The sequence below is a fragment of the Dromiciops gliroides genome, chromosome 1, assembly GCF_019393635.1.
Source record: "Dromiciops gliroides isolate mDroGli1 chromosome 1, mDroGli1.pri, whole genome shotgun sequence".
Taxonomy (NCBI): Eukaryota; Metazoa; Chordata; class Mammalia; order Microbiotheria; family Microbiotheriidae; genus Dromiciops; species Dromiciops gliroides.
In genome coordinates this window covers 90,256,847-90,328,935 of record NC_057861.1, presented here as the reverse complement: position 1 = coordinate 90,328,935, position 72,089 = coordinate 90,256,847, and the positions used below count along the sequence as shown (strand labels likewise).

General features: G+C 37.0%; 2 protein-coding genes across 2 annotated transcripts; one reads left to right on the top strand and one right to left on the bottom strand.

Moving 5' to 3' along the window:
- Nucleotides 1-21,812: 21,812 nt before the first annotated feature.
- On the bottom strand, nucleotides 21,813-22,310 carry LOC122736877 (40S ribosomal protein S10-like). Its single transcript, XM_043979285.1, has one exon. The coding sequence runs from the start codon at nucleotides 22,308-22,310 to the stop codon at nucleotides 21,813-21,815; it is 498 nt and encodes a 165-aa protein (XP_043835220.1).
- A 7,140-nt stretch (nucleotides 22,311-29,450) lies between these two features.
- Nucleotides 29,451-30,443, top strand: LOC122736582 (WD repeat-containing protein 5-like). Its single transcript, XM_043978910.1, has one exon. It carries the CDS (start codon nucleotides 29,451-29,453, stop codon nucleotides 30,441-30,443), a length of 993 nt encoding a protein of 330 aa, XP_043834845.1.
- The last annotated feature ends 41,646 nt before the right edge of the window (nucleotides 30,444-72,089 follow it).

Here is a 72,089-nt window from a genome sequence, read left to right as displayed (position 1 = left end):
GGTAGTTTCTGCTCTGGGAGAGTGAATGAGAGTAGTAGGTTAGTGTGTAGGGACAGGTATAAAAAAGAGAAGCATCAATTTATCATTATTAGTTTTTAAGAAGAAAAAAGTATAGAAAGTAACAAATATAAAGAGTTTTGATACTTTTCAAACTATATATAATTATATATGTATGTGTATTTATGTACATATTCTGTTTTATATATATATTTCTTATATCATAAAAAACAGAAGCTCACCATTTCCTATGCAAGTCTCTTTATTTTTCCTTTAAAAAAATAAATGAACATGTTTTTGTTTCTTGATGGCTGCAAATTCATAATACAATATGAAATACATGTGCATTTATCAATACAAAATGCAATTATTATTAAATATGTTTAATGTATACATGTATAGATATATGTGGTTATATACACATGTACATAAAGATATATGGTGTTCAGTTATTTTAGTCATTCCAGCTGTATCTGACACTTTGTGATCCCATTTTATATTTTCTTGGCAAAAATGCTGAAATGCTTTGCCATTTTTTTTCCTCTGGTTCATTTTAAAGATGAGGAACCTGAGGCAAATAAGGTTAAGTGACTTCCTCAGGGTTACACAGCCAGTAAGTACCTGAAGCCATATTTGAACTCAGGAAGATGAGTCTTCCTGACCCCAGGTAAAAAACTATAGCCAAAACACCACCTATCTGCCTATATATGTCTGTTTGTCTGAATGTGTATATGTCTATCTCTCTGTGTGTGTTTTTCTGTGTCTGTGTGCCAATGTAACTGTGTGTCTATGTATACACATACATATATTCCCATTCTGGTGTGCTTTCAACAATTGACACTAAACAAAGAACTGGGAATCAGGGGGATGACCATCAATTGGGAAATCATTGAACAAGCTGTGGTCTATGAATGTAATGGAATATTATTGTGCTATAAGAAATAATGAGCAGGCAGATTTCAGAAAAACCTGGAAAGACTCAAGTGGACTGATGCTGAGTAAAGTGAGCAGAACAAGGAGAAGATTGTACACAGTAACGCCAATACTGTGAGATGACCAATTGTGATACTTAGCTCCTCTCAATAATACAATGATCCAAGACAATTCCAAAGGACTCATGATGAAAAATGCTCTCCACATCCAGAAAAAAGGACTGTGGAATCTGAATGCAGATTGAATCATGCTATTTCTACTTTTTTTTTTGAGGTTTTTTTCCCTTGTGTTCTGATTCTTTTTTTCACAACATTACTAATGCAGAAATATGTTTAATGTGATTTTACATATATAACCTATATCAGATGGCTTTCTGTCTTTGGGAGGGGGGAGGGAAAGGATGGAGGGAAGAAGAAAAATTCGGAACTCAAAATCTTATAAAAGCAAATGTTGAAAACAATCTTTACATGTAATAGGAAAAATAAAATACTATTAAGATAGAAAAAAACAAACAATTGCCACTCAATTTGACTGGCTAAGTTTCCAGAAAGGCAATAATACTTTCCTGCTCAGAGTCCTAGGGCTAGTCCTGAGAAACTGGGGGTATTAATATTGTTGCTTATGAGCCCCAACTGGTGTGCTCTCTAATGATTATCAGTAAAACCTAATTAGCTTTCTACTGGGGTATTTACTAAGCAAGTGTACCAAGAATAGTTTTTACTGAAATAGTCTTCCTCAAACCACTTTTTCTTTATATATAAAAGGTGCTTGGTGAGAAGGGACTCAAATTTAGAGAGTAGATGTTCCCAAATTGTAACAGAACTCCTGCTTAATGGTAGTCCTTTTTTTCTTCATAGAGGTCTTATGACATTCCCTTAGATGCAGTTCTGGGTTCCTATGATATATGCCCTTGTAGAGTCCTGAAGTTGCCTTTCCTAGATGTACCTCATTTGTTTTCAGTGTTCTCTCAGTTAATGATGCAAATCTTCAATCAATCAATGATGTTCTGGGAAAAGTTCTAGCCCCAGTGGATAATCCTGAACTTTAGACTTTCAAAAGTTTACAAGGTCATCACTTGGTCAATTAGGATGTATCAAGAAGAGAAACATATTCCCTCCAAGGGCAATTTCTACTAAGAACCCTAACCCTCTCTTTTGACCCATTCTTCTTTTAAACTGTTATTTCTATGGATGGCAACTCCAGTTATCTTTCAAGATTGATTTTTTCAAGCTAGAAGTAATCACTGACTCTTCATTCTCCTTGACCTTCTACCCCCAAGCAATTAGTTGCTATGTTTTGCCATTAACTCATGTTTACATCCTATTCATATATGGTAAAATACAGTCCGTACTTTTAAGGAACATTCAGTCTAATGAGAGAGACATCATGCAAATAACTATGTACATTCAAGATAAACTGAAGATAATCAACAGAGATGGCACTAGCATTAAGGGGTCAGAAAAGAATTGTTAAAGAAGGTGAGATTTTAAATGGAACTTAAAGGAAGCCAGGGGAGGAGATATAGCTTCTGGGGAGATCAGAATAGGAGTTTAGATTTGATCCCAGAGGAAAGGTCATTCATTGGACTTTTTTAATAGGAGATTAATATAGTCAGACCTTTGTTTAAAAAATTCAGTTGGGGGATGGGTTGAAAAGGCAAGAAATCAATTAAGGAGCTATTCAGGAGGTGATAAGAACTTCGACGAAAGTAGTAGCAGCATGAGTAGATTAAAGCGGACAAAATTGTGAGAAAGAGTGGAGATAGAATAGCAAGATTTGGTTATTCTGTGGTGACAGAATGATACGTTGAGGATGACACCTAAGTTGCATAGCTGGGTAACTGGAAGGGTAGGGGAGAAAATAGAATGTGGTAAACAGGGTAGCTAGGTGGAGTAGTGGATAAAGCACCAGCCCTTGATTCAGGAGGACCTGAGTTCAAATCCAGCCTCAGACATTTGACATGTACTAGCTGTGTGAACCTAGGCAAGTTACTTAGCCCTTATTGCCCCACAAAAACAAAACCAAAAACAACAACAACAACAACAATGTCATGCTAGGGAGAGGTTCAAAAGCATAAGAACTGAAACTTTGTTTTGCCAGACTACAAGGATTTTCTTATTATATTTATATCTTTATATCTATATATATTTATATATAGATATAGATATAAGAAACATACATTATATATGTTTCTTAGCAGGGAGGAGGTTCAAGAGAGAAAAAAATTTTCAAAATTTAAAGTATTAAAAAATAAAAATAAGAATTTTTAATTTTAGATTACTTTTAATTTTGCAGAGAAATATTTCAGTTAAGTGATAAAGTCAGAATTCAGCTTTTAAAAGATTGAGAAATTAGTGAAGGAAAATAATTGCAATGGATGTTAAACAGCTTTTTACCCACTTACATTTATACTTTTTATGAGATATTTTGCATTGACATTATTTCTTCAAATTTTATCACCTTATTTGACTGTATTGTGTTTAATCTTTGTGTGTCTAGTACAACAACACTGGTTAATAAATGTTCAACAAATGAATGTGTGAATAAGTGTTGTACTCTTCGCAAACCTCATTTGTTATTTCAACACTACTCTGAGTTGAGTAGTACAGGGAGTAATTACCCATTTTTATAGATGAAGAAACTGAGGCTCATGGAAGGGGGGCCACAAGATTTGCTACGTAGTTAAAAGGATCAAACGCAAATTTTCTTCAAAGAGATCATATAGGGAATTGGCCTCATGGAAGATGAGGCAAGATTTTACTATTTGGTTGTGCTTGGAGTTTTAAGTAAGTGTTTATTGTGTTTGTTTCTCTTTCCTCTGGACTGTATGTATCCCCACCAAACAGAGAAGAGCAGGCAATGGGAGTAAGTTGTGGCTGCTACTGTCTGATTGTGCAGAGGTTTTCATGTCTCAGAATCATTAAGCCTGTTGTGCGACTGAATGTATTTTAATGTCCAGGCTGAATGGGATTTGACTGGTTGATGATATTGAAAATTACATCCACTGAGAGATGAGCACAAATCTAATTGCTGAAACCTGCACTGCCTCAGAGTGTGGATGTTTGAGTGTGTGTGTGTGTTTAAAAAGAAAGGAAAAAAGGTGTGTGTGTGTAGGGGGGGTGGATATAATGGGACAGAGGAGGAACCTAACTATATTTTTCAGATGACAGATGCATGAAAGCTTGAAACTCCAATGAATTAGAAAAGCATTGTTCTTAATGGTACCCTGCCAGCCCCTAAAAGCATTTAAAGCAATCATTCCATTTCAGCAGTTGAACGAAAAGTAATTTCTAGTTCTTAAGCAACTTAAATTAAAATTTAACATTTGAAATAATCCCTGGATTAGCAAAACTTCATAATTCAGCCCTGTTGGAGAAGATTGTCTATGCCAGAGCTCAAAAACGAGATCCATCCCAGCTCTGAGCCTTTACTTTTAAACACACATATTAAGAATGTAGAAACCTCTTCAACTTTTTAAAAAGCTCCTTTGGTTTCTTCTTTGTGTCTTTTCCTCTTCATTATCCTCCTCTTATTTTTTTCTTCTTCAGCCTACCCTTCTCTCTCTTTCTCTCTCTCTCTCTCTCTCTCTCTCTCTCTCTCTCTCTCTCTCTCTCTCTCTCTCTCTCTCTCTCTCTCTCCTCCTTTCCTCCCTCTTGCTCCCTTTATTTCTTCCTTCTCTTCACTCTTTTCTGCCTTCATATATCTTGCTTCTATATCTTGAAACTTACTCATTTTAGAAATGTACTCAAAAGATTTAAAAATTATGCTGTGCTGGGGGCAGCTAGGTGGTACATTGGATAAAGCACCAGCTCTGAATTCAGGAGAACCTGAGTTCAAATCCAGCCTCAGACACTTGACACTTACTAGCTATGTGGCCCTGGGGAAGTCATTTAGCCCTTATTGTCTCACCAAAAAATTATGCGGTGTTTTCTTTGATAGTAGAATTACTTTTTTACAACCAAGTAGTTAATGCTTTATCAATTGGATTGTTGGGATAATCTGAAAGGAACCATAAAGACACTCAAACTCAACCCCTTCATTTTATAGATAAGAATACTGAAGTTCAGAGAAATTATTTTTTCCCTGGATCACACAGTTGGTAAACATTTGAGGCAAGATCTGAACCTAGGTCTTCTGTTACAAGATTTAAGCTTCAGGTTCCTTGCTTTGTCTGCTGCATATTTCCTAGGTTCTTTAAACCAGTGACAGATAATGTATTCTCCTTTATATTGTGAAAACAAAATTTAGACAGTCTTCCTCCAAGACACACACAAACACACACAGTCCTTCCCCTGGGTATCTTTCTGAGATATTCCTTAAGGGAAATCAAATGGACACATCTGGCCATTTTTGAAGCATTTACCCTTTACCCAAGTGTGACCAAATGCACCTGCATGGAGTGAAATCTATTTTCATGAGAGTGCTCATCAGTTCAAAGTGTGTCCAATTAAGGACTCATTTGAAGGAAACTAATCATAGTTTCCAGCAAATTGGAGGAAATGGAGTTCCAATCAAAGGCATAATTCTCCTTCCCTTCTGATTCTCAGTTTCCTGGTGTTCAGTGACATTTACTAGATGACTTTGCCCTCAAAATCAGCCTGTTTTGTAAGGAATTTATACATTGAGAGCAAAGCTCAGCTGAGTATCTGACCTCCACAGAACTATTCATGTCCTTGGCAAACTCCGGCAGCTGCATGTTCATTTTCAGAACAAATCATGGATATTGGACAACTTTTTAGTCAGATTACTAATAAGGCGGCTAGAAAACAGTACTAGAAGTATGATTTCCTTGCTATAGAGAACTACCTGATGAAGAAACTCTTTCTACCCATGCTGTTCAGCATTTTCTCTGCAACATAAAGAGTTGCCTAAAATATTTAGCAAGCAATTACTTACCCAGGGTCACTTAGTCTGTCAGAGGAAAGATTTGATTGTGAGTCATCCAGCCTCCAAGATATGCTCTTTGTTAAAACCAACTGCTTCTCTATTCTAGTAATTACTTACATTTATTAAGTTCATTAACAAAAAAACAAAAAACAAAAAAAAAACATTGGTCCAGCAACTACTAGTGGGAAATTTCCTTCCTTTGATGAAGATGAGCAATTTTCATCTAATATATGGTCTTAAGTTGACTGAGGCACTCATGAATTAAGTGACTTGAATAAGGTCAGATTATATTATTTATATTATTTATATATATATATATATATATATGTATATATATGTATATATATGAAATATGCCACACTCTTTCTCATATAATATTTTAAGCTTTAGCAAGCCCTTTGCTCACAGGTAGTGGAAGTATTATCATGTTCCCTATTTCACAGAAGAGAACACTTTTCATTATAGTGAAATGAAGTGACTTACCTTTGGTCACAAAGATGGAAGTTATTAGATGTAAGTTTGTGCCTCTTACCCTTATACAACACTAGCTCTGATGTGAAGCAATGAATTTGGGTGCTACCTGTTTGGTCAAATGACTGATTAAAATGATTAGACTGACCATTTGGGATCTCATTGCTCTATGTGTGATGACAAACTTGCAAATCTCAGGAAATACCCTGAACCTTTGGGATTATTAAATGAAGTCACCTCTGATGAAACCTAACTCCAGATGGGTTAGGTCAAGCTCGGCCTATGAATGTACCTTTGAAGTGGTTCTCTTTTCTATTTTTGTCAGTCAAACCTGGGTGGGTCCAATACTAATGCAATAAAAAAGATAGGAGAATGACCTGTAGGTCAACATGAGACAGTAACAAAATTGGGGGATGAGTGATACAGACAGATTAACTGGGGCATTGCAAAAAAGATAAGACTATGGGGAATGGCTTTTGAGGAATGTTTGGAAGCTTCATTGGGGAGTGAGTAGTAAACATACACCTAATCTTTCTTGCAATCAGAAATCAGATTACCTAATGTTGTATTATTTTCTTTTGATTAATTGGCCTTTTTTGATTAATTGTGTTTGGTGTATAAAAGTGTGTTTCTTCCTGTATTTGGGGTTTAGCCCTAAGCTGAGGAAGGGGTTTGTGCTGATTTGTTGGGCAATTGGCATGCATTGCTTAATGAACAGATATGCTTCCTCAGTCACTTCCTCTGTCACCTGCCATAGGGGTCACAAAGAGTCATACATAAATGAACTGACAAAAGAACAAGGAAACAAGGAATTGTTGATTAAAGGAGAGTATAGAGTTAAATGGGTTAACTATAGGATCAAAAGTGGGAAGGAGGGGCAGCTAGGTGGCACAGTGGATAGAGCACTGGCCCTGGATTCAGGAGGCCTGAGTTCAAATCCGACCTCAGACACTTGACACTTACTAGCTGTGTGACCCTGGGCAAGTCACTTAACCTTCATTGCCCTGAAAAAAAAAAAGGGGGAAGGAAAGGCAGTGAAGTTAAAGCATAAATGATGGATAAGGACAATATTTAGGCTAGAAAGATTTGTGGACTAAGTGAGGCAGAATAAAAATAGAGAGGATTTATACAATGATTTAAGGTTTGCAAATTGCCATAGAAATATAATTTTGCTTGATACTTTCAACAATCCTGAGAGATAGGATATAGACATAAACATATATATATATCCTACTTATCTCCTACATATATCTCCTACATACACATACATACATATAATATATATACACGCATACATACACATACATTTATGCATATATACATACTTATATATAAACAAATATTTATCATTCTTTATTTAAATTTTAAGTTCCAACTTCTTGATTTCCCTCCTGCCCCTCCCCCACTGACTCAGAAGAAAAGCAATATATCAATTATACAAGTGAAATTATGTAAAAAATATTTCCATATAAGCCATAACACAGAAAAGCAAGAAGAATAAAGAAATGAGAAAATTATACTTCAATTTTCACTCAGTTAATCAGATCTCTCTCTGGAAGTGGATAGCATTTTTCACTGAGTCCTTGAGAGTTGTCTTTGATTATTGTATTGCTCAAATTAGCTGTCTTATTTTTTTTCATATTGTTTGGTATTTTGTTTTTTTCTCCCAAAAACAATTTTTAACATTTAATTTTAAACTTGGAGTCTGTAGGAGCTATTATTAACTCCATTTTACCAATAAAGAAACCAAATTACAAGTTAAGTAACTTGTCCCAGATCAGATACCCAAGTAAGTGCCTGAGACTAGATTTGAACTCAGATCTTTTACACTTCAGAGTCAGCAGTCTATACACTGTACCACCTAGTTAGAATAAGTTTAGTAGATGTAACATTTGGGGGGGGTTGTGGAAAAATAATAAGCTATAATTTGATAAAGGTTAGTTTTTGTGGAATGTAACAGTTATGGATGATTTTTTTAAAATGTGAATTGTTACCATTCCTACAAGGTGACAATTTAGGGTTAGGAGAAGAAGTACAGGAAAGAGAAAGAGATTAAGCAAGAGTATTCTAGGGGACATAAATCTGTCAGTTGAAATATCAGCATAAGAACAAAAATTTGGATGGAAAGGAAGACAGTGAGAAACTAAAAGTCTTGAGCAAAGAAAAAGAAGACTTGGATAGAGGTTTATTGCTCCCACAAGGATCTGGGTTAATTGGGAAAATGAGCCTCAAAAGAGGAAAATCCTGGTGTCAAAAAAAAAAAAAAGACTCTTAGACCCGCCTATTGCTGAGAAAGTGGTCCTGTAAATTATTATGAGAAGAGGCCTTTGAAAAAAGTATAACACTGAAGAAACATAAACTATTTGGAGCTTTATCATTTTAACATATGTGCTTATTACTCAACCAATTTATGTGTCCATTAAATCGAGGCATTTTTTTTTCCCAGAGCCAAAGCAGATGTATAGAAACATAATAGAAAAAGAACAATTGACCTCTGAGAGCTATTTAATCATGACATGCTCATTCATTCTTTTATTTCACAAGCATTTATGATGAGCCTATTCTACAAATGGCGAGAAGCAGTATGACAAAATGAAGATGAAACCTTGGAATCAGGAAGAATTTAGATCACATTGTTCCACTGACACGTACTAGCTGATCAACCATGGGCAAATGACTCAGGATTTTTCTAAAATTAAAATATGCATACCAGTTACAGTTTCTGCATCAATGGATTGAGTTTACACATTGGGTATTTCTCTTAATAAATAAATCACCAATATGGAACTCTCTCAAATAATATGCTAGGCTCTGGGATAGTTATAAAAATGAAAAAGTCTTGATCCCTGCACTAAAGTAGCTAGCATTCTAAAAAGGAAAATGAGACATGGGCATAAGTATATTCTAAAATAGAATAACATGGGAGGCAAAACTAAAAATGCTATTAGAAGAAGAGACCTGACTAACATGGAGCTAGGCTATCCATTTTCCTTTAGTTTAGCTGTGAGGGAAAATGGCTATTGAGACTTAGACCATGTTAAAAGAAAGAAAGAAAGAAAGAAAGAAAGAAAGAAAGAAAGAAAGAAAGAAAGAAAGAAAGAAAGAAAGAAAGAAAGAAAGGAAGGAAGGAAGGAAGGAAGGAAGGAAGGAAGGAAGGAAGGAAGGAAGGAAGGAAGGAAGGAAGGAAGGAAGGAAGGAAGGAAGGAAGGAAGGAAGGAAGGAAGGAAGGAAGGAAGGAAGGAAGAAAGAGAGAGAGAGAGAAAGAGAGGGAGAGAGAGAGAAAGGAAGAGAGAAAATAGAGACAAAGAGAAACAAAGAGAGAGAGAAAGACAAAGAAAGATCCTTGTATCACATAAGTGCAGTCAAGCAAAGCATACTCTCATATTGGTCAATTACCTCTGTCATGTTGTGGGCAGCATTATGCTCTATCTGTTCTCTGGAATGATTTTAGCTCATTGAAGTTCTTAAGTCTTTCAAAATTGTTCATTCTTATAATGTTGATACTATATCACAAATTGTTCCCCTGCTTCTGCTCACTTAACTCTGTATCAGTTCATAGACATCTTTCCATGTGGATTTGAAAGTCTTTTTGCTCATTTCATAAAGCACAATAGTGCTCCATTTCATTCATCTACCATGTGTTCAGCCATTCATCAATTGATGGGTACCCTCTTAGTTTTGTTTTATTTTTGATACCATAAACAGAACTGCTATAAAGGTCAAATAATAAGGAAAGAGAAGAGAAGGAAATAAGCATTTCTGAAGTGCCTACTATGTTTTAGCAAATGGGCTAAGGGATTTTTATAAATTTGGTCCTCACAACAACCCTGCTATGTAGGTACTATTATTGTGCTCATGTTACAGTTAAGGAAATTACAGCAAACGATATTTGAGTGACTTGCCCAGGGTCCTATAGCTAATATGTTTCTGAGGCCAGATCTGAACAAAGGTCTTCCTTGCTCTAGGCCCAGTGTTTGTCACACTATGCCATCATCATATAAACAAATTAGAGAAACAAGCAAGAAATTACTAATAAGATCTTAAGTTTGGGGAATAGTTTTTGACAAAACCAATTATAGAGAGGAACACAGAAGACAAAATGTAGAATTTTCTTTATATACAATCTAAAAAAATATATTTGCAGGAACAAATTCAGAACAGCTAAGGTAAAAAGGGATACAAGTAACTTATTTGTTAAAAATCATTCAGTTGGGTGGGTGATGTTATCCATAGACACATAAACACTATTCCTACCTGAATCAAGTTTCTGTAGTACAACTTGGCATTTTGAGAGTTGAAAAAATTTTTTCCCCTTCAACGTAAAGATTCCTTATTTGGATATTTTATTCTTTTTATACACTTTTCATGTTCATTGGGAATTTAAATAAATGTACTTTCATTTTTGCCACATTCTGAGACCACCAGGGAAAGAACGTTGCAAGTCAGCCACAAAAGCCCGATGTGTTGCCAAAGATAACACTTGCTCAGAATAAAGATCATCTTAGCAATAAAATTTTCCTAATTATGATAGCAATGGAATTTTATCATTGGAGATTTCCAAACACATATTTTCACCATGTCATAGACATGCTGAACAGGTAATATGTTTTTGTTTTTGTTTTGTTTTGTTTTTTTTTCCTGTGAGGCAATTGGGGTTAAGTGACTTGCCCGGGGTCACACAGCTAGTAAGTGTTAAGTGTCTGAGGCCAGATTTGAACTCTGGTACTCCTGAATCCAGGGCTGGTGTTCTATCCACTGTGCCATCTAGCTGTCCCTGGTAATATATGTTTAATCTTGGAAAATGACTAATGGGTTCACAGTGGCTCAGATATCACCCCCACAGTCTTATCTATTTATAGGTAGACATTTTTGACATAGGTAGACATTTTAGCATGTTTATTTATAGGTAGACATTTTAGCATGTTCAGCCTTGGGTATTTTTTGGCCTTAAATAAGTAGGTGAGGATCCCACTTCTCACTGCTTTGACTCATTAAAATGCAACCTAAGTACACTAGGGACAATGTTAATTATAACGTAGGTCATGGCTGATGTGTAGGATTTCTCCCAAAAGGGTAAGTAAGAAGTCATTAAATATAAATCAGATATTGGACAGTTATTTTATTCTTATGCAGATGAAATTTTAACCCAAAATATTGAGTCTGCATTACCAGAATGATTAAAAACAAGATTCAGTAACTAAATTTATAACTATTGTTACATTCAGTTGAGAGGCTGCTTAAACCTCATTAGAACACAAACCATCTTTCAGAACTACTAATTAGGCTTTAACATTTGACTTACAATACCCAAACTATTCCTAGTATATGTTTGCTGGTAAAACACCCAGGCTTAGGTTTGCCTCCTTGTGGCCATCTTCCCTCTTCAAGAATGTTAGGGTAAAAGCTGGACAGTCTTCATCTGCCTCCATTCAGTTCCAACCTGATAGGACACAGGACTTTTGACCTCTTGAAATGAGAACTATGTTTTAAAGTCTGGATATGTCCATCTCAGGTCAGATACTTTTCCCCCTAAGAAGAGGAAAGAACCAACAGCAATGAAATGGCTCAAATACATCCCCAGGCTTAAATAAGCAAATTATGTGTTGGATGTCATGTGCTCATGGTTGTATGAAGACTAAGGTAGAAATTAGAGCAACCTGCTTTCTCTTCTCTCAGAAAACAGACTGAATTCATGGTTAGGAAGAGAAAGGCTAAGAGTGCAGTCACTCCCCTTTAAACATCTAAATGGCCTCTGAAATATGCCCCTCCTCCCTTTGAGATTCTAGGATTATGAAGTCCTTATGAAGTCCTGGGTTCAGTTTGTAGCTTGACCACTTTTCTTCTAATCTTTTTTATGGACCTATTGTGTACAGACCTCAGTGTTCACAGCTCTGCCATAGATGATGGAGACAATACAAATATTTTATTTTGCTTCAACACTTCAGTGAAACTGTGATCTCTTCCACAATTCATCTATGCCATATCAATCTATGATCCATAAATCCTGCACAAGGTATTCTTTCAATAAGTTTAGGGACTACAAATGATCTCAATATCATATGCATAAAAAAGAAACTTGTCATCTGATCATTCATTATTCTTTGCTCTTGCTGAGACCAACAAAACTACTTATCAGATCAAATCTCTCTTTTTTTAGTGCTTCAATATTTTTTATATCTGTGATAACTTTAACATAATTCAGTTTCCTTGCTTATCTCTTTTTATCATGTTTTACTGCTACCTTACCTAAGATCAGGATTGTCATTCTTTTGGGGGGGATTCACTGGAAGTAAGTATACAAGATTCTACTCCATTTCTGCTTTCTAAATCCCTGAGTCTTTAAGTTTCTGGGATATTTCTTGCAAACATCATACTGTTGGTTTCTATTTTCTTAATCAGTGGTTGTCGGACTTGTGATTTCTGATGAAGAAATAGAAAGAGTGAAGTCTCCAAGCCATAGAAAATAGGTTTGTTGGGGGCAGCTTGGTGGCGCAGTAGATAAAGCACTGGCCTTAGATTCAGGAGTACCTGAATTCAAATCTGGCCTCAGATACTTACTAGCTACCTGTGTGACCCTGGGCAAGTCACTTAACCCTCATTGCCCTGCAAAAAATAAATAAATAAAAATAAATTTTAAATTTTAAATAAAAAAAAAAGAAAATAGGTTTGTTGAGAGAGCCTATCTCACAGTAAAGCAGGTCTCTGGCAGAGACCGGAGCAGTACCAGTCTCAGACTTTTATACCCCATGAGGCTTAAATGCTTATAGACCTTACTATTTCAAGCCATAACTCCTCCCATTGCATCTACATAACAAAGTCAAATGGTACAATTTATGAATTCATTAGATGTTGCTGGGACTCCTACAGATGTTCCTACAGCTGTTAATGGACAGAGAAAACATCAACTCTACGTACAAAGGTCATGTCCTTTCAGCTGATTAGTTGACCATCTAGGACATCAGTTTATGGAGTAAGTGTTCATGTATATGACAAGGTGTTGTGGTTGGTCATGATCTCTAATGCTGATTGGTTTCTTCAGTTTAGAAAATATTATCTTTAGGGCCTTGGTTAACCACAATGTACAACAATGAACATAGTAAAAGGGATTTAGTTATTCCAGACCAAGAGCAAGTTTACAATTCACTGATACCTGAAAACAAATTACTTCATTGGCTTAAGCCACTAAGGAATATATTAGAGTACATAAAGAATAATTACATAATATCTATGCTCTGTGCTATAGTATTATTAACTTAAGAGACTATAGAACACTTGATTTTGAGTAAATCATTTGTAGTCTATAATACTGATTTCTATCATAATTAAATCTCATATATTTAAGGGGTGGGGAAAATCTCACTAACAAATTCAAATAGAAATGAGGGCCACTAAACTGTACATAAGAATCCCTGACAATCCATATTTATTTAGAAAAACCACATATTGACATAATCTATTGGATTATGGGGTTTTTTTGTGTAATTTATTGTCAAATATCTCTTTGATGAGAACTTTTACAATGTTTCTTGGGGACAGCTTGTCACAAGAAACACACTGTAGAAAGCCAAGATGCTTCAGTGCATAAAGAATTGTCCTTGAGTTCAAATTAGTCTTTTGATATATGATTGTATGACCATAATCAAGTCACTTAAACTTTAGTGCCAGAAGTAACTCACTAAGATTATAAAGTACACAATTATTATGTAACTATAGTTATATAGTTTTGTTGATATAGATATAGATATAGATATAGATATAGATATAGATATAGATATAGATATAGATATAGATATAGATATAGATATAGATATAGATTATAGATATAGATATAGATATAGATATAGATATAGATATGGGTAGTTTCCAGATCTAGAGTCCCCTATTCCAATGAAATCACAGGTGTAGACTATATATCTATCTATATCTATCTATATCTGTGTGTGTATACATACATATACAATTATGCATGCATGTATGTATGTATAGATGTATTTATGTATGTCTTATTTGGATTAAGTGACTTACCTGAGGTCACCGCATAGTAAGTGTCTGAGGCCAGGTCTGACCTTATTTGAAGAGATTTGAACTTTGGTCCTCCTGACTCCAGGGCCAATGCTCTATACACTGCAGGACCTAGCTGACCCTCAGACTATAATTTTAATGCACACATCAACATAATACACACTCATTGAAGTATATTTAACTATACAAGTTATGATCCTTCCCTCCCTCTCCAACCTCACCTACTCCATGCAGAAAAAAAGAAAAGAAAAGAAAAAAGAGAAAATAAATAGAAAATAAGCTCCTTGAGAATAGGGACCCATTTTCTGTGTATTTTTTGAAATTGTGTGTGTGTGTGTGTGTGTGTGTGTGTGTGTGTGTGTGTGTGTGTGTGTGTGTATCCAGTGCTAGGACAATTTGACAATGTCTAGCACAAGTAGGCAATTAATAAAGTTTGTTGAATTCAATTGAATTGAATTGAAAAAATTGTGTTACATGTAGGGAGAGAGTGTAGATTCTAGAAAGGAAAGATCAAAAAAAGAAAATGGAGAGTAATCCAGGTTTAAAGGAAATGTAGAATGTTTGAAGAGGAGTGGTATGGGATAAGATTATAAGTAAATTAGGCTACCTCTATGACTCAATCTACTTAACTGTAAAATGAGATTAAAAGTATTGTTATCTTTCTCACAAGGCTATAATGAGGATCTATGGAATGGTGTATGTCAAATTCTCTGTGACTGATAACACTATAGGAATTAATATCAAAATTAATGATGATGATAATAGCAAATAGCAGATGACTTTTGAAAATGTAGTTTTGATTCTGATTGAGGAAGAGGTGGAGTAGGATGGGGTGAGAGCTATCAAAATAAGGGGAAGTTAAAGGGATAATTAAAGGGGCAAAATTAGAATAGACCTACTGTTGACATTTAGCTATCTCGAGAATTATCTCAAAGGCTAATTTATGGTGATTGCTTCCACAAAAAGACTAATGTTGTTTTTTTCCCCTTTCTTTTAGTGGGCCATGAGAAGGAAAAACCTATGCATCTTATATGTATGCACCTGCAAGACCTTGTGCCAGAACTGAGTGGGAAAGAGAGAATTGGCTGAATTAGATTTGGGATTCTCTGCCACCCCCCTTCACCCTAAAGAACTGCTGAAAGTCATTTGTCTAGTTTCTATTCAGTCTTTTGGTAACAGGAAACTCACTATACCTTTAAACAATCCATTCCATTTTTAAGAAGTTCAGTTATTAGGAAATTCTTGCTAATGCTGAACCTAAACATCACTTCCTTTAAATACTACTGTAACTCCTACTGAAAAAATAGAAAAATAGAAAAAGTCTTGTTCTTTTTCTCCAAATTACTTTAGGCAAAATATCTTTAGTTTTTCCACATGGTTGTCCCTACTTAACATCCTTTCAGTTACCCTCATCATTCAGTTCTTGATCTAGATATGCTCTTTGTTTTTATAAGACATGATGCCTTAACTAAAAAAAAATAAACCAAAGATGTCATGATGGACTTCTAATCATCACTGATGGTTGGAGGATGAGAGTATTTTGAGGAGGAAACTGCCCAGACTACATACAGTGCTCTGTACCTATTTCATTTATACATGAGGTCAGCATGGGTCCTCAGTTCTTTGGTATTTCTAGGTGAACACATTGCAAGACCAAGGGGTAAAACAAACAAAAACAAAAACAAAAAAAGAGGGAGGAATAAATATGAGTAATACCTCTTTCATCCAGCATCCATGACATCAGGGCTCTTTCAACAAGCAGAATTATACTAGTGATATACTCGGTAGGACTAGGACACTGTCCTTAGTTCTTACTGAATGACAGGTATTCTCAACCTTAATCAATAGTAATAAAAACTATTGGGAAACGACAACAACAACAACAAGAACAAAAAAAAAAAACAAAGGAAGGGAAAATGGTCAAATGGGCCAGTCATATACCAAGTTATTTTCAGAGTGGGAACTAGAAGGAGTGTTTTCTGTCTCCAAAATAAGTGATCTTTATGATGGGACTTAAATATGAGGAAAGACTTAGAGACAATATCATAGTTGCCAGGAATCTAGTAGTTTTACATACATGGGAGAAGTCTACACCTTGACTAGAGGAGCAATAATCTCATAATAAAATAAGAGAATCATAAAATCTCAGAGACACAAAGACCTCAGAAGCTATCCAGTTAAAATTCTACCTGTAAATGAATATCCTTTGTTTCAACCAATTCAAATGATAATTTGTCCTTTGCTTTTGTTTTTAACTCTAGCATTTTTTCAAATAATCACTACTACCTCTCTATGATATCCATATAGTTTACATAAATTACAGCCAAGCTCTTGACAACATTTCTCATGATTCACTGTGTACACAAATTCCTTGACTGCTCAGATAGACTTCCTTCAACATTGACATTGAACCATTAATAACTACATTGTGTGTCCTGCTATTGAATTGGGCATAAAGTCATCAAAATAAACTAGCCCTCATTTTTTTTTCCTGAGAATATCCCAAGGAGCCTGTCAAGTGTCTTTCTATGATATGAGGAAACAAAATTAAGAGCTAATAGGGAGTTGATACCCCAGAGAATTATGGTAATATTAAGAGAGAAATTAGCAATCTAGTTTGGATTCAAGTCACCTGTCCCAGAAGGAATTTATATTCTCTGAGAAAGAAAGAATTGAAAGACCTGGCTACTAAGCCACTTGGGAGGACTACTATAGAACTGCTGAAGAATATAAGAAAGGCCATTTTTTTGTTATTTTGGTGAGGCAATTGGGGTTAAGTGACTTGCCTAGGGTCACACAGCCAGTAATTGTTAAGTGTCTGAGACCAGATTTAAACTCGGGTCCTCCTGAATCCAGGGCTGGTGCTCTATCCACTGTGCCACCTAGCTGCCCCAAAGTCCATATTTTTTAAGTAAAGAGAATGGAGATTGTAAACAGTAGTCCAGTGAACTTGACTTTAATTCGAGGTAAAATTCTGGAATATATTAAAAGGATAGTTAGCGAATGTTTAGAAAGAGAACCTTAAATCCCAAAATTCAAGATGGTTGTATCAATTGAAAAATAAATCCTACTTCACCTATTTTCATTTTTGACAATGTTATTAACCAGTAAATCGGGTTATATGTAGATATAGATGATATAGATATGAATATGGATATAGATATAGATATAGTCATAGATTGTATACACACATATACACACATATTAGCAAGTTGTAAAACATAAAAGGCTTTAATATTAATATTTCGGAAAAGATGGAAAGATATGGGCTAGATAATAAAAAATAAATATTTTGGAAATTTGTTAAGTAAGAGGGTCCAAAGACTACTCATTCATTACCAGTTTATTATCAAATTGACATGATGTTTTTAGTGACATAGCCCAAAGATCTATGCATCATCCTATGCCACTTAACATTGTTATCAATTATTTGCAAAAAAGAAATAGACAGTAAATTTATCAAATCTAAAAATGATACAAATCAAGGAAAGATAGCTAACAGACTGTTATGATAGAATAAAAATTCAAAAAGCCTTTTGCAGGCTAGATCATTTGGGTCAAATAAAATTTAATGAGAATAAATGTAAAGGAAATTTTTATTGTATTAAAAGTACACTCTACTTGTAATGGGGCAGAGAGATGACTCAGGAGATAAGAGTGCTGGATCTGAATTCAAGAAGATCTGAGTTCAAATCTGACATCAGACTCTTACTAGCTATGTGATCCTGGGCAAGTCATTTAACCCTGTTTGTCTCAGTTTTCTCATCTCTAAAATGACTTGGAGAAGGAAAGGGCAAACCCTTTTAGTATCTTTGTCAAGAAAACTCCAAATGGGTCATGAAGAGTTGGACATGACTGAATAACAATAACAGTGTTTCATTAGGCACACAACTTTCTGGAATAGAAAAATTATTATCTCACTGTGCTCTACCCTTGAACGACCTCATGTGGGTACCATACTATATATTGATGATCTGGAGAGGGTCCAGATGAAGGCAACAAGGTTGCTGAAGGGATTTGCATCTGTGTTATGTGTTCTGAGTCTATATTATGTGTTCCTAGTTGAAGAAATTAAGCATGTGCAGCCTGAAAAATAAAAAAAGAAAAGACTTGAGGGCTGTCTTCAAATATTTGTTTTTTGTAATTTTTTTTTTGGTGAGGCAATTGGGGTTAAGTGACTTGCCCAGGGTTACACAGCTAGTAAGTGTCAAGTGTCTGAGGCCAGATTTGAACTCAGGTCCTCTTGACTACAGGACCAGGGCTCTCTATCCACTGTGCCACCTAGCTGTCCCATGTCTTCAAATATTTGAAGACTTGTTTTATGTGAAAGAGGGAATAGATATATTTTCTTTGGTACTTGACAGACTTTATGCTAGACATCATTTAAAAATAAACAAACAAAAAACCATACACATGCATGTGCATGCTCATGTGTGAGCACGCATAAACACACACACACACACACACACACTTTCTAAAAGAGTCGTCCAAAAGCAGAATGTGCCTCTTCAGGAGGGAAAGTGTTCTCCCTCTTTGGTTCTCTTTTAGGATAGACTGGACAACGAAGTGTCTGGTATGGGATAACTGTGATTATCTTTTTTTTTTTTTTAGTGAGGTAATTGGGGTTAAGTGACTTGCCCAGGGTCACACAGCTAGTAAGTGTGTGCTAAGTATCTGAGGCTGGATTTGAACTCAGGTACTCCTTGACTCCAGGGCCGGTGCTCTATCCACTGCGCCACCTAGTTGCCCCTACTGTGATTATCTTTAAGTATCTATTGACTTATAAGGCAAATGTGGTCCTTCTTAACATTCATATTTTATCATTTTGTGAACAAAACAAATATAACTGAATGTTGAAAAATTATAATGACCAAATGTGGGACCAAGAAGAGATATGAGAAGTCATTTTCCTATTTTTTAAAAAATATTTTTGCAGAGGAACAGAATTCTTTGTTGTATTGGTTAAGTTTGATGCCTTTTTTTTTAAATATTCTTTGTTATCTAATGAATAATTCTCTAGGATTGGGGAGAATGATACCTAGGGAACTTCAGGATATATATATATATATATATATATATATATATATATATATATATATATATATATATGTATATATATATATATATATATGTGTGTATATACACACATATATGCATATATACATAAAAGATCTTATATATATGTGTGTGTATGTGTATATATATATATATATATATATATATATATATAAGCTATCAGTAACAATATTTGGTGAATGAGTGCCTTGTTCATCCACATTAGTGTCTAATGTAACTCCCCATTGTCAACCTCCTCAGATATTCCTTTAAATTACAACTCTATCACATATTTAGTAGTCCTAGAACCATGGGTGAAAAGAACTACTCTACCTCTTTGTGTCTCCATTTCCTCATGAGTATAATGAAGATGGGGCACCTAGGTGGAACAATGGATAGAGCACTGGGCTTTAGGTCAGTAAGGCCCGAGTTCAAATCTGACCTCAGACTCTTACTAGTTGGGTGACCCTGGGCAAGTCACTTAACCCCTATTTGCCTCAATTCTACATCTATAAAATGTGGACGCACTGGAGAAGGAAATGGCAAACTTCTCCAATATCTTTACCAAGAAAAGCTGATGGACAAACGCCATGGTGTTAAGTAGAGTCAGATAAACAACAAAAGTGGAAATAATAGCACTCATGCTATGGATCTCATCTCCAAAAGGAAGAAGGTGTTAGACTCTAATTATCTTTCTACCCAGAGCCATACCTAACATTTTTTCACACAATATACCCAGTCAAGAATTATTGGGGCAGCTAAGTGGCACAGTGTTTGATAAAGCAATGGCCCTGGATTCAGGAGGACCTATGTTCAAATGTGGCCTCAGACACTTGACACTTACTAGCTGTTTGACCCTGGGTAAGTCACTTAACCCTCACTGCCCCGCAAAAAAAGGAAAAGCAAAACAAAGACAATTATTGATGGTGAGTAGCAATCACTTTTTGAAAACAAATATAAATAACGGGGAAGGCAGAGCATGATCCTGTGGTTGAATGTACCACCATGGGATAGAGGAGGGTGCTGGAAAACATGTAATGAAGCAGCTTGGGGAAAAGGGGAGTAGTAAGAATGAAACCTATGCCATTTGGTAGCTTCCTATTTTACTAATCATTCTTGCTCACCCACTAGCTGCTAAGTTCAGTTGTTCCTATGCTTTTGGAGAGTAAGTTGTATCAATGCCTCTAAACAATGGCATCCTGGTGCAATGCCATTATTGCCCCCCTTAGTCATAGTGGAGGGAGAGGAAGTTTGCCATGTGATATCTATTGCTATACATACTGGTAAGCCACACTTCCTTCAGAATTCTCATGACTAACAGAGCTTTCAGGGAAGTCGCTCTCTCCCCAAACACCTCCTGTATATTGAGAACTAACAACTCAGTCAAGCCTTCCCCAGACCCCCTCCACAGCAAAGATAGAACTGGCACTGCCTTCTGGCAGAGGCCTCCACAATGAGGTTGATTAGTGTGGAACAAATCTCACTGTTGTGAAGGAGCTGAGGCTGAACAGTTCTCTGGTCCAATGTCAAGTCTTGCCCTCAGCTCTGCCTCAGCAGCTGTAAAGGCCCAGAGCAGGGAGAGGACTTGGCAATGAGTCCAGAGCTCATTCAATCAGCTCACACTTCATATCACAATAGCATAGAAGCCTGATTGACAGCCAGTTAGCGAGCAAAGCAGAAACCAAACAGACAATTCTTTCTAACCCAATGGTGCCTTAAAGCCTGGTTTGGACTCTGGGGATCAGCTTTCCCAAGCCAGCCTCCCAGGAGGAGGATAATATATGTGCATATTTTTATTATGCTCCCCTCACTTTTCCTCAGTTTGTAACCATTGATTCTAGCAGCTATTTAACTTGTCCTTCATAACCTTTCTTTGCCCAGTGCTGATCTGCTCAAAGGAGGCTGAGAATGAAGGCGGCTGTTCAAACTTTAATGCTCAAAGTTTTCTGGGCTAAGACACATCTAACAAGAGAGAACAAGACAAGAAGGGAACATGAGATGCGACCAAATAGGCAATTGTGGTCAGGGCTTAAAGACATAAATGATCTCAGATTTCATCTTAGATAAGTTTTTTTTTTTTTTTTTTTGGCAGGGCAATGAGGGTTAAAGTGACTTGCCCAGGGTCACACAGCTAGTAAGTGTCAATTGTCTGAGGCTGGATCTGAACTCAGGCCCTCCTGAATCCAGGGCTGGTGCTTTATCCACTGTACCACATAGCTGCCCCTATCCTTTTTATTCTTTTTTTTTTTTTTTGTGAGGCAATTGGGGTTAAGTGACTTGCGCAGAGTCACACAGCTAGTGTTAAGTATCTGAGGCCAGATTTGAACTCAGATCCTCCTGAATCCAGGGCTGGTGCTCTACCCACTGCGCCACCTAGCTGCCCCTATCCTTTTTATTCTTTTTTTTTTTTCCCAAATTTTATTCAATATGAAACATCTCTACACTTTTTATTGAGGAGGTTGACCACATCCATAACCAAATCCACCTCTAAACTGGAATTCTGTTGCTGACCCAGCACCAGCCTCAGCCTTCTTGTCAGCACCAGGGGGAGCAGCACTTCGTCTGTATGTGTCTCTGTCAGCTTCACCACGACTAAGCCGGGCAGGTCGCTCACCCTCCAGGCCTTTAGGCCTTGGCCTTCCTGTCTCAGGACGACTTCTTCGGAGTGTGGCAGGCACAATCTCAGGGGGCAGGTGAAGGTAATCCCAGAGATACTGAATGCCCTCATTGGTGAGATACCAGTAGAAATGCCTCCATGCAAACCGCTCCTTAACGTAGCCACGAGACTTTAGAGACTGCATAGCCTTCATCACATGGAGATTGGGCACATTCTTGTCTGCCAGCTCAGGATGCTTTGGCATGTGGACATCTTTCTTGGCTACCATTACTCCCTCCTTAAAAAGGAGTTTGTAGATAGCAATTCGGTTCTTCTTGGGCATCAACATCTCGGCAGTGGTGACAAAGGGTTCTGCTCTAGATGGAGCCCTGGATAGAAAAGGCTCCTTTTTATTCTTAATAGGCATAGGAGAAAATGTTGCTTTGTTCTCTGTTTTTCTCTCCCTGGTAATAAGGAGAGCCAAGACTCCTTGGACCTAATCTGTGTCTGTTTCCTGTTCAAGAGAGCAGAGGACTCTTTTTTCCCCCTTTTTCTTCCCAGTAAGAAAAGGAAAACAACTTTTTTCTTCTATCTCCTAGTGGCTTTGTGAGAGGCTCCATTGGGCACAGAGCTAGGACAAATCCATAATCCATTACTATCTTCCAGTCAGTAACAATCACATATCATACAAAGTCAACATGAACAATTACATTTTTAATATATGTCATTTTTGATAAATATGTATTTTTCAACTAGGCAAAGAATTGCCTTAGTCATTCATTGACTTTCTAGTCCCCATGAAATAACTACCTTCAGCATAACAGCCATTTTAATGGTTTTAGACAATTTTTATCTTTGGTTTGTTTTGTTTTTTAAGTAGTGGTGCTTAGCCTACCAAAATGATACATTCACCATTGGTTTAAAAAAAAAAAAAAGAAACATTCCCTGGTAGCCCAAGGACTGCCTTTTAATAGACTTAATGTGTTGCAGTCTCATTAAAAGACTATTGAGGGGGCAGCTAGATGGTGCAGTGGTTAAAGCACCGGCCCTGGATTCAGTAGTACCTGAGTTCAAATCCAGCCTCAGACACTTGACACTTACTAGCTGTGTGACCCTGGGCAAGTCACTTGACCCCATTGCCTGCCCAAAAAAAAAAAAAGACTATTGAGGGGGCAGCTAGGTGGCTCAGTGGATAAAGCACCAGCCTTGGATTCAGGAAGACCTGAGTTCAAATCCTGCTTCAGACACTTTACACTTACTAGCTGTGTGAACCTGGGCAAGCCACTTAATTCTCATTCCCCTGCAAAAACAAACAAACAAACAAACAAACAAATAAATAAATAAGCAAATAAATAAATAAGCAAATAAATAAATAAATAGACAAATAAGCAAATGAATGAATGAGTGAATAAATAAATAAAATAAAAATAAAAAAGCAAACCAAAAAACAAACAAACAAAAAGACTATTGATAGGAAAAAAAACTAGGTAAAAACATCTTTTATAAATAATATTGGCAGAGGAATACAGTATGGATCTCCCACAAAAGTCTATGTGTTCTAAAGTTGGCAAAAATGCTCTGCTTTCCTGACTCTGATCCTATGTTCCTTATGTCTGGAATTCCCACCCCCCTCTATCTTTGTTAAATTCTTACCTGTTATTGAAAGCCCCAAACACTTCACCTATATGAATCCTTTCCCAATATTCCCAGTGGATAAAGTTATCATAAAACTTTGTTTTGCGCTACTATTCATTTTGTATATATCATTTTGTATCAGAAAGTGGCACCATGAATTGAGAGCTAGAGTCAAGAAAACCTGAGTTCAAATCCAGCCTTATGCAATAAATAAGTAACTGTGTGGACTCAGGCAAGTCATTTAATATCTGTTTGTTTCAGTCTCCTCATCTCTAAAATTGGAGTTAATTATAGTACCTACTCCCTTATTATAAAGATAAATAAATGAATATTTGTAAAGCACTTTGTAAACCTTAAAAAGGTATATAAATGTAAGCTATTATTATAATTAGTGATCTCAGTTTCTTAAGACTGTGATCTCGGGGGCAGCTAAGTGGCACAGTGGATAAAGCACTGGCCCTGGATTCAGGAGGACCTGAGTTCAAATCTCGCCTCAGACACTTAACACTTACTAGCTGTGTGACCCTGAGCAAGTCACTTAACCCCAATTGCCTCACAAAAAAAAAAAAAAAGACTGCGATCTCTACAAAGTCAGCAGTCATGTCCCATTGAAATGTTGTTTGTTATATTGAATGTAATATTTATTTGAAGGACCACAGACTACAAATATCTTTACTCCCTTAAAGTATGTATTGTAACCTAGGAATAGGGAATGATCTAAGGTGGATGTGACTCAGTGAGTATCTTTTTTTTTTTTTAACTTTTTTTTTGTGAGGCAATTGGGCTTAAGTGACTTTTCCAGGGTCACACAGCTAGTAAGTGTTAAGTGTCTGAGGCTGGATTTGAACTTGGGTCCTCCTGACTCCAGGGCTGGTGTTCTATCCACTTCGCCACCTAGCTGCCCCTAACTCAGTAAGTATCTTGCTGAAATTTTCCCGAGAGGAGGGGAACATAATGTAGGGGACAATAACATGCACAGAGTGCTATGGTGTCTCTCCCAATGGAAATATACTGGGAAATCTACTTCCAAGAGAGTCCTAGTGAATCATAAAACTGGCAAAATTGTGCAGTATATGTACACTTTCCATAAATACTTCCAGTATCTTAAATATGTGATTAGGAGAAGCAATAGCCCCCTTTGTCCAAATGATCTATGGGAGTCTCAAGTGACTTTTTCTTTTTTGCTCACAGTTCAATTTGAGGCCTTGTTCTCTCTCAGTCTATGTAGACCTCTGAAAGGATCTTGGTGGTTGGCTTCTCTATTTGTTCATTTCTTATTTAGCTGAAAGGATTAGACTCTATTGTCTTGTGTTTCTAGATTCTGAATTTTGTAGTCATGTAGTATTAGTGACCAGAACAGCAAGGAGGGATATTCAGGATACAAGGATTAATTGAACAGAAGTCTAGACATTAAGTTGGTGGGAGTGATATTCCCAGTTAGAAACTATATTGAGTTTCCAGTCTATGCCCCCCAGAGATGGATTTTAAACTTTGTCCTTATATGTTGGGGAAAATGCATATAAATTTGTTTTCCCTATTTCTACAAAGTAAATATTCCTTGGAAAAACTAGAAGAGTAGATGGAGCATTTATTGAGTACCTACTATGTGCAAAGCTCTTCAATAAACACTGGGGTTACAAATAGAAATGACAATACCTGGGGGCAGCTAGGTGGAACAGTGGATAAAGCACAGACCTTGGATTCAGGAGGACCTGAGTTCAAATCCGGCCTCAGACACTTGACACTTACTGGCTGTGTGACCCTGATCAAGTCACTTAACCCCCATTGCCCCACAAAAAAATAATTTAAAGAAAAAGAAATTACAATCCCTGTTCTGAAGGCTCACATTCTACAAAAACATGTATGAAAGTTTTTGGCTATAAGCTGGATGCGAAAATCCTATGGTCCTTGGGGTACAGAGGCAAAGCAAAAGATGATTCTTCTTTAATATAATTTTCTATGATAAAGTTCTCTTATATGGAATTATTGAACAGTGCTGAGTATTCTGTTGACATTTTCTTTCTTTTCTAGGTCTTCATGACTATAGCATCTTCAGAAATAGTTTTCAGGTTTTATTTATATACTGACAACATTTTCACTTTATAAGATGATGACTGAGTTCACTGAGATGGGAACACTGCTGTTCAGAAGGTTCTCATGTTCAGGTTCCTGAGTTGTTTTCCATTGTTTCACTTGGACCCCAGGGGCAGAGAATATGTCATTTATGTTTACCCTGATCCTCTTATTCTTCTCTAGGGGCACAATGGGGCAGTACCAGCCCCTGATATGTAGAAATTCTGTGATAACACAGTAAGCTCTTACAGCATTTGGGGTACAATATTTTCATTTCTTTCATGTAAATACTTAAGCAATAGACTTGATTCTGGCATTTATTATGATCTCAGGACATTAATTTGACTTCTCTGAGATTCAGATTCTTCATCTGTCAAATGGATAGGCTAATATTTGTCCTGGATAACTCCAAGGGTCACTGTGATGTAAGGGCTTTAAAAATAAATATTAAGGGGCAGATAGATGGCACAGTGGATAGAGCACCGGCCCTGGAGTCAGGAGGACCTGAGTTCAAATCTGGCCTCAGACACTTAACACTTACTAGCTGTGTGACCCTGGGCAAGTCACTTAACCCCAATTGCCTCACTAAAAAAAAACAAAAACAAAAATAAAATAAATATTAAGTAAGTATAAACAATAACTAGCCTTAAAATATCAAGAGAAGCTAATGATGGGGCTATAGATGGCTAGACAATGTTCTTTTGTTATAGCTGTAAATGGCATCACCAAATTCCACATTTCCTCTTTGAAGAAAAACATCTGGAGGAATGAGATGGTATCTCTCCCACCTTGATGTCATATCAATCCTTTTGTTGTTGTGTTTGTGCTATTCAATTATGAAAACTATATGTGATTCACACTAGCCTTTCAAAACTCCATTCAGTCTCCTGAATATTAATTAACATTGTTTCAAAGAAACCATTGCTGTTTATCATTGATTTAAATTAAATATTGGGACGGAAATTAAAGGGTTTTTTATTTCATTTATTCAGCAGCAACATTACAATTTATACAAATGAAGGCATAATTAAGCAGCCTGTCATTAAATTAAAATCTGCATTCCATGTAAGCAAACATATTAAAATGGAAACACTTGTCATGAATATAAAAACAGCCTGCCAGCAAGATTTCCCATATAGTGTGTTTATATGTTTCCCAATTTTTTCCTTTTCTCCCTTCATAATGCACCTATGATGCTATACTTACAGTTTGTAATATATCAAATTGATTTGCTTGTACATGAATAACCAAGGAGTAGATGATTATCTGCAATGAGGATGATGAATATTTCATAATCTCTGGTATGATACCTAATGTAAAGTACGATAGAAATGGGGATGTCCTACCACTTCATTTTATAGACAGCTATCATGCTTAATTGGAAATAAATAGAAAACCTAGGATTTTCACCCAGCTTTCCAAAGGCAAACCCAAATCTGCTTCCATGACAACAGAGATCATGATAGCACTTACAGTAGTTGTCTTATTGGTGGACAAAGAGAAAACATTATACAGTGTATAGAATGTTAAATGTGTAGTAAGGAAGTCATGTTTCCAGTCTTGCCCTCAGATACACATTAACTGTGGATCAATGGAACCTTAAAGACCTTGGCCTCTCCTAGTTTCATTTTCCTTATCTGCCCCTGGACTCTTCCTTGAGGACAACCTTCTGATCTTAGATATGAGCTTTCCACTTTATCTTGATGGGAAACAGGCTTCAAAGTCTTTTTCTCATCATTTACATACCATGCTTCTTTACTTCCAACATTACCCTCATCCTCCTAAAGTCCATCAACATATCCATTATGTGAACATGTATACTATCTATATGTACATGTAACTGTACATGAGTATCTACATCTATCTATCTATCTATCTATCTATCTATCTATCTATCTATCTATCTATCTATCTATCTATCATCTATCTTTCTATCTACAAACACATGTTATTGTTGTTCAATTGTGTTTCAGTCATGTCCCTATTTGGAGTTTTATTGGCAAAGATACAAGAGTGATTTGCCATCCTTTTTCAGATTATTTTACAGATGAGGAAACTGAGGTAAACAGGGTTAAGTAATTTGTCCAAGATCACACAGCTATTAAATATCTGCAACCAGATTTGAACTCAGAAAGATGAGTCTTCCTGACTCCAGGAATATCACTCTATTCTCTGTGCCATATAGCACCTAGATGCCTACATGTACACATACAAATACATCTATGGATATGTATGTGCCTATATATATATATATACAGATATATAATACAGATATTCATATATCATATAAACATATGGGTACATGTACATGTATATGTTTGCACATATATACCCAAATATATACCTATTTGCATGTATATACTTATACATATATACATAAAGATACAGTATATATATAGACACATATAAGCATTTCATTTTTCCATTCAATCTATTTTATTATCATTATCTCTATCACTTTTTAAAGTCCAGACAACCAACAAAACAATAAATCAAGCCCTGCTCTGCAGCTTTAGCTGCTTTCTGTGGTGCAAAGGATCTCTCTGAACATTTAACATTTAATTCTTGGTAATCTGCAGGAGCTGGCTCTGGCATCCCTCTACCTTCAGTTCATTTGTGTCAGTGACCCCTAATCCATACTGCCAACCTGCAAAATTCTCCATAGCCTGTTTTTGTTCGTTTAGTTTTGTTTTTTGTTTTTTGGGTTTTTCTTGTTTTTTTACCAAGAGAAAGCCTTGTTGGAATAAATGACACTGCCATCTTGTATCATTTGCCAAACTTTTTGCCAGAGATATTCAAAGTGTAGGGGCCTATTTGAGGTTCTAGATTAAATGAGTGAATTATCCAAAAGGCTTATAGTTTATTGGTGGGAAAGTTAGAAGCCTAGAATGTCAGAGCTGGAAAAGGCCCTAGAAACCATATAAATCCATATCCTCATTTGTCAATGGGGGGAATTCAGTGCCAGAGAAATTCTCAAGGTAACAGTGAGTAGCAGAGCCACAAGAATCTAGTTTTCCCGGCTCCCTTTTATCCAGGGATTTTATCAGTATCCCTACTGTTGCTAGCTCTTGAAGATCAATAACAATAATAAAAACTAACATTTGTTTAGTACTTTGACATTTACTTACCCCTTTCCTCCAAACAATGCTGTGGTACATAGGGCATGTTCTCATCTTCTCAATGACAAAACTAGCACTCAGTCCAAAGTTCCTTGCTCATAGCCACATAACTGGCAAGAACCCATTTCTAGATTCCTCTATTATCTCTGGATCCACACACCTCATACAATTTAAGGCTGGCACAAATCTCAGAGATCATTCAGTTCTCTACTGTTATAGATGAGGAAATTAAGTTCCCAAGAAGTATGACAACTTGCCCAAGGTTACAAAGGTGAGAAGGAATCAGGATGAGGAGTCAAGCTCCCTGCTTCCAAGTCCTGGGCACATCCCATGGCAACCCAGTGATTCAACACAGCAGAGTGTACCTGATGATCTGTTGATCTTGCCATTCTGGCTTCTCTGGTCTGGTAAGATTCTGATCACAGCCCAGCCCCCTGAATACCTTTTGATGCTGTCACAATGGGGCCTGGAAGGCAGCAATGGGTAATGATTATGCAGTGAAAGCAGTAGGAAGTCAAGGCAAAAAGGAGGATGAGAGGCTGTGGCCACCACGGTCCCCTTCAATGCTTGATCATGGTTTCTCTCCAGGGGATGCTGCCTTCTTTATGAGCAGCAGAGGCTTTAGCCATTGTCCTGGATGAGTAGAGGTAATTTTCAGAACTATGGCAACAGGAGAGAAGAAAGTGGAGACAAGAGTCAGTACAGCACTTGCTACCAATGAGAACAAACGGTTTGAGCTTGAAAAACCCAACTATCAGCTACAATTCACTCTAGAAGGGCACACTAAAGCAGTATCTGCAGTCAAATATAGTCCCAATGGAGAATGGTTAGCAAGTTCTTCTGCTGACAAACAAATTAAAATTTGGGGAGCATATGATGGGAAATACCTGAAAAAACTAATTGGTCACAAACTGGGAATATCAGACATTGCTTGGTCATCAGATTCCCAACTTCTTGTGTCTGCTTCAGATGACAAAACTCTTAAAATATGGCACTGTTTTACAGGGAAATGCAGAAAAACCCTAAAGGGACACAGTAATTATGTCTTTTGCTGTAACTTCAGTCCCCAATCCAATCTCGTCTACTCGGGCTCTTTCGATCAAAGTGTGAGGATATGGGATGTGAAAACCGGAAGATGCCTCAAGTGTTTCACTGCTCATTCAGATCCAGTAACAGCTGTTCATCCTAACTGGAATGGATCTTTGTTGGTGTCGAGCAGTTATGATGGTCTCTGCCGAATATGGGATATAGAAGCATGTAAATATATTAGAACAATTAATTCTGATAAGAACCCTCCAGTTTCTTTTGTGAGATTCACTCCAAATGGAGAGTACATTCTTGCTGCAACTCTGGACAATACACTTAAACTGTGGGACTATGGAAAAGGAAAGTGCCTGAAGACATATACTGGCCATAAGAATGAAAAGTACTGTATTTTTGCTAACTTTCCTGAGACTAACCCAGAACTAATTGTGTCAGGGTCAGAGGACAATCTGGTTTACATTTGGAATATTGATACAGAAGAGATTGTGCAGAAGATACAAGGACACACAGATATAGTGATCTCAACAGCTTGTCACCCAAAAGAAAACACCATCGCATCAGCTGCCCTAGAAAAAGATAAGACAATAAAACTGTGGAAGAGTGTCTACTAATATGTTTCCTTACATTATCAATGACCTTCTCAAGATCCTGAGAAACAGGAAAAAGGAACATTGAGAATGAGGTTTCTTAGCCCTCCCCTCCCCACCATTTCCCCACCATGGTATAGATTAACCAGCGAATTAAATTCATGTCTTTTTGATTTGACAACTGGACCCCTCTTTAGTTTTCTGTCTTGAGGATGGGAAACATTTGATTCTCTCATTAGAAGGCTTCCAGAGACTTTGGTGATATTTCTTTCCAACTTTCCTGATGTTGTCAAAAGACAATTTTTCATTTTTGTCATCTATTTATAAATCAGTTCCTTCCTTCCAACAGTTATAAATTAAGTCAACAAGAAGAGTGGATTTATACTTTTTTTTTAATTGTGGAAGGATAAATTTCATTTCAGTATGAGTTGTATTTCCTTAAAACAATGTTCTGTATCTTTAAAAATGTTTATTACTCTCACTTCAACTTCATGACCAAATACAACTATGTAAATTCCCACACTTCTTTCCTCAAAATTTACTGACCTCATAGTGAAATATATTTTAGCCTTCTAAGAAGATGATTGCTACTTGTCTTTTGTATGGTGGAGGGAGAGAGAACTGTGATTTTATTGGTGTAGGGAACTAAAAAAAAAAAAAACCTGAAACACGTAAGTCATCTACTAGAGCAGACTGGATACTTCTCAGCAACTTACCTTCTTAAAGAATTGCAAAGGAAGACTGAAAGATTAACTTGCATAATTTGCATAATTGGTATAACTTGCCCATACTTACCCAGTATGTACTGAGATAGGATTTAAACTCAGGCCCTTCTGGATCCAGGGTCAAATCTCTGTTTCTCCGTATCAAAATCCCACTAATTCTTTTTGGAATGCTTAAAAAAAAGTTGTAATACTGTAAATGTTATAATTCAATTTTTTTCCTTAGATAATATTTTACTGATTATAGTGGTTTGTAGCATAATTTTAGGTGTTTTTTTTTCTAGAAAGAAGTTATTTCTAGAATTAAGAAAAAGAACACTTTTTTGCCCTCTTCTTTTCCTCACATCTCCTTCCCAGGTATATATCCCTTTTATTGCAGTCTAGGAAATAGGGTGGATCCCCTACCGCCATCTCCATCAGATGTCTAGAAGAGCTTCTGTGTCAGGGATATAGGTGAGCCTTCTTCTCAGCCCCACTGGACCATGAGCTACTGGCAGGATCTGAAGGGTTGGAGACAGGTACTGGATGGGCGGCCACCTTGGCGGTTACTAAAAGACTACAGGTTGACATAGTGCTGCTGCTCTGGGAAGAGCTCTATCACTTGGCCAGCTTCTCTAACTAGTCTTCAATCTCAGTCTCTTTTAATTCCATGATGTTCTGCTCCCTGGACCATCTCTCCTCATGTGCCTGGGCAGCCAGCTGTTCCAGGTTCCCCAAGGTCAAGTGCCAGAATCAACAGTTGGAGTCAAAGTCACACCGATCTGTCTCCACAAAGTCCCTGCAGGACTTTTTGTTCTGTTTCTCCACCAGAATGGCTACAGCATGTCAATACCAAACCTCTTGTCTTTCAGATGCTGTACTCCATTCAGATGCTTCTTCCCATTGTAGAGGTGGTATTGGTAGAAACAATCACAATAATGGGAGAAGTATCTCTTCCCCATTGTGCTCCTCCCATAGTATACTCTCAGGGAATGCAGTCCATCTCTTGCCTTGAGCCTGGGACTGAGCTGTGTGGCTCTCAGACATCTTTGGGGCCTGGATCATTTGTTGTTTTGTTTTTTTGTGCTCCCTCTCCCTCTCTCTCTCTCTCTCTCTCTCTCTCTCTCTCTCTCTCTCTCTCTCTCTCTCTATTTCTGTGTGTGTGTGTGTTTAATGTAAAGATAGTCTTCTAAAATTTATGGTATAGGACTTATAATGATTTAACTATACACTTCAGCCTCCACATTTTCCTACTTCTTTTAATGCTATAGAAGTTAGAGCATTAACTGGTATGGAAGTTAGGAATTGGAATAAGAAAAGTAGAATTTAACTCCTGTATCAGATGCCTACTAGTTGTGAGAGAGTCATTTCATCTCTGTTTGCCTGCCTCAGTTTCCTAATCTGTAAAATGAACATAATAATTGCATCTTCCTCATAGATTGTTGTGAGGTTCAATTAGACATATAAGTGTACTGTAAACCTAAAAACATCAAACTAATATTAGCTAATATTTCTACACGTTAAACAGTAACCTATGCTATGGTTCTTTGAAGGGAGGAAGGAAAAAAAAGAAAGAGTGAAGGAGAGAAGGAAGAAAGGAAGGAAGGAATGGAGGAAGGATTGAGGGAGGGTGGGAAGGAAGGAAGGGGGGAAGGTGGGAAAGATGGAAGGGAAAAAAATTACATCTTTTAGGGCAGGCATATCAGGTGTTCCTATACATTGATGGAGAACTACATGCACAATTTATAGTGAAGGCCTATACAAAGAACCAAAGTAAGAAAAAACTACTGGTCAGTAAGAAAGGAAACAAAAAATCACAGAATATTAGAGTTGAAAGACTGTTCAAAGAACATTTAATTCAAGTCTTGTTTAAATAAAATGTCTACTAATATAACTCCCACAAGTAATAAAACAGACTTCACATGAAGGCCAACCATTTAGATAAATGTTTACCTCTTTAGTTTTTCTTCCTTTTAGGAGAACTGTAATTCTTAGGAAGTTTTGTTGTTTTTACCGTTGCGGTCATAGTTGTGTCTTTTCTTCCTTTCATAGAGTGTAAACTGCTTTATTACAACAACCGCCTTTTGTTATTAGTAATACTTAAGGTCACGAGGAACAATTCTAATCTTGCCTTGAAAACCTTGAACTTCAGTCATGCCACATTTAAATCTTTTTCTCTTCAGACTAACTCTCCCTGGAGCCTTTATCTAAAAGTAAAATGTATTTTCCAAACTCACCATCCTGGGTGCCCTCTTCTGCATATGTGACAACTTTCCAAAATGTAGCACTTAAATCTAAACATTATATTTCAAAGTTAGCCTGGCAGGGCAAAGGATGATGGTCTATATTGCTTCTCTCTGTCTGTCTTTGTCTCTGTCTCTCTCCCTCTCTGTCTCTGTCTCTCTGTGTCTCTGTCTGTCTGTCTCTCTCTCTCTGTAAGAGGAAAAGGGCAGGCGCAGCGAGGTGATGCAGTGAATAGAGCACTGACCCTGGAGTCAGGAGTACCTGAGTTCAAATCCAGCCTCAGACACTTAATACTTACTAGCTGTGTGACCCTGGGCAATTCACTTAACCCCAATTGCCTCACTAAAAAAAAAATTTAAAAAAGAGTAAAGGGCAAAACATATGCAGAAGAGCCGATTTATAGCACCAGGCACAAGATACCACCTTTCTAACAGAAGCCAAGGGTTTTCTCATCCACAGCATTGAGATCTCACCTTCCCCCTCCTTCCCCCAACAAATCACCAATCACTAGCATTTGTGCCCAAAGTAGGAGATAAAAGGAGAGAAAGACAACCTGTTTCAAGATAATTTGAAAAAAAGATCAGGTAAAATAGATTTTAAGGAAAGAGGTTTTTGCCTTAACTGAAAGATTGGGTATGGCTTTGGCTGCTCTCAAAATATCAGTTACCATTCTCTCATCAATGCACAACAAAGCTGTTGTGCTATTATGTTAACTTGGCTGGGTGTGATAATATTGTTTTCTATTTTCAACTCTTCATTTTCCTTTTATGGATACAGTGTTTCTAAAATTGGATCAGAATGAAAACTCCTAGAGCAGCAAATTATCCCCCTCCCCCCAGCTATTATAGGAATCAGCTGGAGGTAATTGAAAACAATTGGTGTGAAGTGAAATTCATTGATCTGACCAAAAGAAATTAAATTTAGAGGGGAAAAAGAAGCTTTTAAACAGAAAGAAAATGCTATCTTGGGGGAAAATTAGAGAAAAGAAAAAAGACAATGAGCTTCCATGCTGGGTGGGTTGATTCATTTGTGAGTTAAAGAATCAGTTTTTCTTTCTCTGAAGTAAACATGTACATTTTGTTGAAACTCATAGTTCCATATCTCTTCTAAGGCTTAAAAAGTGAAACTAGGGCTATTCATCCTCATCGTCAGATACTCATTCATTCACGTCTTCATTCACTTATTCCTTTATCTGTCCACCCATCTAATCACTTGATTCCTTACCTCATTCATTTACTCACTCATTCTCACATCTATTCACTAGGGAATTATTCATCCAGTTCATCATTCATTTGTTTATTCAAGCATCCGTTGTTCACTCATTTATTCACTTATTCATCTTTTCTCTCCTTTACTTACTCCATTTATTCATTTATGCATCATTCAGCCTTCCTTCATTTGCCCAGTTATTCACTCACTCATTCTTTAGCTCATTCTTTCATCTACACATTCATTCATACCTTCATTCATGCACTCATTCATTTGTTCATTAACTTGTCCATTTAATTTATTCATCTATTTATCTAATTATTCATTCCTTTAAATTATTCATGTATCATCCTGTCACTCATCCTTATATTTCTGTCCCATGAACAAGTTTCTGGGGTGAAATTCAATAGCTCTCTGAGAGAAGATGTCATTTTATCCTGCTGCTCTGCAGAGAGAGGATGAAATCTGGCCACCAAAGGAATCTTGGGACCGGGAAGTTTTGAAAATGAGTTTTTTGGGGGCAGCTAGGTGGCACAATGGATAGAGCACTGGCTTTGGAATCAGGGGGACCTGAGTTCAAATCTAACCTCAGACACTTGACACTTACTAGCTGTGTGACCCTGGGCAAGTCACTTAATTCCAATTGCCTCACAAAAAAAAAAGTTTTTTGGAATTTTTTCATCATGAAGGACAGTCACAGATATGCTCATAGAGGCTAGAAAACAGTCAAATAGAATAAAGCAAGTATACATAGAAGAGATCTATGCTGGTTTTAACACAATAATGGAGACATTGTGGGATCAATTCACTAGATATCTAAATGAAAGAAATATTCTAAAGGCTTAGGGAAAGAAACAAACTGGTAGTGGCTGAAATAAAAACTGCATTCCTATTTTTGCAAGAGTAAAAGATGTGATAATTATTTACATACATTTTTGGCTATCCTCAATGAGGGGATTTGTGTTTTATTATCTGTGAGAGTGCATGGGCAGGATGATTTGTCCTGGACAATGGGCAGTGTGATATATCCTGGAGAAATCATGAATCTGTTGTAATGTGGTTTTTGCTGGTCTTCTATTAGATGGCATGAGAATATTAGAGTAGCTGTTTATATTACCACGAACATTGCACGCTGATGGGGATAGACCCCAGAACACTGGCTAGATTGTCAGCATTAGGTTCTTGGCATTCATCTATAGAGTCCCATTGTATATTCTTTGAGTTTACCTTCCTTTTTGCTGTTTATTATATATCTTCATGTAAGTTGTTAACCTGAGTTGGAATACATTCCCAACTAACTTCTTCCAGTTCACAGTCTTTTGCCTTCAACACCCACCAAAATGGTATATCCTTCAGTAAGGGGAGAAAGGAAATAGCCAAAAGGTTATGCTCAACAAGTTCAATTTACCATTCTCCCAAATATTACATCTTATATTACTTAAAGAATTAGGGGCAGCTAGGTGGCACAGTGGATAGAACCCCTGCCATGGAGTAAGGAGGACCTGAGTTCAAATCTAGCTTCAGACACTTGACACTTACTAGTTGTGTGACCCTGGGCAAGTCACTTAACCCCAATTGCCACACACACACACACACACACACACACACACACACAATTAGTTGTTGCTTTTGCTGAGCTGCTGTCAGTGGCTCTTGAGAAATTATGGAGAATAGAAGAATAAAGAATATTATATGAGAAAATGTTTCCCCAGTGTTCATGATAAAGATGTTATCACATGAATGGCATTTGAATATAATTTTAATTCTGGAGGAAAAAGGCCTGAAAATTAATTATAAAAGGGCTAGCTTGGAATCATAGATTTACAGCTCTTTAAGTCACATTAGAGTAAACTAGTTTAGACTTCACATGTTTTGTATGAAAACACTGAATACAAAAGGTGAAGTACCTTGCCCATTGGGGCAGCAAGGTGATACAGTGGATAGAGCACTGGCCCTGGAGTTAGGAGGACCTGAGTTCAAATCTAGCCACAGTCACTTTACACTTACTAGCTGTGTGACCCTGGGCAAATCACTTATCCCTGATTGCCAGTAGTCCTGACGTATATCATGGCCCTCCCTCACTTAAATCCAATTCACTGCAAGCCATGACATCACCTCCATATGTCATGGTCCTCTTTCAGAATGAAGAACTAACAACAACAACCACTTTGCCCATTTTAACAAAAATAGTAAGTGGCAGAATCAGGACTGGAACCCAGTCCTCTGACCATAAAGACAATGTTCTTTCCTCTGTACTATACAATCTTTCTACTGCAAAACATATTTCAAATAGGAGATTACAGATAACTACAAGACATGAAATGGTTTATATCTTCATTAGACCATCACACACTACAGTAAGAACAAAATGGTTGAGTGACCAGAATATAAAAGGCAATATTACTTTAAGAAGAAAAAGAGAAACTGTCTTTCACAACTATAGCTAATGGAAGAACTGAACTAAATAAGAGATAAAGATAGTTTTAAATAAAAATATGGACAATTTCATTTAGACAAAAATTTTTAAAATATTTTGAATGAAGATAGAATACAGAGACTAACTACATAATGGGAAAAACGATCTGTATTAAAATCCCTAATAAAATTCCATTATCTTATATATGCATATGTATATGGAATGGATACAAATACGTAAAAAAACAATAATTTCCCATTAAATAAGTGGGAAATTAATATGCACAAACAGTTTTCAAAAGAGACAATCTCGGGGGCGGCTAGGTGGCACAGTAGATAAAGCACCGGCCCTGATTCAGGAGTACCTGAGTTCAAATCCGGCCTCAGACACTTGACACTTACTAGCTGTGTGACCCTGGTCAAGTCACTTAACCCCCACTGCCCCGCAAAAATAAATAAATAAATAAATAGATAGATAAAAAGATAAATAGATAAATAAATAAATAAATAAAGAGGCAATCTCCAACTGACCTTTGAAAATGTTCTTCAGATTACAAATATTAAAATAATTAAAACAAGTTTTAACTCGTACCTTGCAAACTGTAAAAGAGAATTTAAAAAAATGAGAAGTCATTATTATTGCATGGTCTGAGGAAAGATAGTTACAGTAATACATTTCTGGTAGAGCTATGAATTGGTCAATCATTCTTTGTATCAATTTAGTATTATGCAAAGTAAGAAGTCAAACTGTCCATACCATAATCTAGCAATCACAGTATGTGGCATATGCCCCAGAGTCCAGTATGAACCAAAATATTAACAGCAGAATTCTTTGTGGTAGCAAAATAAATGGAAATAAAGTGGGTACCTATTAATTGGGGAATAACTTAAATAACTCAAATATGAATATAATAGAATGTCTTTGTGTAGTAATTAGCGTGGCAACTAGGTAAAACAGTAGATAGAGCACTGGACTGGAAATCAGGAAGATTCATTTTCATGAGTCCAAATCCAGCCTCAAACACTTAGTAGGTCTGTGACCTTAGGCAAATCACTTAACCACATTTGCCTCAGTTTCCTCATCTGTAAAATAGAGATAATAATAGCACCTACCACTCAGGGTTATTGTCAGGATCAAATAAGGACATTCATTAACACAATACTTTGCACATAGTAAATGCTATATAAATGTTAGCTGTTATTTTTATTTTTTCAGCTATGTTTCTGACTCTCCAAATTTATCCCCCATGACTCCTGGGTACATTCTCTCTAACAACCTCCTTCCCTGTATTTCTTATGTCCCATTTATTGTTGTCCTCCCTCATTAGATTGTATCCTCCTTAAAATGAGGACTGTTTTCCCTTTTGCTTCCGTTTATATTACCAGAGCTTAACACAGTGCCTGGCAATTAATAAGTGTTGCCTTGCCTGCCTGCCAAACCGAATGTGACTGTTTGTGGACCAATCCTTAGTAGTGATGCCTCTAAAGTGAACCAATTGTTAGGAAGTGAAGTTACTAATATCATTCAAAATCAATTAGAGAAGTCAGTGGCAATAAATAAATGTGTAATTTCTATTAAAAGTTCTAAATTATGTTTTTTATTTCTGGGTATACCTTTACCTTGGACTTTAAAATCTTTATGTTCTAGCTTCCAATAAAGAATTTGAATGAAATGGCCCTGCTAAGAATGGAGGCCCTTTACATGGCTCTGTTGGGAGTTGAACATTTGTCAAAATATATTTTTGGAGAGCCTTCAAATTAATTATTGGGTGACTAAACGGATTTGTGGGTAAATTCCCTTTTCCCAAATAATCTGTGCAAAATCCATTTGTTGTTTTTTCAACTGATGGAGACCAGTGTAAATGTGGGAAATGGGGTATGGGGTTTGGGGTTAGGGGTTGGGGTCCTTAGGAATTCCTCTTTAAAGGATTATACCCTTGGGGCAGCTAGGTGGCACAGTAGATAGAGCACTGGCCCTGGAGTCAGGAGTACCTGAGTTCAAATCCAGCCTCAGACACTTAACACTTACTAGCTGTGTGACCCTGGGCAAGTCACTTACCCCCAATTGACTCACTAAAAAAATAAAAAAAGAATTACACCCTCTTGCACTCAAAAGTAGTTAGAATAAGGTGGTAAGGTGGTAGTTTATTTAGGGCCAAGGGAAGGGAAGGGTAGGGGGAGGAAAACCATGAAAGAAATCCTTGGACTTCTCCTGGGGAGATTGGCACAAAGCACATGGCTCAGAGGTACCAAATCTCCTTGAACAGGAGACTGGAAGGTACTTTTATAGAAGACTGATAGGGGGAGGGGTCACCATTTGACTGTGGAAAGTTCTTTTAGTGAGGGAGGACCATCCCCCACTGGTGGTAGCTGGGGGAATTGGGTGAGGAGTGGAGGACCATCCCCCACTGGTAGTGACCAGAGGAATTGGGTGAGGGGTGGCTACAGACCTCTCTTCAGGACACAAAGGCTGCAGCCACACCCAAATTTATCTCCCCAGGGTAAGGGAGACCAGAATGAAGGGTAGGAATCTGAGTCAGTCAGATTTGGTTCAGTTTATCTCTCTAGGCGTCATCTGTCCTCTGGTTTAGTTTCTCAAGGAGAAGTTTCCTTGATGTGCCCCAGAGAACTTCTGGGGTGCTCTGCACCCCATGACACCAGGTTAAAATGATCCAAACAACACCCCTCCCTATTTCAAACACAAAGAACTACACTGTTCCCTTATACAAAGGAAGAAGCTGATTGGAGCTTAAAGAGAAACCTTAAAAGTCTCTAAGATGGCAAAAATTTAAGACACCTAAGAAGCTAAAAAGAAAAAAAAAATGATTGGCTTACATAATTGGGCTGAACTTCTTATTGCTTCTCAAATAAAGTATCACAGGGGACCCACTATTCTTGTTTTACTCCTGCTTTCTTTACTAGGAAGTCTGGTGGGGTGAGAGAGAACAAAGGAGTGATGATAGAGAATTGAAAGCTCAAAAAAGCAAAGGCAAATATGAAAACACAAAGCTATCCATGATGAGTTAAAGTCTCCAGGACCAGATGAACTACACCCTGAGGGTAATTAAAGAACTTGTGAAAGTGATTACTGAGCTGTTAAAGATAAGTACTGAAGAAATACAGAGAATTGAATAGAGAAACAGGATTGAGTATGTACCAAAGCTGTATGGATTTTTTAAAAGGGGAAGGTCGGTACTTCGAAAATAAAGCCTGGTGTGTTTGATGCCAAATTATTGGTAAAATTCCATAATGTTTTATTAGAAAGATGTTTCATGAGCATATAAAAAAGGGTGTAGTAGAGCAAGAATATGTTTACCAGGAACAAATCATTCCAGACTATTTTTCCTTTTATTCTTTTTTCTTTTTAAGAACTTATCTAGGGAACTAATGAAAAAAAAATGCACAGGAAGTTAGGTTAGCTGTACCAAATCTGAAGCTCTACTACAAAGCAGCAGTCATCAAAACAATTTAGTACTGGCTAAGAAATAGAGTAGTGGAGGATCAATGGAATAGACTAGGCACAGGACATATATACCTATACATACATACATACATATATATATATATATATATACACACATATACATATACATATATATACACACGTATACATATACATATATATACATACATATATACACACACATATATATATCTCACATATATTAAACATATATATAAACATATATATATAACACATTAAAATATTTCTGCATTAGTCATGTTATAAGAGAAGAATCAGAGCAAAAAAAGGAAAAACCCTCGAAAAAGAAAAACAACAGAACCAAAAACACAAGAAATAGTATGATTCAATCAGCATCCATATTCCACAGTTCCTTTTTTTTCCCTGGATTTGGAGAGTCTTTTCCATCATGAGTCCTTTGGGACTTTCTTGTACTTGTACTTGTATTGGTGAGAAGAATCTAATCTATCACAGTTGATCAACACATAATGTTGATGATACTGTGTATAGTGTTCTTTTGGTTCTGCTCATCTAACTCATCATCAGTTCATGCAAGTCCTTCCAGGTTTCTCTAAACTCCTCCTGCTCATCATTTCTTATAGCACAATAGAATTCCATTACATTCATATACCACAACTTGTTCAGCCAATCTCCAATTGATGGGAAGCCCCTCAATTTCCAATTCATTGCCCCCACAAAAAGAGAAGCTATAAATATTTTTGTCCATGTGGGTCCTTTTCTCTTTTTTATGATCTCTTTGGGAAAAATATCCAAAAGTGGTATTACTGGGTCAAATGGTATGCGCAGCTTTATAACCCTTTGGGCATAATTCCAAATTGCTCTCCAGAATGGTTATAGCGAGTACTTCTGATAAAGACCTCGTTTCTAAAATATATCAGGAACTAAATCCAATTTGTAAGAATCCAAGTCATTCCCCAATTGAGAAATGGTCAAAGGATAAGAACAGGCAGTTTTCTGATGAAGAAATCAAAGCAATCTATTGCTATATAAAAAAATGCTCTAAATCATTATTGATAAGAGAGATGCAAGTTAGAACAACTCTGAGGTACCATCTAACGCTGATTAGATTGGCTAAAATGACAGAAAAGGAAAATAATGAATGTTGGAGAAACTGTGGAAAAATTGGAACACTAATGCATTGTTGGTAGAGCTCCATTCTGGAGAGCAGTTTGGAATTATGCCCAAATGGCTATAAAGCTGTGCATACTCTTTGAGTTAGCAATACCACTATTAGGTCTTTTCCCAAAGATATCATAAAAAAGGGAAAGGACCTACATGTACAAAAATATTTATAACTGTTCTTTTTGTGGGGGCAAGGAATTGGAAATTGAGGAACTGCCTATCAAATGGAGTATGGCTGAACAAGTTGTGGTATATGAATGTAATGGAATACTATTGTGCTGTAAGAAATGATGAGCAAGAGGGTTAAGCGATTTGTCCAGGGTCAAATAGCTAGTAAGTGTCAAGTGTCTGAGGCCGGATTTGAACTCAGGTCCTCTCGAATCCAGGGCCAGTGTGCCACCTAGCTGCTCCCTCACAAGAAAGTTGCAAAGGACTCATGATGGAAAAGGCTCTCCAAATCCAGAAGAAAAATGAACTGTGGAATATGGATGCAATTTGAACCATACTATTTCTTTTGTTTTTGGTGCTATTGTTTTGCTTTTTTGAGGTTTTTCCTCTTTGCTCTGATTTTTCTCTTATAACATGACTAATGCAAAAATATGTTTAATATTATTGTACATATATAACCTATATCAGATTACTTGTTTTATTGGGGAGGAGGGGAGGGATGGAGAAAAATTTGGAACTAGAAATCTTATAAGAACAAATGTTGAAAATTATCTCTACATGTAACTGGAAAATAATAAAATATGTTTATAATTTAAAACAAAACAAAACAAAAACAAAACAAAAAGAACCTATCTAGATGAGGAGAAAGTTACAGGTATTGTTTATTTAGATTTAAGCAAGTAATTTGAAAAAGTCTTTCATGTTATTCATGTGTACAAGATAGAATAATGGGAACTAGATGATATTTCAATTTAATGGTACCCTATCCTGTTGCAAATGATGCTGGTGTTCACAATATTTACACCTTTTAATTCATATAAGGGATGTTTTGAGGTTCCAAATGGGACAATGAAGAGTGAAGAAGGAAAATCAAGGTTTATCAGGGACAGAGACAATCAAAGATTAAGGGGGCCCATGACAGGATGAGAGAAGAGATGTTTCAGAACAGCTAGTTCAGTAAGAGAGATCTAGCAATCTGACTTTCATGAAATCCTTCCTACTTAAGAGCCAAAAGATCTCTGTTCTCAAGTAATTATGGGTAGCTAAATGGCACAGTGAATGGAATACCAAGCCTGGAGACAGGAAGGAAAGTCTGTCCTCTAAACACTTACTAGTGATGTGACCCTGGGCAAATCACTTAACCCTCTTTACCTCAGTTTACTCACCTATAAAATGAACTGGAAAAGGAATTTTCAAACCACTCCAGTATTTTTGCCATGAAAACACCAAGTGGGTCACAAAAAGTTGGACATGATTGAAATGACTGAATTAACAACAAAAATTTGTAGATCCATAACTCATTGGAAAATGAAATGAGATGAGCCAATAAAATATTGAAAAAAAATTAGGCCTTTTCATTTGATAGGATTAAGGGAAATCATGGCACATGGTAAGAGATTCCCAAAGTTACAGCAGGGTGAGAGGAAAGGACAATTAATCAATTGGTACAAATTGATTAAGTGCTCACTATGTGGGAAAGGAAAGGTAAAGTTGCTAGGAAGACAGAAAAAACAAACAAACAAACATATATTCCCTGATTTGAAGGAACTTCTAGTTTTAGAGAACCACCCCACTCTCCTCATGCATAAACTGGCACATACAATGGAAATACAGAGTGGATGGAAGGTAGCCATTCTTCTGACTGGTTCATTCCCCATCTACCAATATCCCTAACCTAAAACAAAACAAAATTGTAGTCTTCCTTTGATCCTACCATTTCTCTGAATAGTGTGTTGTAGAAAATAAAATGTTGCCCTCAAAGCCAGGAAAACATAAGCCTGAACAAATCATGTAATTCATTGCTCTAGATAATTTTCAAAGATTTTATATTGAAGGAAAGACAATAATCTTCATTGGGAGAGGGAGGTTCCGCATTCAGGGAAATTTTATACCAATGAAATTATGTGACACATCTCTCATCCCTCTCTCTCTCTTCAGATTTATGTATCTATCATCTATCTATACATAATATACAAAAATAATGTATATTTATAGATACATGTGTATATATGAATGTTTATTAATATAAAATATTCCCATGTATTTACATGCCCAAATATGTATGTTTGTATATATGTGTGTATATGTATGTGTGCCTATATATATGCATATATTTATATATATATATATATGTGTGTGCATGTGTGTATATATATATATGTTTTTGCTATATCGGGATGCAACTTGCTACTACCACTCAGATCACTCAGATTAAGTGATGTAGATACAGATACAGATATATGAATATAGGGATATATCAAATTCTACCTGAATCTACTATATCTTTGTTTCAAGGCATTGAAGGTGTAATGGCATCCTGGGCAGATCTTGAATACTCTTATCTCAGATATATTATATTAAATAGAAATGTATAAATTCAGATGAGTCTAACTACTTCTGCTCTACTGAGTTAATAGGTAGGGAAAAATTAGAAGTTTCTACCCTAAAAGAGAAGACATGGCATTTGGGTGGATCCAAAGAAAGATAAGGACAGAAAATCAGGAATAACCAATAGGAATAAAAGTTGGTGTGTCTATAATGTAGGTAGTCTACCTAAGTATTCATAAACATGTGTTTATTTCACAGAACCTTTTGGCATATGAAGAATACTATGGATCTTACTCTAAGTAATATTATGAATGCATAAATATAATACACAGGATTGCAAAAGAAACCAATTATATATAAGGTCATGGACACCAGGTTAAGAATGGATAAATATATGAATGAAGCATGTATTTCACACTTTCTCTTTGCAAATCACTAAGCAAGATTCTAGGGACATAAAAGAAAATTAATATAGCCCCTGCTCCTAAAGAGTTCCTATTTTAATGAATTTATTAAGAATTAGAGTTTTCCTAAATCAGAGGTACTGCCTTGATATCACTGTTAATCTTTAAGGGGAAAGTGATTGACCAAGCCCCTTCCCAGTAATGATGTATACATATGAATGAACCAATGAATAAAGTATTCATTAAATGCTTATTCTGCTTGAATAACTTTTCCAAGAACTGAGGATACAAATAGAAAAATAAGACATTCCCAGGTTCTATAGGAGTTCACATTCTTATCAAAGAGAACATACAATATGGAAGGTGTCAACTTCAAGTCAGATGGAAAGTTTCCACCGTCTTTGGTATTCAGTGGCAAAATAGAAGATAATGCCTATTCTTTTGTGATATTTCCTTGACAAAATCATATCAGTTTCTGATATTATCTCATTTGACAAAGCCTAGGATTTTGGTGACAAGAACATACTTTTTTGCACTTTTCTTAAGCAACTGTGTCTATAGCACCTGTAGGAGTTGTTGCAAACTCCGTAGGAGTTGCTCCCCAGTACTTTGGGGATATTAAGCAGGAGGCATTGCTATTCCCAAGTCTAGCTTAACTGGCCTATGTTGCAGTTTTTCAGGAGGTGGTAAGGTTTGAAGTCCCCTTATACAAAGAATTTGTTTCTATCTATGGTGGCTGTGAGGGTTTGACTTAGAGCAAAGGCAGTGGTCTGGTAAGTGCAGCAGTTCCCAGGGTCCATGTTAGTAGAACTTAGTGAGTAGTGGGTACTGTTGATGATAATAGATATATATTTTTTTTTTAATAAACAGAAAAAAGATTAGGAGCAAAACAGGGACACCTATAGGAGCTAGGTAGTCAAAGATACAAAGAAGTTGGCGATTGAAACCTCTGGTTGTAAGATATTGGGGAAGTTTTCCTTGATAATTTTTGAAATAGAATTTGCCTATATTTAAATTTAATTTTGAATAATTGAAATATATTTTTGATACTGGCTTTTAGAAAGTCCAATAATTCTTAAAATAGATATCCTTGATTTATTTTTCAGGTCCTTTGTTTTTTTATGAGATATTTCAATTTTTTTCTATTTTTTAATTCTTTTGATTTTCTTTTATTGTTTCTTGATGTTTTGATGCAGTCATTAGCTTTCATTTGTCCAATTCTAATTTTTAAGGAATGTTTTTCTTCAATGAGGCTTTGTATCTCTTTTTCCATTTGGTCAATTCTACTTTTTTTTTTTTGGTGGGGCAATGAGGGTTAGGTGACTTGCCCAGGGTCACACAGCTAGTAAGTGTCAAGTGTCTGAGGCCAGATTTGAATTCAGGTTCTCCTGAATCCAAGGCTAGTGCTTTATGCACTGTGCCACCTACTTGCCCCCTCTGGTCAATTCTACTTTTAAGGAATCCTTCAATAGCATAGAAACAACTCATCAATGCTAAAACAAGAAGCTCTCAAAAACCAAGAAGTTGCACCAAAGTTGAGTTCCTCCATAGTCTAGATCCACTGTCCCCCATGCAGCTGGGTAATACAGTGGGTAGTGTTTGAGTCTGGCTTTTAAATCAAGTGTTCCTGACTTCTGACCCAGTGGTTTAGTCAATGTACCACTGAGTTGCCTCTAATAATAGCTAATAATAAATAGTACTTTTTAGCAATTCTGAGTGAATTTTTGTACCTTTCTTTCCCATTTGGCCAATTCTAATTTTTAAGGAGTTCACTTCAGTGGATTTTTGTGCCTCTTTTACCTATTGGTTAATTCTATTTTTAAGGTGTTATTTTCTTCAGTACTTTTATGCCTCTTTTACCAAGTTGCTGACTTTCTTTTCATATTTTTCTTGCATCACTTTCTTTTCTTTTCTCAATTTTCCCCCTGCCTCTCTGATTTGATTTTTCAAATCCTTTTTGAGCTTTTCTAGGAATTCTTGTTTCCTGAGATGGCCTTTATGTTTTTGGTGCTTCCAAGGTGGTATTATTTAAGGACAGGTGTGGTTACTACTCACCTGGCCTGTGATCTTGGCTTTACCCAGGCTAGGACCTTGTTCCACTGTAGCTATAAGCACTAGTGCTCTTCTTTGCCCTGGAATTGGGACCGAGAAATGCATATGAGCAATACAATAGGGGTCCTGAATTGAGAGCCAATAAAAGGTCCCCTGTAATTTCTTTCTGACCAACTGGTCAGAAGGGGTACAACCCTCTTACCATCTATGGGCTGAGAGCTCACAAAATTCTTAATAATGCTGTTCTAGTTGCCTCCAAGAACTGCTGGTGACCTTGCTGCTCTGTTCCAGTCCTGACTACTGTAATGATTGTAATGACGCCACCTGCTGGAGACTTACTGTAGAAAAGCTCCACCATTAGAAGGCCTCTGAGGGCAAGCCACATGGTCAAGGTTCTAGGCATCAGGAAGTGATGTTTGCTCATGGGTACTGTCTATCAAGGCTACCAGCCAATCAACTTGAGGAACCTCCCATTTCTGGGGGGAGGACACAAAGTAGGAAGCAGACACTGGTGGAGGGGTTCTGGCTCTTTTGGTTCCTGACCTTCCTTCCCATGGTGGGTCAGATGATAGGGTCTCTTAGAAATAGTTAGATTTTTCCCTTTCTCTCTGATCCTAATGCTCTGTAATAAATACTTAAATACTCTTGCTAAAGCTTATAATTTATTGGTGACCACTCATTAGATTTTAGATAGTATAGCTAGAATTTTAGCCCCTTACACTACCATCAGGGTGTGAAAGACCCTTTTTTGCCAATCTAAGTTGACTTGAGCTAGAAAAGAAAATGTTTCACTCTAACATTTAGTTGATTCTGTCATTCCAGAATTAAAATTGAGGCTGTAATTTTAAATTATTCAAAGGGGAATTTTACTAGAATTCTGGTGAGTTACTGTCCCAACTCTACCATTTTGACTCTGACTCCCCTATCCCTTTACATGTAGGCCAGTTTAGTAATGAAAAGGCAGAACACATACTTTTGTGTAAAATAAAAGAGCCATATCAACTCTTAAAGAACATAAGATAATGTAGTTATTATGTATGGACCTTTTTTATTTCTGAAAAGTGTGGGAAAATAACTTTTGTTTGATAAAAAAATTGCTAAGATATGCTCATAATACAACAAAATAGCTTTCAGATGAAATTTGAGTGTAGAATTTGAGGGGATAGAATATGGACTGTGGCATAAATATAATTTCTTAAATCAGTGTGTGAAGGATTTTAAATCACATCTCACTTGTATGTGAACTATTTTGTTGGTTTACACACACACACACACACACACACACACATATATATATATATATATATATATATACATATAAAGAAAACCCCTTTTAGATTTCAAAAATAGGAGAATATCAGTATAAACAGTTTAAGAACACAAAATGTGATGGAAGAACATGTTGCAAATTGAAGATTAGTGGGTATTTTTCACCTCATTTACATTGATTTCTTTTATAGCTAAAGAGAGTAAAAGGTGTTTTCTTTTAAAAGAATAAATGTATGATTTTGTAGGAGGACCATTGATTTCATAGGGAAAATTTTGTGATACATTTTGAGTGAAAGGTTAAGTCTATGAGAACTATTAGGTTCTGATTCAAGTCATTCAAAAGTACAAGATATGTAGAGCATAGGAGGGAAGAAACAGTTTATTACAACTGTTTGACAAGACCAATAGCCAGAAAAGTAAGTTGACATGAAAGATTTAGCTCCCAGTTACTGATTGGTTGAATAAAGACTGAAGTTTCAGCTATTACTCTTAAGTGCTACAATAAAGAGTTGGTTTCTTGGGTTTCTATTGGCTTCTCTGTTTTCCCTTTTATTTAAATGGAAAAGAAGAAAGAGGAGGGATATGTACTTACATTTCTTTGCTGTGTTAGAATAACTGTTGAGAATATTTTTTTAACCTGGAGAGTCAAGGTGAACTGATTGCTATGAACTATTTCTTTTTTTTTTTTAGTGAGGCAATTGGGGTTAAGTGACTTGCCCAGGGTCACACAGCTAGTAAGTATTAAGCGTCTGAGGCCAGATTTGAACTCAGGTACTCCTGACTCCAGGGCCGGTGCTCTATCCACTGCGCCACCTAGCTGCCCCCGCTATGAACTATTTTGATGGGACAACCCACCATCTTCTGAAAATCTGACTAGTCTGGGCCATAAATAGCCAGCTAGATAGGCTCTTCAGCCTTTAAAGGAGTAGCTATTTTATAGCTAAGTCTTTCTAAAAGTTTTTTTAAGATAATTAAAAGCTGAAAGAGCTTAGAAATGTTATGTTGAAATGTAGAAGAAAAGTATATTTGTCCATATGGATAGTAGGACAAAATGACTAATAAGCATTTAGTGAGAAAGCACATTTAAGTTGTGATGTACCATGAATGAACCAATGACATAAAAAAATACAATCCAGTATAAGCTTATTGTGTTTCCTGCCAGATTCTTCTAAGATGTGCCCAGTTTCTTTCATAGTGAGGATATTCTCGAGTGTGACTTATCATGTATTTATTATTTTTGCATCAATCTATTATATGAGTATAAGTGATTATGATTTCATTTACCTTATGAAATACATTGGCATTTAATCTGTGTGTCATTATTGTGACTGGAGAGTAATTTATAATAACATAACACAACATAACGTAATGTAATGTAGCAAAGTGAAATTTAATTGCAGGTGGCACCCCTTTCCCCATCCCCATGTGGTCTTCCTTAGTTACAATTAATAATTCCATAAATTAATTAGCAATTCAATCCCCCATATACTAACATTATCTTTTTAAAATGCCCTCAATTCAGCACAGACAAATTAAGGTAAGTTCTCAATACTATTTCTAGTTCACTAGGGAGATATCTGAGACTATTGTCCTCCATATATCAGGGAAGCTCATTGATACAAAGAAGGAGGTTATAGGAAAGGGATGGTTTCTACCAAGTGTATCTGGTTGTTCTTTCATCTCTGATGTTACACATAAGAAATTTGCCAAGGACCATAGAAGTTTCCTCATATGGAGGATTCTGGAAAAAGGGTCAAGGTCACAGACAGGGGGTATTTCTAGAGCACAGGCAGCCTGTTAGTCATAAGCATTACATATCTCACAGGAGCCATCCACAAGAGACACTTTTTAGATGACCACAGATGGATCTAGAAATGAGTTAATTCTCAGACCTGAAGAGTAGTCTTTAATATGTCAATGTCAACTTGGATCAAGGTCTTGGAAAATAACAGAAGATTTTTCCTTGACTTTATGGGTGTCCAACATTTTTTACCATAACTCAAATAGCACAGATAGCAAACTTATCAAATTTTCAGATGACATAATATTGAGAAAGATACACACTGCATGGCATAGTTAGCATCCAAAAATATCTTGACAAGCTGAATAAAATAAGATGGAACTTAGCTCATCAAACATTTATTGAGACTACTATCTTTAAAGATTTTTTTATATAATGGGATGCAATGACAAAAAGGGGGGGAACTATCCATTCTTAAATGGTTTACATCCTACTAAAATGAAATATTATAAAGAAATAACATAAAACTATGATGTTTGGATTATAAAAATGACCTTCACAAATACCAGATAGAAATGTGTGTTTATTTAGCTACTCATTTAAAAAAAAAAGATTTAGGGATTTGAGGGGACTGAATATAGAAGTGTTTTTGGCCAACAACCTGGCTAATGTGATCCTAGCCTGCTTTATGAGAGATCTATGGTCCAAAATATAGGTGGTGCTAACCCTAAAATATGTTTTCCTTATCAGGCCATATTTGTAATATTGTGTTGAGTTACTGTTATGACATCTTGCAAAGCACATTGGTAAATCCACAGAAGAGTGACCTGAATTTTGAGAGGCTTAGACAAAGACAAATTGAAGGAACTGGTGATGTTTAACTTAGAGAAAATAAAGAGATTTATTGGGAGGAAGAAACATATGGCTGGGGGACAGAATCTGGAAAACTCTGGAAAACTTTCCTGCTGGGTAAAAGAAGACTGGGTATTTTTGTATGTTTACAAACAAAAGTTGTATGCAAAGCAGCTGGGAGGGGCAAAACAACTGTAAGGGAAACAACTGAGAAGGAGTGACTGAGTATGAATAGCACCCATCCATATCAGCATATCATCTTTGTTTCTTGCAGACCAGGGTCTTTGTGCTCAGCAACACCTCATTCTTGAGATGGAAGCAGAAATGCTTTTCCCTTGACAAAGTTTAAGGATTCTTTGGAGGTTGGTGGTCCCTCCTCCCACAACATTTCCCCCCTCTTATTTCTGGGGAGAAAGAGGCAAAGGTCTGTTGTGGGACCCCCCAAAATCAAAATATCCCAGCCCCCAAAGACAAGGGGAAAACAGCTCTCTCTCCCACCTCAGGTATGAGGTATGGCAGGACATGCCCCCAATATGCTGATAAGCAATATCAAGGTCTTCAAGATGATATACAAGATATGGATGGGTGCTGCATATCTTACTGATACCCCATTATTACAAAATCTTCTCCCTGCATTTTCCTCCCAGTTCTTTGTAATCTGCTTTCTTCCCTTTTGTTTTGTAAAGATACCAAAGACAGGACTTCTCTTACTCCAGCTGGACAGTCACCAAGGTGATCTGTTCCCAGGCCATATATTCCTCTCCTAATAAATCTCTTTTTATTTTACAAGATTTGTGAAGAGCCTCTAATTCTTTGGGTGAGCTAGCCCCCCAATCCAGGTCTCAAATCCCCCCAAACAGGTCTATCTTCTGTAGGATCTTCAAGGCTCAAAAATTGGGTGTAGAGATGTCACTGTCAATTAAGGATAGAGGGAGCAATAATTCTTGTGGACACAGTCCAAGGGTCAGAAGTGTATCACTGTGACTTCAGTGAAAGCTTTAATTCTAAACGTAACTAGAGAAGTCACAATATTGATATAGGAGGCAAAAAGGGGTTAACAGAAAAACCTAAGGCCCAAGCTCAAATTCAGATACGAGCTCTAAGAGGTATTCAGACCCCAGTTAATGGATAATTTACAAGTCAGGATGCTAGGTTCTCTTACCCACATAAATCAGTACCCAAAACAGGAACATAGGGAGGCAGGCCATGAAGATCTTAAACTATAACAATGATATACTGACAAACTATAGAGAATCAAATGAAAAATAAATGAAAAACGAAAATGTTTTGAAAATAAGCATGGGAATCAGAAAGAGACATGGGCAGAAAAGGCCAAATTTGTCCCCAGATTCACCTTATGATGTGTAAACCCCCCAAAACACACATCCACAGAAAAAGGTACCCACCTTGGGGGTTGGGCTTAGGACCCCAGGAAGTCCAATTTGGGATAGGCCCTCCCCTGTACCTCCCAAAGGTGGAGATTATTATAATGAGACTGATAATCAGTTTATCCATACTATAAATATAACTGTCTTTTCTTTCACTATTAGAGAGATACCTTTCCATTTTTCTGGTTCTCTCCCTGTGTTCACTCACAGTATTGCAATAAAACTTGGGAAACTGAGTCACTGAGTCTTGTAATTCTTTTGGGAGGACTCACAATCAATTTGACCCTAATTCCATCCCACATCATTATTACAAATAAGTAGAGAATTCAAAAGTTGTGGGTGAACCCAGAGAATGGTGAGGGGAGTAGCCATAGGTGCATGGTTCAGTCCTTAAGAAAGCAGACTGGGTAGGGACTATACACACAAGGAAGAGAAGGGTCAAAAGTAAGAATAAGGAGGGTAGAAAGAAGAGAGAAGGAATACTCATTCCAGGGTGTCTGTTCTTCAAAGGAAAAACAAAACAAACAAAAAACTTTCTAAAAATCAGGTTATACAAAAGTAGAATAGACTCCTTTGAGAAGTAATGGGTTCCCTCTATTGAAACTATGCAAGTGAAATTTCGACATGTGGCAAAGAGAATTCTGGGTAAAGTACTAGTTAGACTAGTTTTCAAAGGTGAGATGCTGTGATTCTCTGACTAGCACTTAGCAAAACATATTACACATAGCAGGTGCTTAATAAATGTTTATCAACTGACTGATTATATTTTCTTTTATGTACAAATTACTGAATTTGTAGATGTGTGAAATGTGTGCATAGTAAGTCTGAATTTCAGTTTGACATCTGGAAAAGTCTCATGATAACTTTGAATTCCATATTTATTTTAAAAATCATTTTATAATTTAAAAAACTACCATCTCTTAGAAACTGGGAATTTAAAGATGAGATAAAATACAAAATTATTTCATTGATGCTAGGAGCTTGTATTCTAATGGGTGATGGTGGTCTGACTTATTAACACATAAATATACTATAAAGTTGAATGGGATAGGCCTAGTGTTCAGAGATCGGGGCTTGGAATCAAGAAGAGAATTCAAATCCTACCTCAGATACTTATTAGTTGTATAACCTTGAGCAGATCAATTGAAATCTCAAATTCAGTTTCTTCATCTGTAAAATGGGAATACTAATAGTATCTGTCTCACAGGATTATTTTGAAGATCAAATAAGATGATATATGTAAAGTCCTTTGCAAATCTTAAAATACTGCATAAATATTAGCTGTTATTATTATTACCACTAATATAGCTGTGATATCCAAACAAAACAGAATGTGAAAAATAGAGTAAATCATGTTCACCATTAGCTTTTAGAATCAAGGGAGGCTTTATGGAGGGTTTGGTAGCTAGTCTGAAGCAGGGGAGGGACATACTTGAAATGGTGGTGGTTAGAGCACCTGATAAAGGCATAAGGATGATCTCTATGAATGTTGTTGTTGTTGCTGTTTCCTCATTCTCAAAGAGGAACATAACATATGGAGGTGATGTCATGAATTGCAGCAAATTGGATTTAAGAGAGATAGGAAATGCAAAGTTAGCTCTCCTCCAGAGCCATCTGGGTGTAGTGGTGACATATGCGTCAGGAAGACTGAAGATGGCCCTGGATGCTCAAGGCAATTGGGATTGTGACTTGCTGAGGGTCACACAGCTACTAAGTGTCAAGTGTCTGATGGTGGATTTTAACTTAAGTTCTCCTAATCCAGGCCCAGTGTTTTATCCACTGTGCCACCTAGCTGTCCCTTCCCTGAGTGCATGAAGGTAATGGGAGAGTAGATACCTGAACTTATTAAGAAGTTGTTCTGGGAAGAGCTACAAGTCTAATTTAGCTGTACTGTGCAGTATATAAAGTCAGTGTGCATTTAATTAGCACCTATTATGGTCCAGTCACTATGCTAAATATTGGAGAAATAAAGAAAAGCCAAACAGATTTCTGCTCTCAAGGAGCTTGCATTCTAACAAGACAATATAGAGATAATCTCAGAGAGAAGGCACTCAGATTAAGGATTAGGAAGGTTTATTGTACAAAGTGGGATTTAACTGACTTGAAGGAAAGCAGAGGAGGAATGGGAAATAACTCCTGAAGGCAGACCTGAGGAAAACAAAGTATACACACACATATATGCATGAGAGAGAGACAGAGAGACAGAGAGACAGAGAGAGATTTCAGAAGTGGAATTAATAGGCCTTCACAATTGGGGAGGGGATGAAATAGAGAGAAATGTTAAAGATGATTCTAACATTACAAACTCAGGGCATTGGGTCAATGGTGGGACCACGAATAGAAATTCAGAAGTCAGGATGAGGGGAATGTTTAGGTGGAAGATGATGGGGTTCAGAGTAAAGTATGTTAAATTTGATATGCACGTGGGTTACCTGTCTGTATATACTCAGACAGCAGTTGAAAATGTGAGACAGGTCTTCAGAAAAGTGATAAGGACTAGATAGAGAGATCTAGAGATCATTTACATAGAGATAGTAACCAAACTCATGGGAGGTGAGAAGATAAGAAGTATTTGGAAATATTTCTGTTTCAGTCAAGGGAAAGTTTTCCTTACATGCTCATACAACATTATAACTACCTTGGTCTGATTATATTTCTATCTAGGGTAATAATGTTTTGGGGAAAACAAAATATTTTACTGGGGGTAGAGGAGGTCCCATGTCATCATACAATAGTAACTTACAATGTCAGCCTAATGTGAATCATTTAGTCATATACATATACTTATACAGAACCAAATCAAAAAGGACAGTAACCTAAGTCTAAGAGGAGAAGAGAAGTTTACCCATTACAGGGCCTTGGGTCAGAGCCAAACATAGGTGGAAGGACAAAGAAAATGATCCTGAAAAGAGGAGATTGAGACAGAGAGGTCAGTCTGATAGGATAATGAGCAGAAAATAGTTTTGTAGAAGCCAAAAAAGGGAGAGTATTCGGGATAATAGAATGCTTAACCATTTTAAGGGGCAGCCAGGTGGCCAAGTGGAGAGAGTTCAGAGCTGGAGTCAGGAAGACATAAGTTCAAACCCTGCCTCAAACACTAGTTATGATCCTGGGAAAGTCACTTAACTCTGTTTGCCTCCGTTCCTCATTTATACAATGAGCTGAAAAAGGACATGGCAAATCATTCCATTATCTCTGCCAAGAAAATTCCAAATAGGGTCAGGAAGAGTCAGACACAACTGAAACGACTCCACAACAAGTAACAATATTAAAGGCTGTATCAAAATCAAAGAGGGCAGAAAACAATATTAAATTTGACAGTTAAGAGACCTCCAGTGACCATTCTGGCAAAACAAACAAAGCACACACACACACACACACACACACACACACACACACACACACGCACGCACAAATTGTCAGCAGATTGTTGGGGAGGATAAGTATACTATAGTGAAAAAGTAGGAGAAACAAATGTAGATTACTCATTCTTGTCATTAAGCAGTGAAAAGGATTAGAACCATAGCATTACAGCTTGAGAAGATTCCCCTACAAGGGAAGGTTATAACTTGTTTTGTGTTCTAGGACAGGGTATGTTTCTCAAAAGAGGAGCAAGAAACAGTAGAGAGAAATGTGAAAGGAATGATTTGGCAAGATCTTGAAGGAGACAGAAAGCGAAGGGATCAAAGGCAAGAATGAAGGTGTAATCCTTGGTAAAAAGGTGGACCATCTAGTCTTTTTCAACTGGAGCAAAGCAGGAGAGAGGATGATTGAGTGCATAAGAAGTTTTTGAGGTCTGAAGGAGAAATAAGGTATCTCAGATACATTGTCTAAGTCTTCTCTGGAAAAAAATAGGTAATTGAATCTAAGGGACAAATTATTGATAGCTGAGAGAGAAGCTTGAGGAGAGAGAAAGAAATTTAGAGTATCTACCATGGTTAAAATGATTGGAAATTAATGAAAAATAAATGAAAGCTGGGAGCAGCTAGGTGGCACAGTGGATAAAGCACCAGCCCTGGATTCGGGAGGACCTGAGTTCAAATCTGGTCTCAGACACTTGACACTTACTAGATGTGTGAACCTGGGCAAGTCACTTAACTCTCATTACCCTCCCCACCCTCAAAAAAATGAAAGCATTGCCATGCTTAATCTCAGTTGGGTTTAGCTACCATAAATGTGTGATAAACCCAATTGACACTGTGTCACCACTTCCTTCAGCACCTCTGGAACAGTATTAGAGAACTGAGATGTTGGGCTTGAATGAGCATTGAGGATTTTCATGTCATGAAAATAAAAAGGAGGATAGGATATTCAAGGATGGTGGACAGTGTCTTATTGAAATGGCTACCAAGAGCTTCAAACAACAAAGGGAGAGATGTGATGCTACAAGTGATGTTAGGTGATATACTATAATAACAACATTGGACTGGTAGAACCAGACATCATGATGGGAATAAAGAGGAGCTGTGAGGTTAAAGGGGCTTTAGAACTGGAAATTATGATATGTGTGTGTGTGTGTGTGTGTGTGTGAGAGAGAGAGAGAGAGAGAGAGAGAGAGAGAGAGAGAGAGAGAGAGAGAGAGATTTTAGAGTTTAGAGCAATGCAATAATAAAACAATTTCAGGTGATGTTGAGGTCCAATATGAGACCACTTTTTATGCAAAATGGAGATGGAGGTGATGGGAGTTACAATACAATACAATCAACATTTACTAAAGTGCCTACTATGTGTCAGACTCTGTGCTTAGTGCTGGGGATACAAATAAGAAATAGATAGTCCCTGCCCTCAAGGAGTTTAGTAGCTTAGTTGAGGAGGAGAGATTTCCAGATGATGGGCGTGATTTCAGCAGAGTTAAATCCAAGCAGTACAGCTGCTGGAAAATGAAAAATTGTCTGGGCTTCTAACACCTCTTTAAATGGGGTTTTGGGAGGAGGGGTTTTTGTATTTGTTTTTGTTTTGTTTTGTTTTGCTCAGCCTCTAATCAGAGCAATAGAGGGCACCAATGGGATGTGAGTACCAAAGTTGATGGAATCTCAATGATGATGAGTTTCTGGTGATGTGCTTTTTCTGGGAGGACACGATAATGATGGAGTCTAATCCAAGGACTACAGCTGGTAGGAAATGAAGAGATGAGGAAAAGGATTTACTGAGAGAGCACATTTTGGGCAGAATTATTGTGAGATGATCAGGAGGATTTATTCCTGACTTAGGATCACATATTTAGTGTTAGAATGGACCTTGAAATCTATTTAATTTACTCTCCCACACCTCTTATTTTTTCACTGAGAACATAGGCCCAAATAGGTTAAGTGATTTACCCAAGGTCAAATGAGTAGGAAGTGACACACCCAAGTCATCTGACAGGGTCAATGACAGAACCTGGGTCCAAATCCTAAGCTTTTTCTTCTGTGCCATGTTGTATCTCACCAAGGACAATAGAGAACCAGGCACTACAGTCATTGGGACATATGGGTTTGGAAATAGTAAATGACAGTGACAAGATTAGGATAGAGATATAATTGGATTGTGTGAATCAAAAAGATAAAGTATTGAACAATGATATTATACCAAAGGCCTTAGGGTGACAGTGGTGATGGGGGAGAATAAGGAGTATGCCAATCTCTCTTCCTAGCCCTGTGTGTTAAAGATCATAAGAGAAGTGGTAGACCAGTATAGCAGGGAGTATGTGGTTATGCTGTATCTTCCAAGGATAGCCAAGATTTGTTTAATACCAGGGCATGGAAGAAGAATACATAGAGTTGAAGGATGAAGGCAAGTATTATCAACAATAAATCTGTAGTCCCAAGAAGCATTCCTGGACCCATCTCTATTTTGGAGGGATGAGCAAAAGAGAATATGTAATGGAAAGAGGCTGAACAGAGATGGAACAAGAAAATTGTATGGAGAAAAATAGCATGGGAAAATGGTTTTCATAGAGGGAGGTGCTGGGTCTGAATGGCACGGATTAGGGAAATAGGGTGTCAGACCTTATCATCTATAAAAAAAAGGGATTACCAAGTGGTCAGAAGCTAATAGAATTAGTCATGCCCAACGTCCTAATTAATATTTTGTTGGAATAGAGCCTTCACTGATTCTGATTTCACAGCCTTGCTATTCTTATAGATATAATGGAGAGACATAGAATAAATGACATAGATTCATAGGAGTATTCAAATTTGTTTGACTAATCTGACCCTACAAATAAATCAATAAGTATTGATTAGATATCTACAGTGAATAAGTGATAGAACTCCAAAGATAAAAATGAGATATCCTGCCTTCAAGGAGCTTTCATACTATCAGGAAGAATAAACTGGTAAGTCAATTTATTGATAGGTTACAGAAATATCAATATCTATATTGACATCTACATATATGTATATAAAACATTGTTATCTCTATCTATACTACATACATAAATAAATATATAAGTAATGCATTTGCAGGATCTATTTTTAAAATAATAAACATTTTTATTTAAAGTTTTGAGTTCCAAATTTTCTCTTTCCTTCCCTCCCTCCCCTCCATGTAGGATATATTTAAATCAATATAACAGTTAAAATGGGAACACCAGGAGCTGGGGAGATTAAAAAAGGTATCATGTAAAAGATATTTTAGCTGAGGCTTGAAGGTATTAAGGAATCCCAGGAAGTCAAGTTGAGAAGGGAACATATTCCAGGCATGGAAGAACAGTGAGATAAAAGTCACAGAGACAGGACATGGTACATCAGCTATAAGAAACATTAAAGGCAATTTGCCTCTACTCTAAGTATAGAAACATAAGTAAAGTATTACATTGCCTAGCTCAAGGCAAATACTTAATGCATATTTGCTGATTGATTTCTTAATACAAACTGAGTAGCTTAGATTATTGTGGTTTATGTTTTATTGGCCATCAGGTACCTGACTGTTGTTCTCTATTGATGTGTTACTGGGGCCCATCCTAAGTAGTGCTCTGTGCAGAGCCTCTGTCAAGGACTTGGATAAAGTAATCTATGTCATCTTTATCCGTTTTCAGATGACACAAAGCAATGGCCAAATCTAAGATGAATTTTAATTGGGATAAATAGACATTATCACCCTTGGGTTCCAATAACTAGCCTGATGACTTTGTGCTTTTGTGAACCCCTTAAAGCCAGCATAGGAGTATTATGACTCTGTTACACTGGAAAATATCTTTTCCTTAAAGGAAAAATATAGTCTGCATTAAGAGAAGTTGCATCCTCCAAATATGTGAGGTGCCTGTCTTGCTTTGCTCTTCTCTTGTCTGGACTCTTGTGTCTAGTCCTGATTAGCTCATTTTAGGAAGGATCTTAATAAAGGAGAACTTTGGAATGGTATGGCAGGATGGGTCATCAGCTAGAGGGAAATGGAATCAAGGACCTGGGATGTTTTTAGTCTAGAAAAGAGACAATTTAGGGGCAGCTAGGTGGCACAGTGGATAGAGCATTGGCTCTGGATTCAGGAGGACCTGAGTTCAAATCCGGCCTCAGACACTTGACACTTACTAGCTGTGTGACCCTGGGCAAGTCACTGAACCCCAATTGCCTCACCAAAAAAAAAAAAGAAAGAAAAGAGACAATTTAAGTAAAATATGATGATGCTTAAGTATTTGAGAAGTTGTCTTCTTCAGAAGAGATTAGATTATTTTTTCTCAGTGTACATGGTAGAACCAGGCACAGAAGGAAGTTAAAAGGGAGGTAGATGAAATATCTAACAATTGGAGCTGTTCCAAAATGGAATGGGTAGTACTTTATGGCAAAGAGCTCCCTGTCCCTTTAAATATTAAAGAACATACTGGATGATCACTTGCAATAGAGTTTACATCTGCTTAAGGTATGGATCAAGCTATGTGACCTTTGATGTCTCTCCTAACTCTCAGATCCTGTAATTCTTAATCCCATTCCTATTCAAGACCTGTCTTTGAGCTCTAGTAGATGTGCTGAGTTTGTAAGAGTATGACTTTCTGGGGTCTTTGGACCAAGCACTAGAGTTTCTAGTAAATAAGTTTATCTGCCAGCATATAGGTAGCCTGAGTAATTTATTTAATAGGCACACCTGCTCCTACCAGCTGTGAAACATTTGCTGTAGCAACTTGATACCCAACTACCTGATGTCATTGGAATGGCTGAAAGGGAAAAGAGTCCTGCATATAGGAAGAAGATATCCCAGTGCTTTTCAAGTGCTGGCTGTTGCCATGGAAACTGCTTTTGGATGGTGCACAGAAGAAGGTCTGCCTCTAGAGTTCAGGAGAAGTTACCCTGTGGTTGCTTTCTAGGAAGGAAAGCGATTGAAGCCTATTAATGCATACTTTAGAAATCTTAATAAAAGAATGACGAAACCCTAAGGAGTAGAGCTTCATGCAGCGTTCCTCTCATGCGCATCTTGAATCAGTTATAAGGCGCAAGGTCTCTGAGGAGCCAAAAGAGGCACACCTCTTTTGTGTGCCTGCCAATACAACGATTATAAACACTTGATGGCCTGTGGCATAACCCCATCTGTGGTCAACCACAATCTCCTTTGCAAGAGCTTCCTCCTCATCCCTTCTGGGTTTGGAAAACATGAGGGAGATCTAACAGAATAACAGACAAGGCCACTAACATCTTTGATGAAGTCATCGTGGCATAGTAGAAATAACCCTTGGCTTAGAAGCAAAAAATCAAGTTAATTCAATTTACCAAGCATTTAATCAGTCTCAGTTAGGTGCCCAGTCCTGTGCAAGGCACTGGTTATAGAAAGACAAAAACACAATGATTCCTGCTTTCATGGAACTTACTTTCTACTTGGGGAAAACAACAGAGGAGCACTAATCATTGCTGTTGTTTGTCTTTCATTCTCAAAGAGGACCATGAAATACGGGGGCAATGTCATGATTTATGGTGAATTAGATTTAAGTGATGGAGGGCTGTGCGAAGTCACCAACCTCACTCTCTCCTCCAGAGCCATCTGGTTCTAGAGGCAAGATATTCATCAGGACAACTAGAGATGGCCCTGGATGTTTGAGGCAATTGGGGTTAAGTGACTTGCCCAGAGTCACACAATCAGTAAGTGTCAAGTGTCTGAGACTGGATATGAATTCAGGTCTTCCTGAATCCAGAACTAGTGCTCTATCCACTGCACCACCCAGTTGTCCCACTAATCACTGAAGGAATCATGAAAGATATCTTGTAGAAGTTAACATTTGAGCTAAAACTTGAAGTAAACTAGGAGGTTTCTTTCTTATCTGAGGTAGAACTGGCTGCCCCCATTCTCAAAGACAAGTCCTGTTATATCTGTCACAGGTAAATGCACTTCTGTCAAATGACCCTATGGAAATCCTTTCTCCAATTCAGCACCAGCAAATACCTCATGCTTTCCCAGGTTATCACTCTGTAATTGGCAGACCTAATATGAATGGTTTCAGAAATGGTCAATATGAGATCCGCAGAGAGGAACAGGTATACCTGGAATAACTCATCACATATCAGATCACAAAGCTTGATGACCCACCACAGCAGCAGAAAAGAAGACCTAGGAAAAACCAGAGTTAAATCTTGATAGTGTTTGTACTTAAGGTTGAATAAAAAGTTATTTACCCCAAAAAACCAAGATACTCTAAAAAAATCCTAAAAGTCTAGAATATATACATATCTACAAATATGTATATGAATATGAATATGTATTTACATTTTTTGTAATGACTAGCACACAAGATTGTCATGAGGGACTTGTGAGAAAACATCTATAGATATGCATTAAAATCTGTAAACCTTTAAATATATAAGAAATGATTACTAAAATTGGGGAAAAGGGACTACCTTCTTCTCATGACCATTTCATCTCTCTTACAGAAAGCAGAATGATGCATTTGAAAGAACATTTATCCTAAGTCAGATGGCATGGATTGGAATAATACCTGTGACTTCTACTACTTGTAAAATGGCGAACAAGGGATTTTATTTCTGTGATCCACATCCACATCTATATCTTGCTCTATGTGTGTTCATTCATTACATATATACACTGAGACAGATGTGTGTGATGGTGATATCACCTAGTTCACAGAATTCAGTAGAGGGACAGGCTTGAGGGAAAATGAATTCAATTTTGAATGTACTGAGTTTGAGATCTATACCTCCAGTTCAAACTGCCCATTGGGAAATTTGTTATGTAAGACTAGAGCTCACAAGAGAAACTAGATGTGCATTTAAATCTTGGCTCGTTTGCTTAGAAACTCTGTTACTCTCTTATTACTTTGTTACTCTGATCCTTATTTTCTCTATACACAATGTGGGTCAAATTATAATTGAAATCACTACCTCATTAAAAAAAATAAAATGCATATATTGCTTTATTTTCAAAACACCCCTAGGAAACTGGTATTATTATCCACATTTTACAGATCAAGAAATGGAGGTGAATGGAAGTGAAGTGTTTTGCCTGATGTTACATGGTTAATAAGTGTCTGAGACCATGCTTATTTATTCATTTTATAAACCTTAATGGTATTTTATATTTTCTCCCATTACATGTACAGATATTTTCAAAATTCATTTTTATAAGATTTGAGTTCCTGGGGCAGTTAGGTGGAGCAGTGGATAAAGTACCGGCCCTGGATTCAGGAGGACCTGAGTTCAAATCCGGCTTCAGACACTTGACACTTACTAGCTGTGTGACCCCCCTAGGCAAGTCACTTAACCTTCGTTGTCCTGCCCCCCCCAAAAAAAAAGATTTGAGTTACAAATTTTTCTCCCTCCCTCCTTTCTCTGCCCAAGACAGCAAGCAATCTGATATAGGTTATACAGTATAATCATATTAAATAGATTTTCACATTAGTCATGTTCTGAAAGAAAAAATCAGAATGAAAGAAAAAAAACTACAAGAAAGAAAAAATGCAAAATCAATGTGAAAATATTATGTCTCAATCTGCATTCAGACTCCATGGATGGTTTTTTTTTTCTGTATGTGAAGAGCATTTTCCATCATGAATCTTTAGTAATTGTTGTAGATCACTGTATTGCTGAGAAGAACTAAGTCAATCATAGCTGGTCATCATACACTGTTGCTGTTATTGTGTGTAATGTTCTGCTGGTTCTGCTCATTTCACTCAGCATCAATTCATGTAAGTCTTTCCAGGTTTTCCTAATATCAGCCTACTCATCATTTCTTATAGCACAATAGTATTTCAATATATTAATATACCACATGTTTTTCAGCCATTCCCCAACTGTTGGGAACATTCTCTCTGTACTCTCTCCCACTTCAGTTTCCTGTGAATGCATTATCCTGTTCCATGAGTTATCTTCCTCCATTAGTATCTAATATATAAGTTTCCTTAGATGACAGGGACTGTCTGTCTTCTTGCTTGCATTTTATTCCCAATACTTAGCACATAGTAAGTGCTTAATAAATGCTTGTTGACTTAACTTGATTTCACATTCAAGTGCTGTGTAGAAGATGGATTCATTTTATTTTTTTTAGTTCCATAGGGTAAAAATTCAACATGTACAAAAGATGACCCATTGCCTCTTCTCCAACACACACACTTCTCTTCCTAACTTTGCTATTTCTATTGGCATCCAATAGAGTATCTATGGTTGGCCCTGTTTCTAGTTATGTAAGTTCATAATCTCAGATCCATCCTTGATATATAAATATCTTTCACATCCATATCCAGTCAGTTACTAATTCATGTCAATACTCCTTTTTAACTGCTGAGGTGATATTACTAAAGGACAGATCCGATCATCATACTCACCTCTTCAAAATGCTGAATTGTCTCTAGGATATTTTTTTTTAATTGCTTGGTATTTAAAACCCATCATAAAGCTTGTTCTAACCTACCTTTCTAGACTTACAGCACATTGCCACCAGCCCCTCCAACATACAAGCTATATTTCAGCCAAACTGTCTTAATTGGTGGTCTCTTTAGATAACATTATATTTCCCATCTCCGTGACATCATACTGATTCTCCACCTGCATGCCTAGAAGGCACTTCTTTTTTTCTTCCACCTCTTAGAATTGTTCATTTTCTTCAAACTCAGCTGAAAGCACTTCTTATATGAGGCCTTTACTGGTCCCCTTAGTTCTGAATTCTCTTTAAAATTATTTCATAGATATTGTTTCCATCGCTTTTGCATTTACAAAGAGATTGAGGGTCTCTACTTGGATGTGGATACAACGGGGATAACTGACAAGAAAGAGAATGTAGAAATGTTTGATTCTTCTTTGATTTTTGTTTTCTCTGCCAAGAAGAATAATCTTTTCACTGGGATGTCAGAATAAAAATGTCTAATAGGGAATTGATCTTAGAAAAGCAAGGGTATAGTAAGAAAGCACATAGTTTCTTTTGATAAATTCAAGTTACTTGTCCCAGATGAATTACAATCCTAGGTATTGAAGAAACTTGCAGTCATTGCAAGTTCCCTTGAGCCCACTGATAGGAAAATTTAAAAGACCATTGAAAATGGTGAAGTACCCTAAAATTGGAAGAGGCTCAATGTCCTTATTTCAAAAAAGAGAACAGAGCAGAATCTGACAACTATAAGGCAATGGGCTTTACTTCAATTCCCAGGAAAATTTTAGATCATTAAGAAGATGATTGATGAAGATCTAGAAATGGAGGGCTAATAAAAAGCCTACATAGATCTATCAAGACCAATTCATTCTAGGCCAGCCACACTTCGTAATTTTTTTTCAGGGTTAACAAACTAGCAAATGAGTGGAATAATGTAAATAGATAAGGTTTACTTAGATTTTAGCAAATCTTTTGATACACTATCCCATATTATTCGCATGGAATATGTGAAGAGATATGGACCTCGTAATTTCATAATTAGATGCCTTTAAAACTGACTGGGTGAGGTGCAGCTAAGTGGTGCAGTGGATAAAGCACCAGCCCTGGATTCAGGAATACCTGAGTTCAAATCTGGTCTCAGACACTTGACACTTACTATCTGTGTGACCCTAGGAAAGTCACTTAACCCTCATTGCCCCACAAAAATAAATAAAACTGACTGGGTGGCCACACTCATAGAGCTATTATAATAACTCACTGTCAATGTGGCAAAAAGTCTTCAGTTGAGGTACTCCAGTAATCTTTGATTATCCCTGAAATGTTCACATTTTTATCAATGACTTGGATAACTACATGTATTACATGTTCATCAAATTTAAAGATGACACAAAGATAGGAAGGATAGATACATTATTTGGCAAAATCTGAATCTGAAATAATATTGGTGGTGTTGGCTTACCAGTTTGGGCTGAATCTAATATGATTAAACTAGTTAGAAATAAATGTAAAGTCTTACCATTGGGTACAATAAACTTCAAAAATATTTAGGCTCATAACTATAGAACTAAGAGGGATATTAGTGGCCATCAAATCTAATCTTTCCATTTAAGAGATGAGGAAACTGAGACACAAAGAGGCTAATGACTCCCCTAAGGTGACCCATCTAGTAAGTGCCTGACACTGCATTAGACCATTAGTCTTCAGGACTCCAACTCTGATGCCCTAGCCACATGGCAAAACAGTTATTTGTCTGAAAAAAGCCTGGATGTTTTGGTGGACTGAAAGTTAATTAGAAGTCAGCAGTGAGCTGTAGCAGCCAAAAAGCTGATACGATATGGGGCGTATGAAGACCAGGATGACTTCTAGCAATAAGAATGAGACTATCCCTCCATAGTCTGCCCTTGTCAGACCTCATCTGGAATGCCTCATTCAGTTCTGGACCCCATAGTTAAAAGAAGAAATTATTAAGTGAAGAATGTCTAGAGGGCAGCAACAGGATGATGAAGGGCTTTGAATCCATGACATATGAAGATAGCTTGAAGGAATAGCACATATGGAGCCTAGAGAAGAGACCCAGAGGAGATATGAGAGCTCTTTTGAACTATTTGAAGAGATGTCATATGGAAGAGGCATTAGACTTGCTCTCTTTGACACCCGAGGGTAGAACCAGGAGCAAAGGATGGAAATTATAAAAATACTGTCTAGAAAACATAAAGAAATTTAGTTCAGGAGAGAAAGACAATACTTCCTCACAGTTAGGGCAGCCCAAAGGTTTCACGGGCTACCTTGAGAGGTAGCGAGTTCTCTCACCATTGAGGTCCTCCTGTAGAGACAGAAAGCTTGCTTATCTATTACATTATAGGAGCACAGGTGCAGAGAACTGGATAGGGCTTCAGGTTCCATTGAGTCTAACCCTCTCATTTTATAGATGAGGTTATTGAGGTCCAGGGAGGTCATTTGGCTAACAGCTAATATCTAAGGGTGACATTTCAAGACATCTACTTAACTTCAAGGGAAATGTCCTATTCACTAACTCATACATATAATTTACATTCCTTTTGGTGAATAGATCAGATTAAAAGGCCACTCACTGAGGTCCCTTCTTTTTCTTAAATTCTGTGATCCTGCCATCTTTATAGATTTTTCCCCTACCTTGAAGAGAATTACCATTTTGTTTTTGTCATTGTAACTCCAATGCCTAACTTGGTGCATGGTCTATGTAATAGATGCTTAATAAATAGGGATCAGGATGGCCCTGTGATTTTATCCAGATAGGGAACTGCAGAGAGGACAAATTCCCTTTACCAAATTACAGACTTGGAGAGTAGCCTAATGTATTGAGAAGTGTGATAAAATTATCAATAATAGGGGTTTTGGACTCCCAGAGGCCCCTGCTGAGAGAGCCTAGCCTGACCTTTCTTAAGGCCAGCCCAGAGTCAGGAAGTTATCTCACTCAAAACCACACCTGATGAGGCAGCTATGTAGCACAGTGGATCAAGTACTGGCCTTGGAATAAGGAGGACGTGAGTTCAAATGTGGCCTCAGACACTTAACACTTACTAGCTGTGTGACCCTGGGCAAGTCACTTAACCCTCATTGCCCCGCCAAAAAACAACAACCAAACAAACAAACAAACAAACAAACAAAACCACACCTGAAAGCCTTTTTTGAGCTAGAGGGTGTTTTCTCTGAACTCTGGCCTCAGCATGTTCTGCTCATGAACCACCCTCAAATCCAGTGAACCAATAGATTTGAATGATGCTAGCCAATTAGCTTTAAGCAGTGCATAAGGGCCACCTCTCTTGCTTCCCTCAGAGAGCTTATACTTTCTGATCTCTTTCTTAGCCTGGGAAAGTGGAAGGGGAGCCACGCAGCCCAGTTTTGTCTCTCATTTATTTCCTAGCTAGGCTTTTCTATCTTTCAGAGCCATGTGCACTCTCTTTAATATTTAATATGCTTTAATAAATGCTTAATGCCCCCAAACTGGTACAGTGGCCTCTAATTTCTAAGCAACAAATATATGATAAACTCCAGCTAATTTTCCCTAAACTTGGGCAACCACGTATGATTGTATACATCACAGAAGTTAACTGACTTGGAAAGGGTCACATAGCTAGTATATGGGAACTTGAATCTAGATCTTCCCGACTCCAAAGTCCTCTTGATCTATAACTATGCCAAGCTGCCTATCTTTGTTACTTAATAGGTACTTTCTATATTATTGATTGAGTGTTTGAATGAGAAGTGATAAGAATAAGCTATAAAGAGGCAAATTAGGCTTGATATGAGGAATATATTCCTGATAATTAGAAGAGGATCTCTCAGGGAGTCAGCAATTCTCTCTAATTGTGAGTCTTGAGAGGGAAAAAACCTAAATGAAAATTTATTTGGTATGTTCTAGTAGAGTTTCATTTTAGGGTTAAATTGGAATATATCACTGCCAGTATTCCTTTAGGAGACAGCTAGGTGGCTCAGTAGAGAGAGTCAGGAAGATCCAGTTCAAATCTGGCCTCAGACACTAGGTGTGTGACCTTGGGCAAGTCACTTAATCGCTATTTGCTTTAATCCACTGGAGAAAGAAATGGCAAATCACTCTAGAATCTTTGCCAAGAAAACCCCATGGACAATATGGTTCATGGGATCACAAAGAGTCAGACACAATGGACATCTCTAAATAACAACTGCATCCTTTTCCATTTTGAAATTCTAGGATTGTATAATTCTAAACCATACCTTGAATGGGGAAGAAAGCTGTGCAGCATCAGTTATAAAACATCCTACAAAACAATGTTCTTCAATGATTACATATATGGTTCTCTTTATATATAGTGATAGACATAATTACCTGCATAAATTCATTGATTTGAATCTCGACAATATTCTCCAATGCTTTCCCCATGTGACAAAATACTTGTGAATTGTTGTTGTTGCTATTATTACTGCTTATAATCCATTCTTATGATGAACATGTCCCTTTGTATACAGTGGCTAGGCCCCATTACCCTATGTCAGAAGTCTATCTGTATGCTTCTGGGCCACCAACCAGTATTGCAGTAGAGGAAAAATGAGTGTTTTATTTCATGTATCCAGGGGAACAGAAGTTCTCTACAAGACTATGTTCACCTGTGTGTTTGGGGGTAGGGCCTAAGCTGGTAAAGTTGCCAAGGTACTGTGACCGTTGATTAATGCTGGCATCAGAGTAGTACAGCTGAGCTGAGAGCAAGTTGTTGAGTAATCATTTGTTTCTGGCATCAAGGAGTTTAGCTAGGTAAGATTACCTTTCTTTCAAATTATAAGAAATGATCTAACACTTAAAAGACCTTTTCAAGACTACTGCAAAAAATCTTTTTTCCCCCAAACCCATTCTAGTCCTATCCAGAGCAAGATGACAGATAATTTACTCTAGAGAAAGCATCTGAAAATGAAAATAGCCCTAAGGTTAGGAGACCTGAATTATCCTATCACTGACCCTATGACTTTAAACAATTTTACAATATTTGCAGGATGGCCTCACCCCCATTCCTGGCTTTGAACTTTTCTGTTTCTTAAGAATAGGGATTATCAATAGCAGCTCTCTTTGTGGTGGCAAAGAATTGGAAATCGAGGGAATGCTCATCAATTGGGGAATGGCTGAACAAGTATATGAATGTAATGGAATATTATTGGGCTATAAGGAATGATGAGCAGACAGATTTCAGAGAAACCTGGAAGGATTTACATGAACTGATGCTGAGTGAAGTGAGACAGGAGAACATTGTACACAGTATCAAAAGCATTGTGTGATGATGAACTGTGATAGACTTAGCTCTTTTCGTTTGTTTTTTGTTTTTTTTGTTTTTTGCAGGGCAATGAGGGTTAAGTGACTTGCCCAGGGTCACACAGCTAGTAAGTGTCAAGTGTCTGAGGCCGGATTTGAACTCAGGTTCTCCTGAATCCAGGGCCGGTGCTTTACCACTGCGCCATCTAGATGCCCCTAGACTTAGCTCTTTTCAGTAATACAATGATCCAAGACAATTACAAAGAACTCATGATGGAAAATGTTCTCCACATTCAGAAAAAAGAACTGTGGATTCTGAATGCAGATTGAATCATACTGTTTCTACTTTTGGTTTTGTTTTTCTTTTTGTAGGTTTTTCCCTTTTGTTCTGATTTAACAACATGACTAATGCAGAAATGTGTTTAACATGATTATAAATATATATAACCTATATCAGATTGCTTTCTGTCTTGGGGTGGGGGGAGGGAAAGGAGGGAAGGAGAAAAATTTGGAACTAAAAATATTTTTTTAATTTCATTTTTATACATATATAGAACATAGATATAATATATACATACACATATGACATATATAATATAAATTTCTACATTATTACAGTTAGATATACCTAGATATATTCTAATACATATAATAGTATTTCAAATCTTTAAATAACTGTTTTATAAATAATGTATACATATCAATTTATATAAATTATATATATGACAAATTTGTTTAAATACATTTACTATATAAATAAGGCCTAAATAACTCATATATGCATATCTATGTGTGTGTATATAAATATATATATAATATATACCTCCTGAAACCTTCCTATCACACCCCTCCCCCACCTTTTAATTTTTTTTTTCCAAATTAAATGTTTTTAATTAGATTTTTCTGTTCCAATCTCTATCCCTCCTTCCCTCCCTTCCCTCCCCCCTCCCTGAGGCAGCAAACAATCCGATATGGGTTATACATATATGATCATGCAAAACATCACCATATTTGTAATTTAATGAAAGAATGTGAAAAATAGTATGCCCCAATCCGTTCCATCAACATCAGTTCTCCTCCTGCCCCAGCTATGTGGACAGCATGCTGCATCAACATTCCTCTGGGATTTGTCTAGGCAAGAAATGAGGAAAAAGATGGCCTAGTTTGCATACTCAAAATACAGAAATAAATCAAATTGGGAGAAGACCCTCAGGGTTTCTGACCTTACTCTGAGCCATCAAAACTCAATGACCCTGTGAGGCTTTGTCAGGGACCTATTATTGGCCAATCAGTGAGAGCCAGAATGATTTGGGTTTAAGGCATAGGCTAGTAGCTCCATTTGATTCCAATGGGCTTCATCAGTGTCTGGTTCCCAGAGCTCTATTTCAAGAAATCATAAATAAAAGTACATGGAAGAGAAAAATTAATTGTCCCAGTTTTAAAAAACATGATAGAATAAATATGTAGGGAAGAGAAAAACAAATCTAGCCCCCAAACCCCAAGATAACTTGTAAGGTTTAAGTGATCAAAATTTATATTGCTTTGGGCAGAGAACCAATATGTAAGGTCATCATTCCCCAAATAGAGAGGAGGGAAGGATGGAGGAAGGATGGAAGGAAGGAGGGAGGGAGGGAAGGAAGGAAGGAAAGAAGGGGGAAGGAAGGAAAGAAGGAGGGAAAGAAGGAAGGGAGGAAGGAAGCAAGGAAGCAAGGAAGTAAGGAAAAGCATTGCTCAATTGGAACTGGTCAGTTGGGTCCCCAGTGGGGTAGTTACCATTACTCACAGATTGTAGTTTGTCCTTCATGCTTTTAAAGAGTACCAGTGACATCAGGATGGCGATGTCATGACTTGCAAGTGAATTGGATTTAAGTGAGGCAGGGTTGTGAAAAGTCATCAGCCTCCCTCTCTCCTCCAGAGTCATCTTGCCACTAAAGGGACCCTAAAATTGCACTGAAACATTATTTCACTTGGTTTTTTTCACATTCTCTACATTATAGTCATACTTTGCTACAACCTGTTACACATACTTCACCTGACATCGTCTGTCTCTATGGATTCATAAATGCATTTCCTTTGAAGGACATTTGTCAAATTTCTTATTTTCCTTAAAGTTTCGGTTTGGATGCCAACTTCTCCGAGAAGTCTTCCTTGATAGCAAAAAAAAAGTATTGTCTCCTTCCTTCTCCAATTTTCTGAAAGTACTTTGTCCAGACACATCTTTTTTCCTTTTATCCTATCCAATCTTGCATCACACTTTTTCCTGGAAATGTTTCATCCATTGAGTAGAGTATAAGCTCCTTGAGAGAAGGAGATTTTTAAAAAAATCTTTGTTTACCCTTTTCCTATCTCAGCATATAGTAGGCACTTAATCAGTGCTGCTTTTAATTTATTTCACTTAAATTGGAAGAAAACCTTATGAGTAACATACAGGACCAAAAATGCCACCTTAGCTACAAAATGCCCTCACCTATATCCAGAAGAATAAAATGCTCCTTAACCTTTCTTACCATATCTGGATTATTCATTTGGAATTATGATCAAATCAAGTTATTATCTCTAGCAATGGACTTACAATGTGATCATTTTATTCCCAGCTCAAAAAGGCTTGGTTTCTGAAGCCAGACTGTGAGCTAGATGTCTGTTCACCTCTCCCTCCCTAGCCCTATCTTCTTTCTGCAACCAGTGATTCTTTTTTCTTTTTTCAAAAATATGACCAACTGTGCTCTCTTGCTTTAAATTCTCTTTGCTGTCAGGGCATCTGAGACTACTTTGAAGATTAGACAAAAAGACAGAGCAAGGGTCAGGGACTTCACAAGGGAGACTGAGACAGCTGCAGACGAACATGGTACAATGTTGAGAAAAAAAAAATGGTACCATGATCTCATCTAATCTAGTCATTATAGAGTTGCATTGGGCTCTCTGTGTATTAAGAGATTTGAGATTATAAAGTAGGCCATTTGGGGAGTCTTCAAAAAGGGAATCTCAGGGTAGTATGAGCAGTTTGAAGCAGTATGTGTGTGGGTATATGTGTGTGTTTGATTGTTAAGGAAAATTTTCATGTCTAAGCTTAAGACCTTTAATATCAATAACTCCAAATTAATAGACATGGTTTCTAAGCTTTCAGTGTTTTCCCCACAATGCCCCCTGAGACAAGTATAGCAAATATTATTATTTCCATTTCATAAGTGAGAAAACAGGTTGAGAGATTAAGTTATTTATACATGATCACACATATCATAACTTTAAAACTGGTAGTCA

Coding starts and splice junctions, on each gene's coding strand:
- LOC122736582 (XM_043978910.1), top strand. CDS start 29,451: ATGGCAACAGGAGAGAAGAAAGTGGAGACAAGAGTCAGTACAGCACTT.
- LOC122736877 (XM_043979285.1), bottom strand. CDS start 22,310: ATGTTGATGCCCAAGAAGAACCGAATTGCTATCTACAAACTCCTTTTT.